Consider the following 72089-nt stretch of genomic DNA (forward strand, 5'->3'; position numbering starts at 1 on the left):
GTATATCATGTTCACCGTCCGCACTTGTGGGGGAAAACCTTTCAGTCCACCGTTGTTCGGCGGCCGGGGCTCCTCCTCGTCATCGCTATGCAGCCCCTTGTCACTGCTTTAGGCATTTAACTTGCCTGCCTGCTTGAACACCCAACAATCCCTGTTGGTGTGATTGGCTGGTTTTTCGGGGGTGCCATGTATCTGGCATGAGCGGTCGAGTATTCGGTCCAAACTGGACGGGCCCGGGGTATTTCTTTTGAATGGCTTTTTCCGTTGACCGGGTGTAGACCCTCTGAATCCGGCAGTAACTTCCGTATCCTCAGCATTGTCGCCGTTAATGCGGCGCTTTTGCTTGTTGCGATGCGACCTGCCACTGCTGTCCTTGGTATCCGAATTACCAGGGCTCTTGGTCATGTTATTGCTATGAGCTAGCCAGTTGTCTTCTCCCGCGCAAAAGAGGGTCATAAGTGTCGTGAGGGCTGCCATGGATTTCGGCTTTTCCTGTCCTAGGTGACGTGCAAGCCACTCGTCGTGGATGTTATGCTTGAAGGCTGCTAGGGCCTCTGCGTCTGGACAATCGACGATTTGATTTTTCTTGGTTAGGAACTGTGTCCAGAATTGTCTGGCTGATTCTTCTGGCTGCTGAATTATGTGGCTAAGGTCATTGGCGTCTGGTGGTCGCACATAAGTGCCCTGGAAATTGTCGAGGAATGCGGCTTCCAGGTCCTCCCAACAACCAAAAGATTATGCTGGCAAGCTGTTAAGCCAATGCCGAGCTGGTCCTTTAAGCTTGAGTGGGAGGTATTTGATGGCGTGTAGGTCATCACCGCGGGCCATGTGGATATGAAGGAGATAGTCCTCGATCCGTACCGCAGGATCTGTTGTGCCATCATATTATTCGATGTTCACGGGTTTGAAACCCTCAGGGATTTGATGATCCATTACTTCATCTGTGAAGCATAGTGGGTGTGCGGCGCCTCTGTATTGGGCTATATCACGATGCAGCTCAAACGAGCTTTGTCTACTGTGTTTGGCCCGGCCGAATTGACTGTATCCGGAGTGACGATTACCGTCTCGTGCCGTGGGGCACCCACGCGATCCGTAGAACGATCTTGTTTGCCTTGCCTTGTCCTCCAATATATCTCGCAGGTCTGGTGCATTTTCCCATGCCTTGGTATTTTTTGAGCGGCGCCGGGGTGCGGCTTGAGTGGAGGGCCAAGAGGCCTCTCTGTCGCGGCCACGGGGTGGCCGGTCGGCCGCATCATGCACTAGTGATGTGGGTTTAGGTGCTTCCTCCTCTAATCGGGGTAGTATCCTGCGCTTTGGGTAGCTCTTGGAGGGGAGTTCGAGTTCATACTCTTCGGCCGCAAGGACCTCAGTCCATCTGTCGGCTAGCAAATCTTGATCAGCTCTAAGCTGTTGCTGTTTTTTCTTGAGGCTGCTCGCCGTGGCCATAAGCCTGCGTTTGAAACGCTCTTGTTCGACGGGATCCTCCGGCACGACAAATTCGTCGTCGTCGAGGCTTGCCTCGTCTTCAGAGGGAGGCATATAATTATCGTCCTCGACCTCTCTGTCTGCCGCTCTCTCATGAGGGCTGGCTTCTCCATCCTCCTATGCTGAATCTTGCTGGAGGTGGTTGTCTTCGGCACTGTCCGGGGTGTTATTATCTCACGTGCCGAAATCACCGTTTTTTCTTTGGCGGGATTTAGAGCGGCGCCGCTAACACCGGCGCTTAGGATGCTTCTTGGAGGGGTCATCCTCCGCTGTTCCATCACCATTGCCTTCTTTTGGGGTGTCCACCATGTATATATCGTCCGACGAGGTGGCTTTCCAGTGCCCTATAGGCACTGGTTCTTGATCGTCTCCTGCATTGGCGTCCATACCGTCGATGTCTTCGGAGTCGAAGTCGAGCATGTCGGTTAAATCATCGACAGTGGCTACGAAGTGGGTGGTGGGTGGGCTTTGAATTTCTTCATCATCCGTATCCCAACCTTGCTGACCATAGTCCGGCCAGGGCTCTCCTGATAAAGAGAGAGACTTTAGTGAATTCAGAATATCACCGAAGGGTGAGTGCTGAAAGATGTCCGTGGCGGTGAACTCCATGATCGGCGCCCAATCGGGTTCGATCGGTAGGGGCGCGGAGGGCTCGGAGTCTGGAGAGGAGTCCGAATCCTTGGAGTCACAGGCTTCATAGAGAACAGGGCCGGTGTTCGACTCGATCGCCATAGAGATTGCAGCCCCCGAGGCGGTGTCCAACCACCCATCCTCGATTGGCGCAGTTGGCTCTGAATTAAGGGTCGGAGCTAATGCGGGTGCGACCTCCAGGGCACTGTTCGGCGGCAGAGCTAGATCATGCCCATCGTGACAGTGTGGCAAGCTCGGCTGCGGCTCGAATCCGTCGAAGATCAAGTCTCCGTGGAGGTCGGCTGTGTAGTTTAAACTTCCAAATCTGACCTGACGGCCAGGGGCGTAGCTTTCGATCTGCTCCAGATGGCCAAGCGAATTGGCCCGCACTGCAAAGCCGCCAAATACGAAGATCTGTCTGGGGAGAAAAGTCTCACCCTGGATCGCATCGTCGTTGATGATCGGAGGAGCCATCGGGCCTAAAAGTGACGACACAGAGGAACTCTCAATGAAAGCACCATTGTCGGTGTCAAAACCGGCGGATCTCGGGTAGGGGGTCCCGAACTGTGCATCTAGGTGGATGGTAAGAGGAGGCATGGGACACAATGTTTTACCCAGGTTCGGGCCCTCTTGATGGAGGTAAAACCCTACGTCCTGCTTGATTAATATTGATGATATGGGTAGTACAAGAGTAGATCTACCACGAGATCAAGGAGGCTAAACCCTAGAAGCTAGCCTATGGTATGATTGTTGTTCGTCCTACGGACTAAAACCCTCCGGTTTATATAGACACCGGAGAGGGCTAGGGTTACACAGAGTCGGTTACAATGGTAGGAGATCTACATATCCGTATCGCCAAGCTTGCCTTCCACGCCAAGGAAAGTCCCTTCCGGACACGGGACGAAGTCTTCAATCTTGTATCTTCATAGTCCAGGAGTCCGGCCGAAGGTATAGTCCGGCTATCCAGACACCCCCTAATCCAGGACTCCCTCAGCGCAACAGGTATGTTTTAAACCTGTGTCTTCAACGTGTTTGGCTGTTTGTTGTTGTAACTTGCTCTATGTTGATTTCAGTTTCAATTGAATAAACAGTTATGTTCTCATGCCATGCACATTACAAGTGTTGTTATTGCTATTCTGTCTATGCTGCTTTGTCTTAAATAGATATGATTTGAACTGTATCTATCTTGATTTGGCAACATAAACTAGAATGATATAGACCATACAGTGACCATACTACATAGATATATGTTTGTTTCATGCTGTTATCCTGTCCACCTTACTACTGAACTGGTTTACCAAAATGAGTTTCATATACTACATTGTAAACCTGAGATGTGTTTGTTTGTTTCTCTTTTAGAACACGGATAAAATATTGGAGAAGAGTACCTTGTTATGCAATGGTAAAGGAAGAAATGCAGATAAGGATCAAGATAGTGAGACATCCCTGTTGGTCTCCAAGAAAGCTGATAAAAACTATATTGAAGACCCTTAGACAACCCCAAAGTCATGTCTTGATGTAGTGTTCGAGTTACTGGCTACCACTGCTGGCACCAGCTCTTCGAACTCGTTGCCTGAATCAGTTGGGCTTCTTGAGTCTCAACTTCAAGTTGAAAGACATCGATCAGATGTTATGCGACAGGAAGCAGAAGGACTGAGGAAGTCCCTGCAGAATTCAAATGCATACTTTCTAGTGCAACAGCAAGCGCTGGAGGACTTAAGCGCCAAACAAGAGAAAGTTAATAAGCTTGCTAAGCATCTTGCCAGCATTATGGGTACCCAGGATATTGTTTCTTGAGCTCTTCTGAAGTGGTTTCAGTTCTGGACTTGTTTTGCTGCGTCGTTTATATGCTGTTGTGTTCCATATATTTGCACCGGTGGCGAACTTTGATGCCCAGTGGATGTAATATGTGTAATAGCCGTGATAGCCTAGTGTACGTTGCTTGCTTATTTATTTCCTTGTTGTCTTGTTTATTTGTTTGCTTGTAGTTAGTGTAGTTCTTTCTCAACAGTTTGCTAGTGGCTGCAATAACCTATTTTTTAAAACTAGGCCACAATAACCATGGGCTAATATTTACTGTAGTGACACTGGGCCTCCTACGGGCCGTAGAAACAGTGGGCCTTCTACGGGCCGTATAAACAGTGGGCCTTCTACGGGCCATAGAAACAATGGGCCTTCTACGGGTCGTAGAAACAATGGGCCTTCTACGGGCCGTATCATCAATGGGCCTTATACGGGCCGTATGATCGATTGGCCAAACATGGGCCAAACTGACCGCATTCTGGCCGTAAACGGGCTAGAGTTGGAATCGTCTGTTCATGGGCCGACCATAACGGGCCATCGTTAATAGGCCGTATTTGATGATGCTATGAAAATGGCCCAACGTATTAACGGACCACAAACGGGCCGACTGTAACCACGGGCTGAATTTGGCCCACAAGCAGAAAATGATAGTAATGGGCTGTAAGTAAAAGAATGCTGGAAAATAGCCCAAGAATAAATGGGTTCCGAGAAGGCCGAAAGATAACATGGGCTGGAAACGGCCCAACGGAATAACGAGCCGTTAATGGGTATAAAGTGATACACTGTTCTTTACGGGCCAGTTTCACCACGGGCCGTTAATGGGTGTAAAGTGATACACTGTTCATTACGGGCTAGTTTCACCACGGATCGTTAATAGGCCAAGATTTACATAGGGCCTCATATGGGCTAAAAGACGTCATGGGCCATACATGGGCCAGAAGTGAAAACGGGCTGGAATCATATTGGATGGCCCAGATGACGCTACTAGGCCTAATTCGAATAGGGTGTAACGGGCCTTGGGTTAGCGGGCTGTAAATGGGCTATATGCGAACAGGCCGTTAACAGGCTTTCCATGGGCCGGCCCGCCACCTTTTGACCAAGTCAAATGAGCCGGCCTTTTCACAAGAATGGGCCTCTGTTGGGCCGTGCCACATGTCGACGTATGATAGGCGCCTTCTGTCCAATGAGTGGATGACATCTGTCCCAGCGATGAGCCGACACGTGTTTCCTCCAGCCAATGATGATTTTACACGTGGAAAATCCCCATTGGTCGGGGCTGTTAATGGGTTATCGGATCCAAAACCCGACCCAATAACTTAACGGCGTTCCATTGCGGTGGATGCCACGTGTCGATCACCCTTGACGAAAGCACTTCTGTGACGCGCGATTTATCGTCATGGAAGTGGACACTTCCGTGATGATAATTTTGGTAATGTCATGGGACACTTCTACGACAGCACAGGTATGACTATCTTGATTCTATCATAAAATCATCATGGATGTACATGCATGACAGAAAACGCGACCTACTGTGACAAACACGTATCATCACGGAAGTGTATTTTTTTGTAGTGAAATGGCGTTCTCGGTGGATGCGGCGAACCCTCACGAAGCGGCAGAAAAGCTAAGTCATACAAAACCTTGAGTAATTCCATAATATATATATATATGGTTATCGTCCTCGATGATCTTACCCTGTGTACGGCAATCCTTCACACAATGGGTACCTGCCACTATTGGTAATGCCCTCGTTCTGTTTTGAGTCCGCTCAATAGTTCGAGCATCTGCGTCAAGAACGGCAGGGCAACCTTCTGCGATTGGCAACGCTCTCATTCTGTCTCGAGTCCGCTCGACAGCTCGAGCGGCCGCGTCAAGAGCAGCGAGCTGGTTCACCCGACAGCAAGCATGCCTGGCAGGCCATTGAGGATCCATCCTCAAGATGCCGCCTAGGCTTCCGCACCGGCAAACCTACCCGAATAATGTAGGGCGGACATACAAAGGGAAATCAAACAGGAAAATAGCATGCATCATTTCAAAAGTACTGCAGAGTTATATTACATCATTTGTCGCTACGGTTCTAACTAAAGATAGAAATTGTATTGGTCTTGAACCTCTAGCGGCGATAAGAAACGGGGTGCCTAGTCCCGGCGCTGGCCTTGTACCCACCGAACTCCGTCGATGCGGCCGATGATGGGCTCGATGCGCTCCTCGAGCGGCGTGGGGTCCATGTCGTCCGGTAAGCTATGCAGTGAAGCTTCGAAGTGAAGGTCAGGGTTCCAGTACGCCATCTTGGTGAGGACCTTGGTCATGGCGCCCCGGCAAAGCCTCTAGGCCTCTTCGGCCAAAGAGGCCGCCCTATTGGAGTGGAACCGCTCCAGGGCCCCGAGAAAACCCTCGAAGAACAGATTCAGCCTGGCGTTAGGGCTCACGTTTGGCTTTGGGGCGCACCTCACGTTTGGCATCCCCATGGTAGCCAGTTGCTTGGTGATCCTGCCGGTGACATCGGCGAGGCAGCTGATCTAGAACTTCTCGTCTGCTATGAACTCTGCGTGGCTGGCGGCGTCGTTCTTCCGCAGCTGCTTCTCCTCCTCCAGACTCTTGGCCAGGGCCCCCTCCCAGGCCCTGACCTCAGAGAGCGTCCCTTCGAGGCCCTCCAACTTCAGCTTCAGGTCCTTGATGGACTCCTTGGCCGTGGAGAGTAGCTCGCCCTTCTCGAGGACTACGGCCTGCACGTCAGCCAAAGCGCCCTTCGCCACGTCCCTCTCCCCCATCAGCTCCTGGGCCTGCCACTTCAGCCCATCACGCTCCGCCTCTAGCTCGTTCACCTTGCCGGCGTGAACCTGGGCCTGAGCGTTGAGGGCCTCCTCGTGCCTCTGCTCCAGTTCCCGGGTCCGCTGCATGACGAGCTCCTGGACCTCCTCGTCCTTGCTGCGGAGTGTCGCGGCGAGCTTCTCCTCGCGGGCGGCAAGGTCCTCCTCCTGGGAGTTCAGCTCGGCCTGGTGCTGGAGCCGAGCGGCCTCCTCCTTGGCGGCCTGCCGACTCACTGTCTCCGAGGCCTTCTCGATGTCGGCCTGCTTCATGATGAGCTCCAGCTTGCGCTCGGCCAGCTGGTCCTGGGCGGCCTTGAACTCCTCACAAGCCTGGAGGAACCAAGCCTGCGCCTCGGCGACACGCTCTTCGAGCTCCGCCTCCGCCTTGTCCACCACTGCCATCCTGGACTTGGCCTCACGGTGAAGTGCCTGGAGCTTGTGGAAGCTGGCGCTTATGCTTTGAGGAGCCGCTCTTCCTGAGAACCTCCGCCGCCAACGCTCGGTCCATCGACGACCTCGAGCCCGGTGGCGCCAAGCACCTCGTCGTCGAACACCTCCCCCTCGGCGGGCGCCCTGGTACTCGCCGTCCATGGGAGGTGGACGAACAAGTCGCCCACCTTCAGATACTTGCCCGAGCCAGGGGCGGCGGAGGAGGAAGGCTGGTCATCGACCACCTCCTCCTTGGCAGCGGACTTGTTGGCCTCCCCGGCAGGCCCCTTGCCGGCCTCCTCGGCAGCGGCCTCGCCAGGCTCCCCGGCGGACCCCTCAGCGGCGTCCTCGGCAACGTACTAGGCGGCCTCCTCAGCGCGATCTTGTCGGCCTTGGCCGCGGCCTCTCTGGCGACATCACCAATGACGGTGTCCATGTCCTCCTGGTCTACCGAGAAAGGATCTGGATACCAAGATGGAGAATGAGGCGAAGCCAAGATCAAGATTTGAAAGAAGAAAACGAGCGGGAACGGGAGGCAAACAACTTACCTGCGCCAAGGTAGGACGAATTGGCCGCCTCCCCACCGGCATTCGGTGCCGGGGCAGAGCCACCGGCGCCCGGGTTCACCTGCTCCATGTGCATGGGCTCGGTGCTTGACGCCCTTGCCGGGGATGGCCCTCAGGGTGGCGTGGTCGATGGGGGCGGCGTGTTGGGGGTGGCCCTTAGTGGCTCCTCCTGCTGTCGTTCTCCTCCTGCAACCATGGCAAGGTCAGCATCAGAAAACCATGCCCCAGCCCACGTCGAGGGGGGTGAGTGATGAACGCACGCTGGGGGCTGCGCCGGGGGCTGCTCTCTGGTCTGCTCTCCACCATCACCAGCGGTGTGCTCGAGGTGCCCGCCGGGGGCTGGCCGCCCACCAAGGCCTTGACCCTCTTCGCCACCCTCTGGGCTAGCGTCTCCCTATCCCTGCGAGCATGAAGACAAGTCATGAAAAGTGGCACGGTCCAAAGGGACAGAGATGGCAAAAGTCGAGGCACTTACTCACCCTCTGCTTCTTCTTCCGCTGCCTTCCTCTTCCTCCTCAGGCTAAGGGATCCGAGGTCGAAGAAGACCTTCATGTCGTCACCTGCGGGAGGAGGGGAAGCAGGTGGAGTTGGGGGACGCTTGGATGGAGAAGGGCCGCTGCTTTCTTCTTCGCCACCGCGACCTTCACCGCCTTCCCACCACCGCGGCCCTCGTCTGACGCATGGGCGCCTCCGGAGGATGTTGTGGCTGTCCGGCCCTGCCGGACCGGACCGGCTCTCCAGAGACGGCCCGTCGCAGGACACGCCCTCTCCCCATGGCTGGGGGCTCGACAGCCCCAACCTCCTCCTCGGACGACTCGTTGTTGTCATCATCAATGTGAGGGGCCCCGGTGTCGGTGCTGCTGGCCTTCCCAGCGGATTCCGCCCACTGGGCGAGCTCCTTCTCCTCCGCGGCCGTTGCGGCCTCGTCATGCACGCCGCCAGCGCTGCCAGCCTCCCTGGTGACCTCCGCCTCCGCCGCCCTGGCGGCAATGTAGTCCAACTCTTCCTGGGTGGTGTCCTGGACGAGCAGCGGCTCAGCGCGGACATACCCCTCCACCAAGGTGTCGAAGAACTCCTGGACCTTTTCCTCCTCCGGCTCGGCCCAATTCGGGTCGAGGCCGTGCGCGTTGAAGACCGGTATCATGGCAATGATGTCGGACTGGCGAGAATTGTTGCTTAGTGGGACTACCCCCACCGGCAAACTAAACAAGGGCCCCTTGGTGACCTTGCCAGCCTAAACGGTGTTGCCGGACCTCTCGGCTCTGCCGTCACGGCTCACATCGAGCTGAAAGAGCTGCTGGCAGAAGTGAGCATGCGCCAACACTGTGAAGTTGTGGTTCACGCTAGGGCGAAGGCGCATGATGTCGGCCGCGTTGCTGAAAAGCCAAGCCGGCCTCCCCTTGTTGTGCAGAGGAGCGATGCGGCGGCGGATGAAATCCGCCCCGATCATCTCCAGGGTGAGCCCGGCAGCGGCAAGGTGGTGGATCCTGGTGGTGGCGACCGTGAGCTTCTTACCCTGGGCATCGACGTTGTCGGATGTGGGGTTCCGGCAAACCCTTAAGGTTCAAACACTGGGGTGCGTGCGAAGTCTTTTCCTCCCACCGATCTACACCCTACCTCGCTAAGATCTCGCGGACGAACTCGATGAACTCGCAACACAGAAAGACACAAGATTTATACTGGTTCGGGCCACCGTTGTGTTGTAATACCCTACTCCAGTGTGGTGGTAATGGATTGCCTCTTGGGCTGATGATGAACAATACAAGGGGAAGAACAACCTCCTTGTGTTGAGGTGTTCTTGTGCTTGGCTAACTTGTGTGGGTGAGTGCTGGATGAACTGCTCGATCCCCCTACTGTGGTGGCTATCTCTACTTATATAGGCCCTGGTCCTCTCGCCAAATATTGAGCGGGAAGGGAGCCAACAACGGTGGCCAAATTTCAAGGGGGACATCTAGTACAAGCCATCCTAACAAAGGTGGTCTCCGCCTGCGAAAGGCTCTGGTGGTGACGCCGTCTTGGGCTCCACGATGACCTCCGTCTTGCCGTCCTTCTAGTCTTGGTCTTGTTGCACCGATATGGCAACCTTTGCCTGATGCCTCGGTACTCCTCGCCTGCGCTGGCCTCCTTAGCACCAAAGAGGAAACAAGGATGCTGCGCGTGTTGGCGACCGCCAGGTGTCGATCGTCATGGCCCACGTCACGAGAGCCTCATGAGGTTCGCCTCGCCTTCACATCTACGCTCCTCGTGAGCCTGCCCGACTAGGCCACTCCATAGGGGGTCTCGTGTCGTCCGCCTCGCGAGGCCTAGCCCCTCGCGAGGGTCTTGGATGCCTTGTTGATGAAGAAGGGTTGTACGGCCTGCTGGCTTAGCCACGCTGTGGGCCGCAAGCAGGCAAGTCTAGGGACCCCCGTTCCCAGAACGCCGACAGACGTCGCTCCAGTCATCTCTGTGAGCCGGCGGCGCCTAGAGAACCTGGCAGAACTCCTGTGGGTCCTCCTCCTCAATCCAGCACCACCGGCTCTGCCACTCCTCCCACCTCTCCTTCTGGGCGCCCTCCAGATATGTCCCCCTCTCCAGGGCCCTTGGGATCCAAGTGACGCAACTAGAGATGGCGCCTCCCTTCTAGATCCGAGGGTAAAAGTAGTGGTGGAAGAGCGCCATGCTAGGGAGCACTCCGGCAAAGCCCTCATAGAGGTGGGCGAAAAGAGCCATGCACACCACGACATTTGGAGTAAAATCCAGAAGGTGAAAGCCGTAGGTGTGCGTGATGTTGTTGAAGAAATCGGAGAAAGGGGGGCAGAGGCCGCAAGAGAAGTAGTCGACGAAGAATGGGTACCGATTCGGGGAGGCCTTGGCGCAATCCGCAGGGATGACACGCGTGGCCGGGTGCCCCGTCTTCTCTCCCCCGTCTTGACCCCCATAGCGGCTTGAAGTTGTCCCGGAGGTGGACCACGTCGACCGTCGAGGGAAACTAGGCGAGTTGCGTCCGCCGCACCGCCGACTCATTCTCCGCCGGCTCTGTCCCTCCGACGTCCTTGGTCGCTCCCTTGCCCTTGCCGGTCTTGGGTGCCATGGTGGCTGTGAAAGATGGAGGGGGAAGGGTAGAAAAAACGCAACAGCGGTGAGTGAGAGCATAGGCGTGAGGAGGAAGGAGGGAACAACGGTTCCGAGATTGGAGAAGACACATGGGGTAATGAGTAGCGCGCCCGCGGTCGTTCCTTTTTACGAGGAAGGCGCGGGCCACCTCTTTACCATGATGTGACGCATGCGTGCGGGAACCGCCCCACGCACGACCCCCACGTCACGGACGACCCTCCACGTCGCGCGTTCAACGCGGGTCGTGGGGAAGTGCAGCAGACGAGAAGTTACTGCGGTAAAATCCGCCCCATCTGCCCGTGCACCATTCTGGGCCTAGCCCAACAACGCGGCGCGCTTATGTGTGGCCCAGGCCTGGGGGCTCCTATCGGTGTACAAAAGTAGGGGCTCTCCTTTTTACCCCTTTACTTGTGCACGGGCAGTTAGAGCCACGCCCGCGGCCACACTTAACAAGGTAGAGGAGGGAAGCCGGAGGGAGACCGAAGCATAAGACGACCAAAACAACGCCAAGACGCAAGGCACAAAGAGAGAAAGAGGGCGAGGTGGACTCCCCCGGCAAGACCCTTGCCGGGGTGGCTTCTGCAGCCTCGGCAAGATTCGTGCCGGGGGCAACTTGCCTGACGCCAGTAGAGCACGCCACCCTTGAGCCTAAGGGATTCCAACACCATGTTGAAACCAAGGCTCGGGGGGCACCTCCGTGGCAGCATGCAGATCTTTGTAGAGATCTTAGATACGCAAGATCAGATGAGGACCAGAAGACGACGACTGACGGTGTCCTGGACTAGGGGGTACTCACCACGTCATCTCTCGATCTGTTAGATTGGGCCGAGGACCCCCATGGCCATATACTCATGGGCCAGTTCGGACAGCTGCCGCATACATGGAAGATTCCACAAGACTTGGTGATCAAGACAAGGACTCCTCCCCACCGGCGTATTCGGCTAGGACTCTTGTTATCCTAGGCCTTTGGTGCATTATATAAACCGAGGCCAGGCCAGTCGATAGAGAACATATACATACAATCATACCATAGGCTAGCTTTTAGGGTTTAGCCTCTCTGATCTCGTGGTAGATCAACTCTTGTACTACTCATGTTATCAAGAATAGTCAAGGAGGACATAGGGTTTTACCTCCATCAAGAGGGCCCGAACCTGGGTAAAACTTCGTGTCCCCTGTCTCCTGTTACCATCCGCCTTAGACGCACAGTTCGGGACACCCTACCCGTGATCCGCCGGTTTTTACACCGACATTGGTGCTTTCATTCAGAGTTCCGCTGTGTGATCGGCAAAAGGATCGATGGCTCGCCCGCAGGTCAACTGCGACGCCGGCATCTTCGTCGCCGGCTCGACTAGTCACCTTGACTCGACCGAGGACCGTGCTCCATCTCCGATCATCATGTTCGGATGGGGGCCTTCTTCAACATCAACTCCGATCTCTATCATGATCGTAGAGGAGTCATCCATGGAGCTCAAGGGCTCAACGTCAACATTGCCCTCGGGCGGCCGTGCTGTTTTTATGGACAGTGAACTTGTATTCGCCGTCACCACCTCCTCGAGCGTTGGTTTGACGATTGCTTCTGTGAAATAGTGCGGAATTATGTTTACAACATCCATGCAAAATTTCGTCGAGTTCCGATGAAGGAATCTCCGACAATCTATGATATACCGGAGCCCTGTTAAATCTGGACGGGAATCTGGACGAGTTTAGGGCGTGGTCTCCAGAGCCCAGCTCGGAGGTCCTTTGGAAGATCCAACCATTCATCTACTGCGGAATTCCCATATATACCACCCCTTCAAATTTCAGCTTGATCCGACCGTTCAAACTCCGGGAACCTTCCGATGGGTGGACCAATTTTCAGATCCGTTTTCTGCGCGAATACGAATCCGACCCGAATTCATGTTTCTTTATGAACGTGATATTGGGCAACCTTTTTAGAGGAATTCTCTTCTAGGGTATTGTGCGTTGTTTTTAAACACGTGCCCGTAAATTTTTAAGCCTCCCCTGAGGTCATCTTCATCATCATGTTGGTGCCAAACCAGTCCGGCAATATTGCTCCAAGGCTGCCGACCTGCCCTAGACACGTCGTCACTTTGTTGAGCCGATATCAACTTCTTCGTATCATCATCTCGGCAAGCCGAACAAGAGTCTGGCATCACGAAGGATAAATCATCACCAACATCGCCGCCCCACGGATTACACGGAGCGGGCATACCGGCATCGCCACACGGTCACTTCATCAAGCCGGCATCGACCATGTCACGACCTGCATCGGCAGGGCCGCACTATTCCTTCTTCAAGCCGATGTCCATCATGCCGACCTACTTCGACTCATCGGCTGACATCGAGGCTTTGACATCTCGGCGGACCGGGGGCTTCGCCATCTCTTCATCAACCTACTCCGGAGACTTCAGTGTCACTAGCCGACCAGCTTCGTCACGTTAGCTGGACCGAGGGCTTTGCCTCCGCAAGCCAACCTTTGCCAGCATCGCCATGCTGTTGCTTTATCGCCCATCAGGCAATGGGTGTGCGGATCGAGTCCCAATTTTGGGAGTCACCTTTCTTCGGATTGCTACAACAAATAAACCAGGTGCTATTAATCCTAATAATTTTTTCTTGTTGGAGTTTATTTTTCCCAAGAAATTATTACTCTGGTTTGTTCCTGTACACAGGTCTATCGGATGATGTCCGCACTAACGACGGTCGCGTGGTGGTTCGGTCAGTTTCCGTACATAGTCTAGCGAACGCCGCATCCAGAGCTCGGACCGACCTATGAATTCAGGCTTTGCCACACCTTTAGCGCATCATGCCAACGCCCTGGATCGACATTGACTTCGGCGCCAGGCCATATTTCTTTTATTCCTCACTTTGCATAAATTATTTATTATGCAACATTTTTTTATTATCATTACTATTATCTCTGGTTTGCACTATTTTTTTTGCACATGAAGATGATCTGGGTTGGGCAGTATCGTCAACTCGGCGTACTGACATGCCATGTCACCTCGGCTGGACGGGGGGCCTCGTCAACACTTCATTACCCCATGCCGGGGACTTCGGCATCACTCCACCGGCCTGCATTGACCGTGCTATGTCACCACTTCGGAGTGCCGAGCCCTTTGCTCCGCCACCTTGGGACCGGCTTGGGGGATGGAACCTTGTCCCGCATCAAGCTCGAACTGCGTCACCAATACCGAACACATTAACCAGCTAAGTTGCCTTCATGCTCAAAGTTTTAAGTTTTTAACTTGTGTTCAGTTCGACCAAGCATTATACTTTTTTGGAAAAAAGTTGCTTGTAAAAAATTTCCTTGTCCAAACTTTGTTTGTGGCGCACAAATTCAAATACCCCGTTTATTTGGGGGCTTCCTTTATGAAGCTTTTCCTCTTGCATATGACTATACTTGTACGGCTTCATTCCTTGTTCGTGTATTACGCCACAATATGCACCATATTGACTTAAGCGATTTGCAAGCTGGGTTGCCTGGCTCCTGTGCTTACCCCTACGTTCCCGATTGCTCAGCTAGGGAGTAAAGGGAGCACCTCTACGATTGTCACGACCGGGTCCTCCATGCTCTGACCTCAGACTGGGTCAAGCCGAAAGCTAGCGCTCTTATTGTTTTCAGTCATGGTCGGCACACAACGGAACTCATGAGTACAAAAAATCTATTGCACAAGTCTCATAGTAATAATGAGCACCGAAGAAAGGTATCGGTGGGGGTACTATTTTCTTCGAAGATGCTTCTTACACTTCATCTGTAATATAGCATAAGTTCCCTAAGCGCGCTCTGTCTGTTACAGCCTTATGGCCCGGTTGCCTGGTTATCGGAAACACTGTCGATACTCTCGACAGGTGGATTACATAACACTTTTCGGTCCTTGACCGAAGAGGGAGAAGCCGACGGTCGGTTAAGACGCGTTTAAAGTTTGGGTGAACAAAGATATGATATTAGTACTTCGGTGCATACAATCATTATACATAAAATTCTTTTACCCAAGTCACTTGGGGGCTCTTAAATTTATATGCCGTTTTATAATAAGTGTTCTTCTTCTTAGTTGTTGCAAAGTTTTTATTACTATTACTATTCATCACTCCTTTTTTCGACACGAGTGTGTGGTCACTAGCCGGGGAGCCTAATTTCTCTCTCAAAGCCGCTAGAGTTTAGTTTGCTAAACTGGCCTAATGAGAAGTACTCCGCCTTCGGGATAGGAGGTTGAAGTCGTAGGCTGACCCGCTTGAACTCTTGAGATAGGATGTGACATGTTAAAGCACGACAGAAGCACTCTTTTTTTATAAGACCAATTTTCGGATTGGCACCGAACACTTGATCTTGTTCGGACGTCAAGTTTTTACTGATGTTTTTTGGTTTTCCAAGCTTATGACACTTTTAAACTATTTGTGTGTTTTCAGCACAAGTCTCGTAGTGCAACGCCGGACACCTTTAGAGATTCGGCAAAAACATTCTCGGATATTGCTATATATGCATCGGTTTCGAATTCTGTCTTCGGTCAATAGTTGGGTTGCCCGGCTCCCGCACTTGCTTCCTACGTTCCGCTTTGTTCGGCTAGGCGTGCAAAGGGAGAATCACTGCGATTGTGCTTCCAGCTCACATGGTTAAGCACCTCAGTGGAGAAAGCCAAAAACTGACTGTCACAATAAGCGTAAACTGGTCAGCGATCCGATGACTGTGTTAAATGACGGGCCATTCATAACAATCGCCGAAGTGTTTACGGCTTGACCTCGACTGTCGCCGAACACTACCGGGGGCTATTAACTGGCCTCCCAAACTAAATCCTCGATATTTTGCTCTTACATTAGAGCTGAGGTTTCATGTTCATGCTTAGCATGACAACCCAAAGAAAGGAACCGATAGCGGGACCATTTTCTTTGGAAGTCATTTCTTATGTTAAACAGTAATATAACATATCTCTCTATGTACCTTTGTTTATAAAACCGTATGGCCAGATTGCCGTGTTTGTCATAAATCTTTGCCCTCATAAAGGCTTTATAAAGTAGGACAAACACTCCTCGGCTGAGGAGGTGGAAGCCGATGGTCGGTCAACAAAGTTTTGTACAATGTGGATCTGAGCATTAATGACGTAAAGTACTTGGATACATAGAGTCATTACACATAATTTGTGATTTTACTATGGATATCAATCCTTAATTCGGCCACCTGTGCCCGCATTAAGGCTCGGGGGCTACTAGGCTTCGGGCTTATTATTTACAAATATTAAAAGGGCACATCGATCCCCTGATCTGGTGTTGCCACCCGACCAGTGTCTCGGGGGCTACTGCAATTGCCTGTCCAATGCAGAAAATTTTATGTGCAATATAGTTTCCGAGGAGATTTTGATCCTCAGGTTGGTCGGACGCACCTAACCTGAGCCTCGAGGACTAAGCACACCACTTTTTGTCTCCCAAAGTATTCTGCCGAGCTAGAACTTGATCCTCAGGCCGATTTTGCAAATCAAGCTAAGTCTCAGCGGCTACTAGGATCAGTGGTCTTACGTCATCCTTCAGGTGCATCTCGGGGTTTAGACCAATACACACCTTTAGGGCTACTGGTTGTATATCTCGGCAAAGAATAAATTGCACCAATAAAAAATATTGACAAAAAATCGGCCCATGGTCGGGGTGGTGCACCACCTCGGAAGCAGTCCGGCATAAAGCTCGGGCGCTAGTGGCTGGCTCCATAGAGGGCATTTCCAGCATTAAGCTCGGCTAAACTCCCTTAACTTTTTTTGGACCAAGATGATCTATGACATCTTGGATATAGTCCGGCGTTGGAGCTTGGACACAGTCCAGCATTGGAGCTCGGATACATTTCGACATTGGAGCTCGGAAGCAGTCCGGCATTGGTGCTCGGCTGCAAAAGATACCTCGAATACAGTCCGGCGTTAGAGCTCGGATGCAAGAGGACACTGCCTCCCGGGAACAACTTCAAACCTGAGGTGTGGCATAAAAATAACAAGGCATTGATAAAGGCCGGAAACTTAAAGGGGCTCCTCGGATACCCGACGTGTAAACTCGTCGAATGCATTTTGGCGATCCTCAAGATCGAAGATGAGAAGATTTGTTGAACCAGTTTTCAAGACCGACAACCGAAGATGAAGAATAGTTTGGAAGAATCGAGGAGCGTCCCTAACTTGAAGACCGGATCAAGGGGCTATTGACGGTGTCCTAGACTAGGGGGTACTCACCACGTCATCTCCCAATCTATTAGATTGGGCCGAGGACCCTCATGGCCGTATACTCATGGGCCAGTTCGGACAGCTGCCGCATACATGGAATATTCCACAAGACTTGGCGATCAAGACAAGGACTCCTCCCCACCGGCGTATTCGGCTAGGACTCTTGTTATCCTAGGCCTTTGGTGCATTATATAAACCGAGGCCAGGGTAGTCGATAGAGAACATATACATACAATCATACCATAGGCTAGCTTTTAGGGTTTAGCCTCTCCGATCTCGTGGTAGATCAACTCTTGTACTACTCATATTATCAAGAATAATCAAGCAGGACGTAGGGTTTTACCTCCATCAAGAGGGCCCGAACCTAGGTAAAACATCGTGTCCCCTCCCTCCTGTTACCATCCACCTTAGACGCACAGTTCAGGACCCCCTACCCGAGATCCGCCAGTTTTGACACCGACAACGACCCCCCGGCAAGGTCCTTGTCAGGGACGACCGCGGTGCTGTAGCGAGACCCTTGACGGGCCCTCGGCAAGGCCCTTGCCGAGGACGCCTGCGGGGCCGCAGCCAGGCCCGCATCTGCCAAAGGTTCCACCGCCGCTTCCATATAGCTGCCAGCTCGACCAACTAAGCAAACGCCTGCGTGGCAGCGCGCGGCCTCTACACCGACTCCACAAGCACTTGCATGGTGGCATGCAGATCTTCGTGAAGGCTTCGCCACCTCGCCAGCCCAGTAGCCAGCCAACGTGGCACCACGACGCCTCATCAGCTCAGACCCATGTCGAAGCCAGGCGTGGCGGTGACTGCTGGGACGTGCTTCCTTGCCGTCCCCGATAAAGTGAGAGGGGCACGTCGGCAACGCATTAAACTTGTTTGTTCGACGGGGCCAGAGGATAGACTCACCTACTGTAGACCTTTCCACCTCCTGTGTGCCACTGTGGCAACCCCTTTTTGCCTATAAAAGGGGGCCCGAGGCGTCCAGGAGAGGGATTCAGATATTTTGGGCAAAGTTGCACCCCGTAGCTAGCTCAAGAACACAAAAACACTCAAATACATCCACCAAAGCAGCACTAGGGTATTACACATCTTTGCAGCCCGAACCTGGGTAAACGATCTGTGTGCTTCCTGTCAGACCTGCTCTTTCCAGAACCCCGCGCCCGCCAACCATATAAGGGATCCCAGTGATCCCATAGGTGTCGATTTCCCCCGACAGTGGCACTTCTCCAATTCAAGATAGGATTATTTTCTTCACATCTCTGCAAAACTCGCTCAAATTTGCTTAAGCAATCATCAAAAGAAGTTCCATACACGGAGAAATCATCCATGAAAACCTCAACAATCTTTTCACAGAAGTCAGAGAATATAGCCATCATACATCTTTGAAAGGTAGCAGGTGCATTACATAAACCAAAAGGCATTTGTCTATAAGCAAAGTGATACGTCTCCGTCGTATCTACTTTTCCAAACACTTTTGCCCTTGTTTTGGACTCTAACTTGCATGATTTGAATGGAACTAACCTGGACTGACGCTGTTTTCAGCAGAATTACCATGGTGTTATTTATGTGCAGAAACAAACGTTCTCGGAATGACCTGAAACTTCACGGAGCAACTTTTTGGAAAATATAAAAATACCTGCAAAAGATGAAGTCCAGGGGGCCCACCACCTGTCCATGAGAGTGGGGGGCACGCCCCCTACCTAGTGGCCCCCCTGGTGCCTCTCCGACTCCAACTCCAACTCCATATATTGTGTTTCGGGGAGAAAAAAATTAGAGAGAAGGATTCATCACGTTTTACGATATGGAGCCACCGCCAAGCCCTAAAACCTCTCGGGAGGGCTGATCTGGAGTCCGTTCGGGGCTCCGGAGAGGGGAATCCGTCGCCATCATCATCATCAACCATCCTCCATCACCAATTTCACGATGCTCACCACTGTGCGTGAGTAATTCCATCGTAGGCTTGCTGGACGGTGATGGGTTGGATGGGATCTATCTTGTAATCGAGATAGTTTTGTTAGGGTTTGATCCCTAGTATCCACTATGTTTTGAGATTGATGTTGCTATGACTTTGCTATGCTTAATGCTTGTCACTAGGGCCTGAGTGCCATGATTTCAGATCTGAACCAATTATGTTTTCATCAATATATGAGTGTTCTTGATCCTATCTTGCAAGTCTATAGTCACCTATTATGTGTTATGATCTGTTAACCCTGAAGTGACAATAATCGGGATACTTACCGGTGATGACCGTAGTTTGAGGAGTTCATGTATTCACTATGTGTTAATGCTTTGGTCCGGTACTCTATTAAAAGGAGGCCTTAATATCCCTTAGTTTCCATTAGGACCCCGCTGCCACAGGACGGTAGGACAAAAAGATGTCATGCAAGTTCTTTTCCATAAGCACGTATGACTATATTCGGAATACATGCCTACATTACATTGATGAACTGGAGCTAGTTCTGTGTCACCCTAGGTTATGACTGTTACATGATGGACCGCATCCGACATAATTCTCCATCACTGATCCATTGCCTACGAGCTTTCCATATATTGTTCTTCGCTTATTTACTTTTCCGTTGCTATTGCTATCATCACTACAAAATACCAAAATCATTACTTTTACTACTGTTACCTTTTTCTACTGTTACCACTACTATCATATTACTTTGCTACTAAATACTTTGCTGCAGATACTAAGTTTCCAGGTGTGGTTGAATTGACAACTCAGCTGCTAGTACTTGAGAGTATTCTTTGGCTCCCCTTGTGTCGAATCAATAAATTTGGGTTGAATACTTTACCCTCGAAAACTGTTGCGATCCCCTATACTTGTGGGTTATCAAGACTATTTTCTGGCGCCGTTGCCGGGGAGCATAGCTCTATTCTTTGAGTCACTTGGGATTTATATCTTCTTATCATTCTGAAGAACTTGAGAGATCCCAAAACCAAGATCTATGCCTCAACTATGAGGGGAGGTAAGGAACTGCCATCTAGCTCTGCACTTGATTCACGTTCTATTTTGAGTAAGCTTATGGCACCTAAACCTGCTTCTGCTATTCGTTCTGATATGTCACATGTTATTGATGATGCTACTTCTGCTATACATGATACTTATGATGAAACTACTTCTATGCTTGATACTACTGTGCCACTTGGTGAATTTCGTGATGAACAACTTGCTAGGGCTCGAGAGATTGAAAATATTGAATCTGATAATACTGATGAAAGTGATGATGAAGAATCACTTGTTATTCCTGAGGGTTATGTTTTTGATCAAGAAGCTTCTTTAGCTATTTTAGCTTGCAAAGATAGATACGAACATAATAGGTTATTAGCTAAATGGAACAAGCAATCTCTAAATGCTAGAATGAAACCTAACCCTGCTTTTGATACTTCACCTATCTGTGTTACCGATAAGGATTATGAATTCTCTGTTGATCCTGATATAATTACTTTGGTTGAGTCTGATCCTTTTCATGGCTATGAATCTGAAACTGCTGTGGCACATCTTACTAAATTGAATGATATAGCCACCCTGTTCACGACTGATGAGAGAACTCGTTACTTTTATATCCTTAAAATATTTCCGTTCTCATTAAAGGGTGATGCTAAGATATGGTTTCATTCTCTTGATCCTGGTTGTGTGCGTAGTCCCCAGGATATGATTTATTACTTATCTGCTAAATATTTCTCTGCTCATAAGAAACAAGCTGCTTTAAGGGATATATATATAATTTTGTGCAAATTGAAGAAGAGAGTCTCCCACAAGCTTGGGGGAGGCTTCTCCAATTACTTAATGCTTTCCCTGATCATCCTCTTAAGAAAAATGAAATACTTGATATCTTTTATAATGGACTAACCAATGCCTCCAGAGATTACCTGGATAGTTGTGCTGGTTCTGTTTTTAGGGAAAGAACACCGGATGAAGCTAAAATTCTATTGAATAATTTGTTGACAAATGAAATTAATTGGACACCTCCAGAGCCAATTCCTGGGCCTATTCCCAAACCAACTCCGAAGAAGAGGGGTATTCTATTTCTCAGTCCTGAAGATATGCAAGAGGCAAAGAAATCTATGAAAGAAAAGGTATTAAAGCTGAAGATGTTAAGAATTTACCTCCTATTGAAGAAATACATGGTCTTAATTTACCGCCTGTTGAAGAAACATATGATCTTAATCCTCTACCTATTGAAGAAACTCATGGTCTTGATAACCCGACACAGGTAGTAAAGTTAAATTCTCTCTATAGATATGATAAAGCTGAAATCCCATTTACTAAATTTGCTAGCCCATTCTTAGATGAGTTTGATAAATTTATGGCTAAGCAAGAAGATTTTAATGCTTATTTTGGTAGACAATTGAAATACAATTCAAATATGCTTGAACACTTGGGTGATTATATGGCTAATGTCAAAGGTGAACTTAAACTCATTAGTAAACATGCTTCTATGGTTACCACTCAAGTAGAACAAGTACTTAAGGCTCAAAATGATTTGCTCAATGAATTGAATAGTAAGGATAATGATAATGCTATTAGAGTTATGACTAGAGGTGGTAAAATGACTCAGGAACCTTTGTATCCTGAAGGCCATCCTAAGAGAATCGAGCAAGATTCTCAGAGAAATAATATAGATGCACCTAGTCCTTCTAAAAGGAAGAAAAAGAAAAATGATAGGACTTTGCATGCTTCTAGTGAACCTATTACTGAAACACCTGAGAATCCTATTTCTGATGCTGAAACACAATCTGGTAATGAACCTGAAACTAGTGATAATGTTAATGATAATGCTCATGATGATGCTCAACCTAGCCATGATAATGATATAGAAATTGAACCTGATGTTGATCTTGATAACCCACAAACAAAGTATCAATGTTATGATAAGAAAGACTTTGTCGCTAGGAAACATGGTAAAGAAAGAGAGTCTTGGGTTCAGAAACCCATGCCTTTTCCTCCCGAACCATCCAAGAAAAAGGATGATGAGGATTTTGAGCGCTTTGCTGAAATGATTAGACCTATCTTTTTGCGTATGCGATTAACTGATATGCTCAAAATGAATCCTTATGCTAAGTATATGAAAGAAATTGTTACAAATAAAAGAAAGATACCGGAAGCTGAAATTTCCACCATGCTTGCTAATTATACTTTTAAGGGTGGAATACCAAAGAAACTTGGAGATCCAGGAGTACCCACTATACCATGCTCCATTAAAAGAAACTATGTTAAAACTGCTTTATGTGATCTTGGAGCTGGTGTTAGTGTTATGCCTCTCTCTTTATATCGTAGACTTGATTTAAATAAGTTGACACCTACTAAAATATCTTTGCAAATGGCTGATAAATCAACTGCTATACCTGTCGGTATTTGTGAGGATGTGCCTGTTGTAGTTGCAAGCGTTACTATTTTAACGGACTTTGTTATTCTTGATATTCCTGAGGACGATAGTATGTCTATTATTCTTGGAAGACCCTTTTTGAATACTGCAGGGGCTGTTATTGATTGCACTGAAGGCAATGTCACTTTTCATGTTAATGGTAATGAGCATACGGTACACTTTCCAAGGAAACAACCTCAAGTTCATAGTATCAACTCTATTGGGAAAATTCCATCGATTATATTTGGACGTTTTGAATTTCCTCTTCCTACTGTCAATAAGAAATATGATATTCTTATTATTGGGGATGTGCATATCCCCGTTGAGGTAAAGTAGTGTTATTCGAAATTTCTCCGGTTCCATGTTATCGGGATGAGTTCGTTAACAAGACTTGATCAACCTTGTTAGTAGATTCCTTTTGATGATCATGAGATGGATGAAACTAGCAGGCACAACCTTCTATACCCTCCTTTTAATTTCTGTTATTTATATTAAATAAAATAAAATTAGCATTTTTCTGTCTGTTATGTGATTATCTGTTCAATATAAAAATACCCCAAAAATAAAAGTTCTCCAAATGCCCTGAAATTTAAATATGATTTTTTCTGGAATATTTGAGAATATTTGGCACTAAGAACACATCAGGGGGGCAACCACCTGCCCACGAGGGTGGAGGGCGCGCCCTACCCCCCTGGGCGCGCCCCCTGCCTCGTGGGCCCACGATGGCCCTCCTCCACTTATTCCTGCACCCACACACTTCTTCTTCCTCCCACAAACACGAATATCCAGCTCAAGCACGAGTTCTAGCTCATCTTGCTGTCATTTTCGATCTCCTTTCTCAAAGCATCTCTCACAAAACTGCTTGGGGAGATTGTTCCTTGGTATGTGACTCCTCCATTGGTCCAATTAGTTTTTGTTCTAGTGCTTTATTCATTGCAATTTTTTGCTGCTTAGGTGACCCTGTTCTTGAGCTTGCATGTCAAATTTATATGGTCAAAAGTAGTTTTGATGCACGATATAGGCCCTAGGCACTTGTAGGAGTAGTTGCTATCAATATTATTGAGTTTGGTTTACTTTTATTTTGAAGTTACTAATTTTTTCAGAAATTTTCAAAGAAAGAAAAATGCTTAGGAAAATGTTCCAAGGTGGTTCCTCAAGGAAGCAAGGACCCAGGCTTGCAATGTGTGATGCTGATGAAGAGCCACCAAGAGATGCTCCAGTGTGTCCTTATGAGTGGCCTTCTGAAAAATTCGTGGATCAAGTGGGAATTAAGGAAGAATTCAATGCATATTTGCGTAACGCTGATCTTGTGAGCTTCGAGGAAGAGAAGTGCAGCCAGTATCACAATCTCACTAGTACCTTTGTGAGGAGGTTTGAATTTTCATCTTCACGTAATTCTCCAAGTCTCCTATTTGATCTTTATGAAAATTCTTACACTATGGACTTAGAGGATTTTACCACTGCTTGCAAACTTCCACAATGGGGTAGTATAATGGATCCTTGCAAATCTGAATTTAGGGATTTTCTTGCTAGCATAACTGTGGAGAATCTAGAGATATAACACAAGCTACCATAGGGAGCATTCACTTTCCTGCTATACATTATTTTGCTCTCTTCATAGGTAGATGCATTAATGGTAAAGACGAGGCATGTCATATGTGTGTCCCTGACCTCAGTATTCTTAGGAGTTCTGTGTTAGGAGATAAATCTTATAATTTGGGAGCCATTGTTGCACATAGGTTGCATCTTAATAGATTTAATGGAGATTTCTTTGGAGGAATTTATGCAACCCGCATAGCTAATTTTCTTGGTGTAGCCATACGCGAAGATGATATTGAATTACCACCTGCTTACCTAGACTTTAATGCTATGGTTCACCACCAGTTTGTCGAGAGGAATGAATCACCTGTCCAGTATCGCTTAATCTTTGACAGACGCCGTGCTGTCCATTTTACTCTCCCTGCTCCTGCCTTCTTTGATTATCAGGCTAGAGGAAGATATGTTATTACCAGAGAGGAGGCAGATGAGTACGAGAGGAGAGCGGAGGCCGCTCGTCGCCATGCTGCAGCTCAGGAGGCGATAGCCGCTGCATCTCAGTACGACCCCAGCTATTATTATGGATATCCGCTAGGCCAGCCATGGCCATAGACCAACTTAGGCCAAAAGCCTAAGCTTGCGGGAGTACATATTTCTCACCGACATTACATTTATGTTCACACACTCATTGCTTGATGTCGGCGCTCATACTTTTTCATTGTATCATCCATGCTAGTTTAATTTCCTTTTTATGCTTTCTTCTTATGTGTTTGATAAACCTTAAGAAAAACAAACAAAATAGTTGTAGCTTTTAATTAGTTTACTTTCCATGCTTGTAGTAGTAATTAAAAAGAAAACCCAAAAAGATTTCCTGTTCTTCTTTTACTTGTTGGGAGCTCTCCCGTGTAAATAGTTTTATTTCTTTTCTTTCCTTTGGGGGTCAATAGGAGAAGACCATAATTAAATTGTTGAAGTGGCTCTTGTATGCATTATTGTTGATCTGACAAAAGAGCCCATATTGTCTTGTCTTCTCCTGTTTATTGAATGCTTGCAGATTCCAGCTTAGTCCAATGCACGTGCACTATTATTATTATTCACATCGTTCGGTCGTGCAAGTGAAAGGCAATTCTGACGATATATGATGGACTGACTGAGATGAGAAAAGCTGGTATGAACTCGACCTCTTTTGTTTTTGTAAATATGTTTAGTTCATCGTTCCTGATTCAGCCTATTATGAATAAACATGTTTGCAATGACAACTAGAGATCATAGTTTCTTGTGCCATGCTTGATTAGCTATGAGTTATAATGGTTTACCTTGCGTGCCAACATGCTATTAAAATGGTTGTGATGTGGTATGATAGGGTGGTATCCTCCTCTGAATGATTTAAGTGACTTGACTTGGCGCATGTTCATGCATGTAGTTGAAACAAAATCAACATAGCATTCACGATATTTATGTTCATGGTGAATTATATCCTACTCATGCTTGCATTCAGTGTTGATTAATTTTAATGCATGTTCATGACTGTTGTCGCTCTCTAGCTGGTCGCTTCCCAGTCTTTTGCTAGCCTTCACCTGTACTAAGCTGGAATACTGCTTGTGCATCCAATCCCATAAACCCCAAAGTTATTCCATATGAGTCCACCATACCTACCTATATACGGTATCTACCTGCCGTTCCAAGTAAATTTGTATGTGCCAAACTCTAAACCTTCAAATAAATATCCTATTTTGTATGCTTGAATAGCTCATGTGTCAACTAGGGTTGTCCGTATCTTCCATGTTAGGCGGGTTATTCTCAAGAAGACTGGACTCCGCTCCTCACTCACGAGATAAATGGCTGGTCACCGAGATGCCCGGTCCCATGCTTTATGCAAACTAAATCAAAATAATTGCAAACAAAACCCCCTGGGACTCTTGTTAGTTGGAGGCACTCGTTGTTTCAAGCAAGCCATGGATTGATGCTTGTTGGTGGAAGGGGGAGTATAAACTTTACCATTCTTTTTGGGAACCGCCTATAATGTGTGTAGCATGGAAGATATTGCCATCTCTTGGTTGTTATGTTGACAATGAAAGTATACCGCTCAAAATATTATTCATCTCTATTTCAAAACCAAGCTCTGGCACCTCTACAAATCCCTGCTTCCCTCTGTGAAGGGCCTATCTATTTACTTTTATGCTGGGTCATCATCCTCTTATTAAAAAGCACCAATTGGAGAGCACCACTGTCATTTGCATTCATTGCTATTAATTTACATTGAGTATGACTTGAATGGATCCCTTTTACCATGAATTACAATGTCTAGTCAGTCCTTGGTCTTTAAAGGTGCTCTGCATTTATGTTTTGTGGTCTCAGAAAGGGCTAGCGAGATACCACCTTGTTATATCATATTATGATTGTTTTGAGAAAATGTTGTCATCCGAGATTTATTATTATTGCTCACTAGTTGATTATGCTATTGATATGAGTAAACTTGAGACCTAAGCATTATTGTGAATGTGGTTAGTTATAATCTTTGCTGAAAACTTGAATGCTGGCTTTACATATTTACAACAACAAGAGCAAACAGAGTTTGTAAAAGTTTTTCTTTATCACTTTCAGTTTGTCAACTGAATTTCTTGAGGACAAGCAAAGGTTTAAGCTTGGGGGAGTTGATACGTCTTCGTCGTATCTACTTTTCCAAACACTTTTGCCCTTGTTTTGGACTCTAACTTCCATGATTTGAATGGAACTAACCCGGACTAACGCTGTTTTCAGCAGAATTACCATGGTGTTATTTATGTGCAGAAACAAACGTTCTTGGAATGACCTGAAACTTCACGGAGCAACTTTCTGGAAAATATAAAAAATAACTGCAAAACATGAAGGCCAGGGGGCCCACCACCTGTCCATGAGGGTGGGGGCGCGCCTGCCCCCCTAGGGCGCGCCCCCTACCTCGTGGGCCCCCTGGTGCCTATCCGACTCCAACTCCAACTCTATATATTGTGTTTCGGGGAGAAAAAAATCAGAGAGAAGGATTCATCGCGTTTTACGATATGGAGCCACCGCCAAGCCCTAAAACCTCTCGGGAGGGCTGATCTGGAGTCCGTTCGGGTCTTCGGAGAGGGGAATCCGTCGCCATCGTCATCATCAACCATCCTCCATCACCAATTTCATGATGCTCACCGCCGTGCGTGAGTAATTCCATCGTAGGCTTGCTGGACGGTGATGGGTTGGATGGGATCTATCATGTAATCGAGTTAGTTTTGTTAGGGTTTGATCCCTAGTATCCACTATGTTTTGAGATTGATATTGCTATGACTTTGCTATGCTTAATGCTTGTCACTAGGGCCCGAGTGCCATGATTTCAGATCTGAACCTATTATGTTTTCATCAATATATGAATGTTCTTGATCCTATCTTGCAAGTCTATAGTCACCTATTATGTGTTATGATCCGTTAACCCCGAAGTGACAATAATTGGGATACTTAACGGTGATGACCGTAGTTTGAGGAGTTCATGTATTCACTATGTGTTAATGCTTTGGTCCGGTACTCTATTAAAAGGAGGCCTTAATATCCCTTAGTTTCCATTAGGACCCCGCTGCCACGGGAGGGTAGGACAAAAAGATGTCATGCAAGTTCTTTTCCATAAGCATGTATGACTATATTCGGAATACATGCCTACATTACATTGATGAACTGGAGCTAGTTCTGTGTCACCCTAGGTTATGACTGTTACATGATGAACCGCATCCGGCATAATTCTTCATCACTGATCCATTGCCTACGAGCTTTCCATATGTTGTTCTTCGCTTATTTACTTTTCCGTTGCTATTGCTATCATCACTACAAAATACCAAAAACATTACTTTTACTATTGTTACCTTTTGCTACCGTTACCACTACTATCATATTACTTTGCTACTAAATAATTTGCTGCAGATACTAAGTTTCCAGGTGTGGTTGAATTGACAACTCAGCTGCTAATACTTGAGAGTATTCTTTGGCTCCCCTTGTGTCGAATCAATAAATTTGGGTTGAATAATTTACCCTTGATAACTGTTGCGATCCCCTATACTTGTGGGTTATCACAAAGGTACCGAAAGGGAAAGTAAAAGTGGTCTTTTCTTGGTCCACTTTTGACACAGGTATTTGAGAGAAACCAGAATAACCATCCAGAAATAAAAAATGTGTATGTTTGGATAATCTTTCTAGCATTTGATCAATAAAAGGTAAAGGGTAATGATCCTTTTTAGTAGCTTTATTTAATTTGCGGAAATCAATTACCATTCTATAACCTGTAACAATTCTTTGTGGGATCAATTCATCTTTATCATTAGGAACAACAGTAATACCTCCCTTCTTAGGGACACAATGGACAAGACTTACCCACTGACTATCAGCAACGGGATAAATTATACCTGCCTCCTGAAGCTTTAGTATTTCTTTTCTTACCACTTCTTTCAGCTTTGGATTTAACCGTTGTTGGTGATCAACAACCAGTTTAGCATCTTTTTCCAATTTTATTTTGTGCTGGCATAGAGTAGGACTAATGCCCTTAAGATCATGAAGAGTATATCCAATAGCAGCACGGTGCTTCTTCAGAGTTTTCAATAATTTCTCTTCTTCTTGCTCTAAAAGGTTAGCACTAATAATAACAGGATATATCTTCTTTTCATCAAGATAAGCATATTTAAGAGTATTAGGCAATGATTTAAGCTCAAACCCGGGATGCCCCTTGGGTGGAGGAGGATCCCCTAGAATTTCAACAGGCAAGTTGTGTTTCAAAATAGCTCCCTGTTTCAAGAATACTTCATCTATTTCCCTTCTTTCTTTCATTCATAAACATATCATTTTCATGGTCGAGAAAATATTGTTCTAAAGGATCATTAGGAGGCACGACAATAGAAGCAAGACCAATAATTTCATCTTTACTAGGAAATTCTTTATCATGGGGTTGTCTACGAAATTTAGCAAAATTAAACTCATGAGACATATTCCCCAAACCAATAGTAACAACATCCTTTTTGCAATCTATCCTAGCATTAACAGTATTCAAGAAGGGTCTACCAAATATAATGGGACAAAAGTTATCTTGTGGGGAACCAAGAACAAGAAAATCAGCGGGATATTTAACTTTCCCACACAAGACTTCAACATCTCTAACAATCCCAACTGGTGAAATAGTGTCTCTATTGGCAAGCTTAATTGTAACATCAATTTCCTCTATCTCAGCAGGTGCTATATCATGCATAATTTCTTTGTATAAGGAATGAGGTATTGCATTTGCACTAGCACCCATATCACATAAGCCACGATAGCAATGATCTCCTATTTTAACATAAATAACAGGCATGCCTACAACAGGTCTATGTTTATTTTTAGTGTCAGGTCTAGCAATTCTAGCAGCTTCATCACAGAAGTAACTAACATGCCCATCGATATTATTGGCCAAGAGATCTTTAACCATAGAAATACTTGGTTCAACTTTAATTTGCTCAGGGGGTATAGGTGTTCTAGTATTACTCTTATGAATCATAGTTGAAGCTTTAGCATGATCCTTTATTCTAACAGGGAAAGGTGGTTTCTCAATATAAGCAGTAGGAACAATAGGATCAACATTATAAGTGATAGTATTTTCTTTAACTTTAATAGGTTCAACTACTTTTACTTCAATGGGAGTATTATATTTAAACCACTTCTCCTTAGGAAGATCAACATGAGTAGCAAAGGATTCACAGAAAGAAGCTACTATCTCAGAGTCAAGCCCGTATTTAGTGCTAAATTCATGGAAAACATCAGTATCCATAAAAGATTTGACACAATCAAACTTGGGTGTTATGCCTGACTCCTTACCTTCGTCGAGATCCCAATCTTCAGATTTGCATTTAATTCTTTCCAATAAATCACATTTGAATTCAATAGTATTCATCATAAAATAACCAGTACAAGAAGTATCGAGCATGGAGCGATTATTGAGAGAAAGCCGAGCATAAAAATTTTGAATAATAATTTCTCTTGAGAGCTCATGATTGGGGCATGAATATAACATTGACTTATGCCTACCCCAAGCTTGAGCGATGCTTTCTCCTTTGCGAGGCCAAAAATTATATATATAATTATGATCACGATGAACCAGATGCATAGGATAAAACTTCTGATGAAATTCCAATTTCACTCGGTTGTAGTTCCATGATCCCATATCATCACATAGCCTAAACCATGTCAATGCCTTTACCTTCAAAGATAAAGGGAAGACCTTCTTCTTGATAACATCCTCGGGCATACCTGCAAGCTTAAATAATCCACAAACTTCATCCACATAGATTAGGTGCAAATCGGGATGTAATGTTCCATCACCTATGAAAGGATTAGCTAGTAGTTTCTCTATCATACACGAAGGAATTTCAAAGTAAACATTTTCAGTAGGTTCAGTAGGTTGAGGAGCAACTCTTTGCTCTACTGGTCGGGGTGAAGATACCCCGAACAAGTCCCTCAAAGGATTATGTTCCATAGTAACAAGTGACAGTAAATTTCAGCACACTATATAAATTTTTCCTTACCACATTCCACCTACCAAAGGCGCTTCACCCCCCGGCAACGGCGCCAGAAAAGAGTCTTGATGACCCACAAGTATAGGGGATCTATCGTAGTCCTTTAGATAAGTAAGAGTGTTGAACCCAATGAGGAGCAGAAGGAAATGACAAGCAGTTTTCAGTAAGGTATTATCTGCAAGCACTGAAATTATCGGTAACAGATAGTTTTGTGATAAGGTAATTTGTAATGGGTAACTAGTAACAGAAGTAAATAACGTGCAGCAAGATGTTCCAATCCTTTTTGTAGCAAAGGACAAGCCTGTACAAACTCTTATATGAGGGAAAACGCTCCTAAGGACACATGGGAATTATCGTCAAGCTATTTTTCATCATGCTCATATGATTTGCGTTTGTTACTTTGATAATTTGATATGTGGGTGGACCGGTGCTTGGGTACTGCCGTTTCTTGGACAAGCATCCCACTTATGATTAACCCCTATTGCAACCATCCGGAACTACAAAACAAGTATTAAGGTAAACAAAACCATAGCATGAAACATATGGATCCAAATCAGCCCCTTACGAAGCAACGCATAAAGTAGGGTTTAAGCTTCTGTCACTCTAGCAACCCATCATCTACTTATTAATTCCCAATGCCTTCCTCTAGGCCCAAACAATGGTGAAGTGTCATGTAGTCGACATTCACATAACACCACTATAAGAAAGACAACATACATCTCATTAAAATATCAAACGAATACTAAATCCACATGACTACTTATAGCAAGACTTCCCCCATGTCCTCGGGAACAAACGTAACTACTCACAAATCATATTCATGTTCATAATCATATGGGTATTAATATGCATAAAGGATCTGAATATATGATCTTCCACCAAATAAACCAACTAGCATCAACTACAAGGAGTAATCAACACTAGTAGCAACCCACAGGTACCAATCTGAGGTTTTGGGACAAAGATTGGATACAAGAGATGAACTAGGGTTTGAGAGGAGATGGTGCTGGTGAAGATGTTGATGGAGATTGACCCCCTCCCACTGAGAGGATTGATGGTGATGATTTCCCCCTCTCGAAGGGATGTTTCCCCGGCAAAACAACTCCGCCGGAGCCCTAGATTGGTTCCGCCAAGGTTCCGCCTCGTGGCGGCGGTGTTTCATCCCGAAATCTTGCTTCTTATTTTTTTCTCGGACGAAAGACTTCATATAGCAGAAGATGGGCACCAGAGGCCTACCAGGGGGCCCACGAGACAGGGGCACGCCCCCACCCTCATGGCCAGGGTGTGGGCCCCCTTTGGTTAATTCTTTCGTCAGCATTTTTTATATATTCCAAAATGTGCTTCCGTGAAGTTTCAGCACTTTTGGAGTTGTGCAGAATAGGTCTCTAATATTTGCTCCTTTTACAGCCCAGAATTCCAGCTGCCGGCATTCTCCCTCCTCATGTAAACCTTGTAAAATAAGAGAGAAAAGGCATAAGTATTTGTTGGGTTTCGTAGTAATTTCAAAATTTTTCCTACGCGCACACAGGATCATGTGATGCATAGCAACGAGAGGAGAGTGTTGTCTACGTACCCAACGCAGACCGACTGCGGAAGCAATGACACGACGTAGAGGAAGTAGTCGTACGTCTTCACGATCCAACCGATCAAGCACCGAAACTACGGCACCTCCGAGTTCGAGCACACGTTCAGCTCGATGACGATCCCCGAACTCCGATCCAGCAAAGTGTCGGGGAAGAGTTTCGTCAGCACGACGGCGTGGTGACGATCTTGATGAACTACAGCAGCAGGGCTTCGCCTAAAATCCGCTACAGTATTATCGAGGAATATGGTGGCAGGGGGCACCGCACACGGCTAAGGAATCGATCACGTGGATCAACTTGTGTCAACTTGTGTGTTTAGAGGTGCCCGTGCCTCCGTATATAAAGGAGGAGAGGAGGGGAGGCTGGCCGGCCAAAGAGGGAGGCGCAGGAGAGTCCTACTCCCTCTGGGAGTAGGATTCCTCCCCCCAATCCTAGTCCAACTAGGATTCCTCGGAGGGGAAGGGAGAGAGGGGGGCCGGCCACCTTCTCCTAGTCCTAATAGGACTAGGGGAGGGGAAAGAGGCGCAGCCACCTTGGGCTGCCCCTTTCTCCTTTCCACTAAGGCCCATGATGGCCCATATGGCTCCCGGGGGGTTCCGGTAACCTCCCGGTAACCCGGTAAAATCCCGATTTCACCCGGAACACTTCCGATGTCCAAACATAGGCTTCCAATATATCAATCTTTACGTCTCGACCATTTCGAGACTCCTCTTCATGTCCGTGATCACATCCGGGACTCCGAACAACCTTCGGTACATCAAAATGCATAAACTCATATTATAACTGTCATCGTAACCTTAAGCGTGCGGACCCTACGGGTTCGAGAACAATGTAGACATGACCGAGACATGTCTCTGGTCAATAACCAATAGCGGGACCTGGATGCCCATATTGGCTCCTACATATTCTACGAAGATCTTTATCGGTCAGACCGCATAACAACATACGTTGTTCCCTTTGTCATCGGTATGTTACTTGCCCGAGATTCGATCGTCGGTATCCAATACCTAGTTCAATCTCGTTAACGGCAAGTCTCTTTACTCGTTCCGTAATACATCATCTCACAACTAACATATTAGTTGTAATGCTTGCAAGGCTTATGTGATGTGTATTACCGAGAGGGCCCAGAGATACCTCTCCGACAATCGGAGTGACAAATCCTAATCTCGAAATACGCCAACCCAACATCGACCATTGGAGACACCTGTAGTACTCCTTTATAATCACCCATTTAAGTTGTGACGTTTGGTAGTACCCAAAGTGTTCCTCCGGTAAACGGGAGTTGCATAATGTCATAGTCGTAGGAACATGTATAAGTCATGAAGAAAGCAATAGCAACATACTAAACGATCAGGTGCTAAGCTAATGGAATGGGTCATGTCAATCAGATCATTCTACTAATGATGTGACCTCGTTAATCAAATAACAACTCATTGTTCATGGTTAGGAAACATAACCATCTTTGATTAACGAGCTAGTCAAGTAGAGGCATACTAGTGACACTCTGTTTGTCTATGTATTCACACATGTATTATGTTTCCGGAAAATACAATTCTAGCATGAATAATAAACATTTATCATGATTATAAGGAAATAAATAATAACTTTATTATTGCCTCTAGGGCATATTTCCTTCAGTCTCCCACTTGCACTAGAGTCAATAATCTAGATTACACTGTAATGAATCTAACACCCATGGAGCTTTGGTGCTGATCATGTTTTGCTCATGGAAGAGGCTTAGTCAACGGGTCTGCAATATTCAGATCCGTATGTATCTTGCAAATCTCTATGTCTCCCACCTGGACTAGATCCCGGATGGAGTTGAAGCGTCTCTTGATGTGTTTGGTCCTTTTGTGAAATCTGGATTCCTTTGCCAAGGCAATTGCACCAGTATTGTCACAAAAGATTTTCATTGGACCCGATGCACTAGGTATGACACCTAGATCGGATATGAACTCCTTCATCCAGACTCCTTCATTTGCTGCTTCCGAAGCAGCTATGTATTCCGCTTCACATGTAGATCCCGCTACGACGCTTTGTTTAGAACTGCACCAACTGACAGCTCCACCGTTTAATGTAAACACGTTTCCGGTTTGCGATTTAGAATCGTCCGGATCAGTGTCAAAGCTTGCATCAACGTAACCTTTTACGATGAGCTCTTTGTCACTTCCATATACGAGAAACATATCCTTAGTCCTTTTCAGGTATTTCAGGATGTTCTTGACCGCTGTCCAGTGATCCATTCCTGGATTACTTTGGTACCTCCCTGCTAAACTTATAGCAAGGCACACATCAGGTCTGGTACACAGCATTGCATACATGATAGAGCCTATGGCTGATGCATAGGGAACATCTTTCATATTCTCTCTATCTTCTGCAGTGGTCGGGCATTGAGTCTTACTCAATTTCACACCTTGTAACACAGGCAAGAACCCTTTTTTTGCTTGATCCATTTTGAATTTCTTCAAAATTTTGTCAAGGTATGTGCTTTGTGAAAGTCCAATTAAGCGTCTTGATCTGTCTCTATAGATCTTAATGCCTAATATGTAAGCAGCTTCACCGAGGTCTTTCATTGAAAAACTTTTATTCAAGTATCCCTTTATGCTATCCAGAAATTCTATATCATTTCCAATCAGTAATATGTCATCCACATATAATATCAGAAATGCTACAGAGCTCCCACTCACTTTCTTGTAAATACAGGCTTCTCCAAAAGTCTGTATAAAACCAAATGCTTTGATCACACTATTATTCCAACTCCGAGAGGCTTGCACCAGTCCATAAATGGATCGCTGGAGCTTGCACACTTTGTTAGCTCCCTTTGGATCGACAAAACCTTCTGGTTGCATCATATACAACTCTTCTTCCAGGAATCCATTCAGGAATGCAGTTTTGACATCCATTTGCCAAATTTCATAATCATAAAATGCGGCAATTGCTAACATGATTCGGACGGACTTAAGCATCGCTACGGGTGAGAAGGTCTCATCGTAGTCAATTCCTTGAACTTGCCGAAAACCTTTTGCGACAAGTCGAGCTTTGTAGACAGTAACATTACCATCAGCGTCAGTCTTCTTCTTAAAGATCCATTTATTCTCAATCGCTTGCCGATCATCGGGCAAGTCAACCAAAGTCCATACTTTGTTCTCATACATGGATCCCATCTCAGATTTCATGGCTTCTAGCCACTTTGCGGAATCTGGGCTCACCATCGCTTCTTCATAGTTCGTAGGTTCATCATGATCTAGTAGCATGACCTCCAGAACAGGATTACCGTACCACTCTGGTGCGGATCTTACTCTGGTTGATCTACGAAGTTCAGTAGTATCTTGATCTGAAGTTTCATGATCATTATCATTGGCTTCCTCACTAACTTGTGTAGGTGTCACTGAAACAGTTTTCTGTGATGAACTACTTTCCAGTAAGGGAGCAGGTACAGTTACCTCGTCAAGTTCTACTTTCCTCCCACTCACTTCTTTCGAGAGAAACTCCTTCTCTAGAAATGATCCATTCTTAGCAACAAATGTTTTGCCTTCGGATCTGTGATAGAAGGTGTACCCAACAGTTTCCTTTGGGTATCCTATGAATACACATTTCTCCGATTTGGGTTCGAGCTTATCAGGTTGAAGCTTTTTCACATAAGCATCGCAGCCCCAAACTTTAAGAAACGACAACTTTGGTTTCTTGCCAAACCATAGTTCATAAGGCGTCGTCTCAACGGATTTTGATGGTGCCCTTTTTAACGTGAATGCGGCCGTCTCTAAAGCATATCCCCAAAATGATAGCGGTAAATCTGTAAGAGACATCATAGATCGCACCATATCTAGTAAAGTACGATTACGACGTTCGGACACACCATTACGCTGTGGTGTTCCGGGGGGCGTGAGTTGCGAAACTATTCCACAGTTTTTCAAATGTACACCAAACTCGTAACTCAAATATTCTCCTCCACGATCAGATCGTAGAAACTTTATTTTCTCGTTACGATGATTTTCAACTTCACTCTGAAATTCTTTGAACTTTTCAAATGTTTCAGACTTATGCTTCATTAAGTAGATATATCCATATCTGCTCAAATCATCTGTGAAGGTGAGAAAATAACGATATCCGCCACGAGCCTCAATATTCATCGGACCACATACATCGGTATGTATGATTTCCAACAAATCTGTTGCTCTCTCCATAGTACCGGAGAACGGTGTTTTAGTCATCTTGCCCATGAGGCACGGTTCGCAAGTACCAAGTGATTCATAATCAAGTGGTTCCAAAAGTCCATTAGTATGGAGTTTCTTCATGCGTTTTACACCGATATGACCTAAACGACAGTGCCACAAATAAGTTGCACTTTTATTATCAACTCTGTATCTTTTGGTTTCAACATTATGAATATGTGTATTACTACTATCGAGATTTAGTAAGAATAGACCACTCTTCAAGGGTGCATGACCATAAAAGATATTACTCATATAAATAGAACAACCATTATTCTCTGATTTAAATGAATAACCGTCTCGCATTAAACAAGATCCAGATATAATGTTCATGCTCAACGCTGGCACCAAATAACAATTATTTAGGTCTAATATTAATCCCGAAGGTAGATGTAGAGGTAGCGTGTCGACCGCGATCACATCGACTTTGGAACCGTTTCCCACGCGCATCGTCACCTCGTCCTTTGCCAGTGCCCGCTTATTCTGTAGTCCCTGTTTCGAGTTGCAAATATTAGCAACAGAACCAGTATCAAATACCTAGGTGCTACTGCGAGCATTGGTAAGGTACACATCAATAACATGTATATCACATATACCTTTGTTCACCTTGCCATCCTTCTTATCCGCCAAATACTTGGGGCAGTTCCGCTTCCAGTGACCAGTCTGCTTGCAGTAGAAGCACTCAGTTTCAGGCTTAGGTCTAGACTTGGGTTTCTTCTCTTGAGCAGCAACTTGCTTGCCGTTCTTTTTGAAGTTCCCCTTTTTCTTCCCTTTGCCCTTTTTCTTGAAACTAGTGGTCTTGTTAACCATCAACACTTGATGCTCCTTCTTGATTTCTACCTCCGTAGCTTTTAGCATTGCGAAGAGCTCGGGAATAGTCTTGTTCATCCCTTGCATATTATAGTTCATCACGAAGCTCTTGTAGCTTGGTGGCAGTGATTGGAGAATTCTGTCAATGACGCAATCATCTGGAAGATTAACTCCCAATTGAATCAAGTGATTATTATACCCAGACATTTTAAGTATATGCTCACTGACAGAACTGTTCTCTTCCATCTTGCAGCTATAGAACTTATTGGAGACTTCATATCTCTCAATCCGGGCATTTGCTTGAAATATTAACTTCAACTCCTGGAACATCTCATATGCTCCATGACGTTCAAAACGTCGTTGAAGTCCCGATTCTAAGCCGTAAAGCATGGCACACTGAACTATCGAGTAGTCATCAGCTTTGCTCTGCCAGACGTTCATAACATCTGGCGTTGCTCCAGCAGCAGGCCTGGCACCCAGCAGTGCTTCCAGGACGTAATTCTTCTGTGCAGCAATGAGGATAATCCTCAAGTTACGGACCCAGTCCGTGTAATTGCTACCATCATCTTTCAACTTTGCTTTCTCAAGGAACGCATTAAAATTTAACGGAACAACAGCACGAGCCATCTATCTACAATCTACATAAACAAGCAAGATACTATCAGGGACTAAGTTCATGATAAATTTTAAGTTCAATTAATCATATTATTAAAGAACTCCCACTTAGATAGACATCCCTCTAATCCTCTAAGTGATCACGTGATCCAAATCAACTAAACCATGTCCGATCATCACGTGAGATGGAGTAGTTTCATCGGTGAACATCATTATGTTGATCATATCTACTATATGATTCACGCTCGACCTTTCGGTCTCCGTGTTCCGAGGCCATATCTGCATATGCTAGGCTCGTCAAGTTTAACCTGAGTATTCTGCGTGCGCAACTGTTTTGCACCCGTTGTATTTGAACGTAGAGCCTATCACACCCGATCATCACGTGGTGTCTCAGCACGAAGAACTTTTGCAACGGTGCATACTCAGGGAGAACACTTCTTGATAATTTAGTGAGAGATCATCTTATAATGCTACCGTCAATCAAAGCAAGATAAGATGCATAAAAAGATAAACATCACATGCAATCAATATAAGTGATATGATATGGCCATCATTATCTTGTGCTTGTGATCTCCATCTCCGAAGCACCGTCATGATCACCATCGTCACCGGCGCGACACCTTGATCTCCATCGTAGCATCGTTGTCGTTTCGCCAATCTTATGCTTCCACGACTATCACTACCGTTTAGTAATAAAGTAAAGCATTACATCGCGATTGCATTGCATACAATAAAGCGACAACCATATGGCTCCTGCCAGTTGCCGATAACTTGGTTACAAAACATGATCATCTCATACAATAAAATTCAGCATCATGCCTTGACCATATCACATCACAACATGCCCTGCAAAAACAAGTTAGACGTCCTCTACTTTGTTGTTGCATGTTTTACGTGGCTGCTACGGGCTTAAGTAAGAACCAATCTCACCTACGCATCAAAACCACAACGATAGTTTGTCAAATAGACTCCGTTTTAACCTTCGCAAGGACCGGGCGTAGCCATACTTGGTTCAACTAAAGTTGGAGAGGCAGTCGCCCGCAAGCCATCTCTGTGCAAAGCACGTCGAGGGAACCGGTCTCGCGTAAGTGTACGCGTAAGGTTGGTCCGGGTCGTCTCGTCCAACAATACCGCTGAACCAAAATATGACATGCTGGTAGGCAGTATGACTTGTATCGTCCACAACTCACTTGTGTTCTACTCGTGCATATAACATCAACATCATTAACCTAGGCTCTGATGCCACTGTTGGGGTTTCGTAGTAATTTCAAAAATTTTCCTACGCGCACACAGGATCATGTGATGCATAGCAACGAGAGGAGAGTGTTGTCTACGTACCCAACGCAGACCGACTGCGGAAGCAATGACACGACGTAGAGGAAGTAGTCGTACGTCTTCACGATCCAACCGATCAAGCACCGAAACTACGGCACCTCCGAGTTCGAGCACACGTTCAGCTCGATGACGATCCCCGGACTCCGATCCAGCAAAGTGTCGGGGAAGAGTTTCGTCAGCACGACGGCGTGGTGACGATCTTGATGAACTACAGCAGCAGGGCTTCGCCTAAACTCCGCTACAGTATTATCGAGGAATATGGTGGCAGGGGGCACCGCACACGGCTAAGGAATCGATCACGTGGATCAACTTGTGTCAACTTGTGTGTTTAGAGGTGCCCGTGCCTCCGTATATAAAGGAGGAGAGGAGGGGAGGCTGGCCGGCCAAAGAGGGAGGCGCAGGAGAGTCCTACTCCCTCTGGGAGTAGGATTCCTCCCCCCAATCCTAGTCCAACTAGGATTCCTCGGAGGGGAAGGGAGAGAGGGGGGCCGGCCACCTTCTCCTAGTCCTAATAGGACTAGGGGAGGGGAAAGAGGCGCAGCCACCTTTGGGCTGCCCCTTTCTCCTTTCCACTAAGGCCCATGATGGCCCATATGGCTCCCGGGGGGTTCCGGTAACCTCCCGGTAACCCGGTAAAATCCCGATTTCACCCGGAACACTTCCGATGTCCAAACATAGGCTTCCAATATATCAATCTTTACGTCTCGACCATTTCGAGACTCCTCGTCATGTCCGTGATCACATCCGGGACTCCGAACAACCTTCGGTACATCAAAATGCATAAACTCATAATATAACTGTCATCGTAACCTTAAGCATGCGGACCCTACGGGTTCGAGAACAATGTAGACATGACCGAGACATGTCTCTGGTCAATAACCAATAGCGGGACCTGGATGCCCATATTGGCTCCTACATATTCTACGAAGATCTTTATCGGTCAGACCGCATAACAACATACGTTGTTCCCTTTGTCATCGGTATGTTACTTGTCCGAGATTCGATCGTCGGTATCCAATACCTAGTTCAATCTCGTTAACGGCAAGTCTCTTTACTCGTTCCGTAATACATCATCTCACAACTAACATATTAGTTGTAATGCTTGCAAGGCTTATGTGATGTGTATTACCGAGAGGGCCCAGAGATACCTCTCCGACAATCGGAGTGACAAATCCTAATCTCGAAATACGCCAACCCAACATCGACCATTGGAGACACCTGTAGTACTCCTTTATAATCACCCATTTACATTGTGACGTTTGGTAGTACCCAAAGTGTTCCTCCGGTAAACGGGAGTTGCATAATCTCATAGTCATAGGAACATGTATAAGTCATGAAGAAAGCAATAGCAACATACTAAACGATCAGGTGCTAAGCTAATGGAATGGGTCATGTCAATCAGATCATTCTACTAATGATGTGACCTCGTTAATCAAATAACAACTCATTGTTCATGGTTAGGAAACATAACCATCTTTGATTAACGAGCTAGTCAAGTAGAGGCATACTAGTGACACTCTGTTTGTCTATGTATTCACACATGTATTATGTTTCCGGAAAATACAATTCTAGCATGAATAATAAACATTTATCATGATTATAAGGAAATAAATAATAACTTTATTATTGCCTCTAGGGCATATTTCCTTCAGTATTGTGACATAATGTGTAGTAACAGCCCATAATGCAATAAATATCGATATAAAAGCATGATGCAAAATGGACGTATCAAAGGCTGGAAAATTGATCTTTCATAACAAGATTCAGCAAAGCGGTATTAATTTCACAATATTCCCATTAGCATCGGGAGCAATCAGAGTACTAATAAAATCATTGTTCCTGGTATTGGAAAAATCACACAAATTGGTATTACCTCGAGCCATCGTGACAAAGCAAGCAATCCAACACACGAGCACACAAAAAGCAAGCGAAGAAGATGAACGGAAGAAGGGCGAGGAAAAGGCGAATCTGTTCGAAAATCATTGTAGAAGTGGGGGAGTGGAAAATGAGAGGTGAATGGCGAATAATGTAATGCGAGGGATGAGAGTTTATGATGGGTACTTGGTATGTCTTGACTTGGCGTAGATCTCCTCGGCAATGATGCCAGGAATCCTTCCTGCTACCTCTTGAGCTTGCGTTGGTTTTTCCCTTGAAGAGGAAATGATGATGCAGCAAAGTAGAGTAAGTATTTCCCTCAGTTTTGAGAACCAAGGTATCAATCCAGTAGGAGACAACGCAACAAGGCACCGAATACCTACACAAACAAGCACCAACTTGCACCCAACGCGATAAAGGTGTTGTCAATCCCTTCATGGTTATTTGGAAAGTGAGATCTAATATAGATGGATAAACAATAAAGTAATATTTTTGATTTATGGAACGGAAAGTAAAAGATTGCAAAGAAAGTAAATCAAAAACAAAAATTATAGATCAGAAACTTATATGATGGAAAATAGACCCAGGGGCCATAGGTTTCACTAGAGGCTTCTCTCAAGATAGAAATTATTACGGTGGGAGAACAATTTACTGCCGAGCAATTGATAGAAAAGCGCAAAGTTATGATGATATCTAAGGCAATGATCATGAATATAAGCATCACGTCCGTGTCAAGTAGACCGAAATGATTCTGCATCTACTACTATTACTCCACACATCGACCGACTACTGCCTGCATCTAGAATATTAAGTTCATAACAACGGAGTAACGCATTAAGTAAGATGACATGATGTAGCGGAATTAACTCAAGCAATATGATGAAAACCCCATCTTGTTATCCTCGATGGCAACAATGCAATACGTGTCGGTTCCCCTTCTGTCACTAGGATCGAGCACCGCAAGATTGAACCCAAAGCTAAGCACTTCTCCCATTGCAAGAAAAACCAATCTAGTTGGCCAAACCAAATCGATAAATCGAGGATACTTGCAAAGATATCAAATCATGCATATAAGAATTCAAAGATATCAAATAAGATTCATAGATAAGCTGATCATAAATCCACAATTCGTCGGATCTCGGCAAACACACCGCAAAAGAGTATTACATCGAATAGATCTCCAAGAACATCGAGGAGAACATGGTATTGCGCTACAAAAAAATACACTTACTTGATGATACGTGTTTGTCATCGTAGGTCACGTTTTCTGTCATGTATGTACATCCATGACGATTTTATGACAAAATCGAGATAATCATACATGTGTTGTCATAGAAGTGTTCCATGACATTACCAAAATTATCATCATGGAAGTGTCCACTTCCATGACGATAAATGGCGCGTCATCGAAGTGTTTTCATCAAGGGTAACCGACATGTGGCATCCTCCGTAACGAGTCGTCGTTAAGCTATCGGGACTGGTTTTGGATCCGATAACCCGTTAACATCCCGTACCAATGAGGATTTTCCACGTGTGAAATTCTCATTGGCTGGAGGAAACACGTGTTGGCTCACCGTTGGGACAGATGTCATCCATTCATTGGACAAGAGGCGCCTATGACACGTTGACACATGGCACAACCCAACAAAGGCCCATTCCGATGAAAAGGATGGCCCGTTTGACTTGGTCAAAAGGTAATGGGCCGGCCCATGGAAAGCCTGTTAATGGCATGTTCGTATATAGCCCATTTACGGCCCGCTAACCCACGGCATGTTACGGCCTATCAGAATTAAGCCCAGTAGCTTCATCTGGGCCGTCCAATATGATTCCAGCCCATTGTAACTTCTGGCCCATGTATGACCCATGATGTCTTTCGGCCCATACGAGGCCATTTGTAACTCTTGGCTCATTAACTGCCCGTGGTGAATCTGGCCCGCAATGAACAGTGTACCGCTTTATACCCATTAACGGCCCATTATTCCATTGGGCCGTTTGCAACCCATGTTATCTTTCGGCCTTCTCAGGGCCCATTTATTCTTCGGCTCATTTCTAGCATTCGGTTACTTACGGCCCGTTACTGGCCTTTTCTGCTTGTGGGCCAAATTCAGCCCGTGGTTACAATCGGCCCGTTTGCGGCCCATTAATCCGTTGGTCCATTTTCATAGCGTATCAAATACGACCGATTAACGATGGCCCGTTATGGTCGGCCCATGAATGGACGATTCCAAATCTAGCCCGTTTACGGCCCATAATGCGGTATGTTATTGGCCCATGTTTGGCCGATCGATCATACGACCCGTAGAAGGCCCATTGTTTCTACGGCCCATAGGAGGCCCATGGTAACTATAGTAAATATGTAGCCCAGGGTTATTGTAGCCTAGTTATAAAAAATAGGTTATTTCGGCCACTAGCAAACCGCGGAAAAAGAACTGCACTAACCACAAGCAAAAAAATAAACAAGACAACAAGGAAATAAATAAGCAAGCAACTTACGCTAGGCTATCACGGCTATTACACATATTACATCCACTGAGCATCAAAGTTCGCCACCAGTGCAAATATAGGGAACAAAACAACATATCATATACACTGGTTGTCAAAGTTGGAGACCAGTGCAAATAAACGCCGCAGCAAAACAACTCCAGAACTGAAACCACTTCAGGAGAGCTCAAGAAACAATATCCTGGATACCCATAATGCTGGAAAGATGCTTAGCAAGCTTATTAACTTTCTCTTGTTTGGCGCTTAAATCCTCCAGCATTTGTTGTTGCACCATAAAGTATGCATCTGAATTCTGCAGGGACTTCCTCAGTCCTTCAACTTCCTGTCGCATAACATCTGATTGATGTCTTTCAACTTGAAGTTGAGACTCAAGAAGCCCAACTGATTCATGCAACAAGTTCGAAGAGCTGGTGCCAGCAGTAGTAGCCAGTAACTCGAACACTACATCAAGATAGGACTTTGGGGTTGTCTCAGTGTCTTTAATATAGTTTTTATCAGCTTTCTTGGAGACCAACGTGGATGTCTCACTATCTTGAACCTTATATGCATTACTTCCTTTACCATTGCATAGTGGGTACTCTTCCCCAAAATTTTATCCGCGTTCTAAAAGAGAAACAAACAAACACATCACAGGTTTACCATGATGTATATGAAACTCGTTTTGCTAAACCAGTTCAGTAGTAAGGTGGACAGGATAACACCATGAAACAAACATATATCTATGTAGTATGGTCACTGTATGGTCTATATCATTCTAGTTTATGTTGCCAAATCAAGATAGAGACAGTTCGAATCATATCTATTTAAGACAAAGCAGTATAGACAGAATATAAGTGTGGGAAACTACACAGCAATAAGAACACTTTGATGTCTACTATGCAACTTTATTCTTGTAGACTCGTGTTGGGCCTCCAAGCGGAGAGTTTTGTAGGACAGTAGCAATTTTCCCTCAAGTGGATGACCTAAGGTTTATCAATCCATGGCAAGTGTAGGATGAAGATGGTCTCTCTCAAACGACCCTGCAACCAAATACAAGAAATCTCTTGTGTCCCGAACACACCCAATACAATGGCAAATTGTATAGGTGCGCTAGTTCGGCAAAGAGAAGGTGATAAAAGTGTAATATTAATGGTAGAAATATATTTTTTATAATCTAAATAAATAAAAACAGCTAGGTAGCAAATAGGAAAGGGGCACAAAAACGGCATTACAAATCTTGAAAACAAGGCCTAGGGTCTGTACATTCACTAGTGCAACCTCTCAACAATGCTAACATAGTTGGATCATATGATTATCCCTCAAAGTGCAATAAAGAATCACTCCTGAGTTCCTATTAGCGGAGAGCAAAAGATAGAATTTGTTTGTAGGGTACGAAACCACCTCAAAGCTATTCTTTTTGCTCGATCTATTCAAGAGTTCGTACTAAAATAACGCAAAGCTATTTTTTTCGTTCGATCTATCCTAGAGTTCATACTAGAATAACACCAAAGCATATTCATATTCATAATACTCAATCCACACAAAGAACTACAAGTGGATCCCAAAGTTTCTATCACAGAAAAGATATTAAAAACATGCATCAACCCCTATGCAAAGATTACCCCAATATCACCGCAGGAATCCGCAAGTTGAGTGCCATAACGTATATCAAGTGAATCAATATGATACCCCATTTTTCACCTCAAGTATTCATACCGCCAGACATACATCATGTGTTCCCAAATCCGAACATTCAATCCGACATGACAAAACTTCAAAGGGTAAAGATTCAACTCATCACAACAAGAGTATAGAGGGGAGAAACATCATATGATCCATCTATGCTAACAAAGCCCATGATATATATCACAAGAGAGAGAGAGAGAGATTAAACACATAGCTACTGGTACAAACCCTCAGCCCCGAGGGTGGACTACTCCCTCCTCATCATGGTGGCCGCCAGGATGATGAAGATGGCTACCGGAGATGATTCACCCCTCCGGAAGGATGCCGGAACGGGTGTAGATTGGTTTTCGGTGGCTACGGAGCCCTGCGGCGGCGGGACTTCTGATCTAAGTTAACCCCGAGGGGTTTCGGAATATTTGGGAGTTTATAGTGCAAAGAAGGGGTACGGGAGGCCACCGAGGTGGGCACAACCCACCTGGGCGCGCCCTGGTGGCTTGTGCCCCCCTCGGGGCACCCCCCAGGTGCTACTTTGGCCCATCGAGAGTCTTCTGGCCCATAAAAAATCCACAAAAAGTTTCATGGTGTTTGGACTCCGTTTGATATTGATTTTCTACGATGTAAAAAAAAGCAAAAAAACAGCAACTGGCACTGGGCACTGGGTCAATAGGTTAGTCCCCAAAAATGATATAAGTTGCTATAAAATGATTGTAAAACATCCAAGAATGATAATATATTGGCATGAATACTTCATAAATTATAGATACGTTGGAGACGTATCAGCATCCCCAAGCTTAATTCCTACTCTTCCTCGAGTAGGTAAATGATAAAATGAATAATTTATGAAGTGTGAATGCTAGCAAAGTGCACAAGTTTGATCAATGATAATTTCAATCACTTTTCCAAGCATCATAACATCAATTCTTTCTTGTGAAACTTCTCATGTTATAGTAGCAACCAATTCACATGTTAAGGTTCAAACAATGAATTCTCTTGAAACCCAACAACCTATGTTCTCAGTCACCATGCAATTGCAATTCAACTTATTCAAAAGAGTTTAAGTAAGAGCTCCACATACTCAACTATCACAGAGTATTCTATGATTGCTAACACTCACCTTGTACACATGAGCAAAACATTTCAACCGGACACATAGAAAGATAGGGGCTTATAATTTCGCCTCCCAACGTATTCCCCTCAAGGGTGATGTCAACAAAAATAAATAATAAGTCATGCTACCCATATCCAACTGGATATATGTGCCTAGATCTTTCAACCACATGATGCTTGCCAAAAGAGAAAAATAAAAAGGAATAGAGAGAAGAACTTTGACTCTTGCATAATAGTAAATGCATAAAAGTAAAAGATAGGCCCTTCGCAGAGGGAAGCAAAGGTTGCATGCGCTTATTTGTTTGTATGCTCAATCCCTTAGTGCAAAAGAACGTCAAGTTATATTGCCCCCTGTGATAGCAACCTTTGTTATGCAGTCTGTCGCTTTTATTGCTTTACCATCACAAGTTCGTACAATGCTCAATTTTCTCTTACACTAAATGATCTTACACTTTTAGAAGCAATTTGTATTGCCTTATTGCACCGACGACAACTTACTTGAAGGATCTTGCTCAATCCACAGGCGGGTATGGTGGACTCTTGAAAATAAGATTTGGGTTTAAGGGTTTTTGGATGCACAAGTAGTATCTCTACTTGGTGCGGAATTTTTGGCTAGCAAAGATGGGGGGAAAGCACCACATGTTAAAGGATATATGACAATATAAATTCTATGTGAATATGAACAAACATAAACCATTATGTTGTATTCCTTGTCCAACGTTAACAATTTTGGCATATAATATTTTGATGGGGGCTCACAATCACAAAAGATTTCCATGATAGTGTATTTATATGTGAAAGTTCTCTTCCTTATACTAATTATTCGTGAATTGCTTGTATGACCAATATTGTGATTGTCAAGCCTCAAAATATTTCACGTTCTAAACCCAATGTGAGGCTACCACTAGGCATGATATTATTTCAACTTCAGGACATTCAATTTATTCAACAATTTACTCATAGGATATAAGTGAAGCACAAGAGTAAATGACATAGAAAAGAGCTTTGTTGACGGGTTGTGAATGCCGCTTACTTAGCCTCCCTAGCAATTATTTGAGGACTCTATTTTATTTAAAAACTTTCAGATCTAAGTATTTTATTAAAACAGCAAGCAAAACAAAATAAAATGACATTCCAAGGATATCACACATCATGTGAAGAAGCATAAACTTAGGCTCAACCCATACTAACCGATAATTGTTGAAGAAGAAAGGTGGGATGCCTACCGGGGCATCCCCAAGCTTAGATGCTTGATACTTCTTGAAATATTATCTTGGGATGCCTTGGGCATCCCCAAGCTTGAGCTTTTGTGTCTCCTAAATTCTTCTCGTATCACGGTTTTCCTAAATATCAAAAACTTCATCCACACAAAACACAACAAGAACTTGTGAGATAAGTTAGTATAAACCAATGCGAAAACCTTATCAATCCATGGCAAGTGTAGGATGAAGATGGTCTCTCTCAAATGACCCTGCAACCAAATACAAGAAATCTCTTGTGTCCCCAACACACCCAATACAATGGCAAATTGTATAGGTGCGCTAGTTCGAGAAAGAGATGGTGATAAAAGTGTAATATTGATGGTAGAAATATATTTTTTATAATTTGAATAAATAAAAAACAGCAATGTAGCAAATAGTAAAGGGGCACAAAATGGTATTGCAAAGCTTGAAAACAAGGCCTAAGGTCCGTACATTCACTAGTGCAACCTTTCAACAATGCTAACATAGTTGGATCATATGATTATCCGTCAAAGTGCAATAAAGAATCACTCCCGAGTTCCTATTAGCGGAGAACAAAAGATAGAATTTGTTTGTAGGGTACGAAACCACCTCAAAGCTATTCTTTTCGCTTGATCTATTCAAGAGTTCGTACTAAAATAACGCAAAGCTATTTTTTTCATTCGATCTATCCTAGAGTTCATACTAGAATAACACCAAAGCATATTCATATTCATAATACTCAATCCACACAAAGAACTACAAGGGGACCCCAAAGTTTCTATCGGAGAAAAGATATTAAAAACATGCATCTAGAAAGATTAACCCAATATCACCGCAGGAATCCGCAAGTTGAGTGCCATAACGTATATCAAGTGAATCAATATGATACCCCATTTTTCACCTCAAGTATTCATACCGCAAGACATACATCATGTGTTCCCAAATCTGAACATTCAATCCGACATGACAAAACTTCAAAGGGTAAAGATCCAATTCATCAACAAGAGTATAGAGGGGAGAAACATCATATGATCCTTCTATCCTAACAAAGCCCATGATATAGATCACGAGGGAGAGAGAGAGATTAAACACATAGCTACTGGCACAAACCCTCAGCCCCGAGGGTGGACTACTCCCTCCTCATCATGGTGGTTGCCGGGATGATGAAGATGGCCACCTGAGATGATTCCCCCCTCCAGCAGGGTGCAGAAATGGGTCTAGATTGGTTTTTGGTGGCTACGAAGCCCTGTGGCGGCGGAACTTCTGATCTAAGTTGACCCTAAGGGGTTTCAGAATATTTGGGAATTTATAGTGCAAAGAAGGGGTACGGGAGGCCACCGAGGTGGGCACAACCCACCTGGGAGCGCCAGGGGGCCCTGGCGTGCCCTGGTGGGTTGTGCCCCCTTGGGGCACCCCCCAGGTGCTGCTTTGGCCCATCGGGAGTCTTCTGGCCCATAAAAAATCCCCAAAAAGTGTCGCGGTGTTTGGACTCCGTTTGATATTGATTTTCTGCGATGTAAAAAACAAGCAAAAATAGCAACTGGCACTGGGCACTAGGTCAATAAGTTAGTCCCAAAAATGATATAAAGTTGCTATAAAATGATTGTAAAACATCCAAGAATGATAATATATTGGCATGAATACTTCATAAATTATAGATATGTTGGAGACGTATCACACTTGTAATGTGCATGGCATCAAAACATAACTGTTTATTCAATTGAAACTGAAATCAACGTAGAGCAAGTTACAACAGCAAACATGTTAAAGAAACAGGTTTAAAACATACCTGTTGCGACATTGGAGTTTCAATTGCATCCTTCAAATTTGAAATTAGTTGGTATGAGTAAATACAGTGATACAAGAGCAAAGTAGTATGAACCATAGCTACGGAACCTGACCTGAGAACAATTCTTCTTCTGCTTTAAGCGCTGGCTTGGGGTTTGGAGTGGTGGTCCTCATGCTTTGGGCACTACAATTGCCTTACTAACTGCTCATGTTTGGGTGCTCTATGGTGGAGACGGTGCTGTGTCAACTGGAACTGGGTTACTATCGGCTGGGGTTGGGGTTAGAAGGGGTGTATCTGGTTCTCTATCCAACTGGGTAGGGGTACAATCTGCATGAGTCCGGTTTATGTGTGGTGGGGCTGGTTCTTGGGCAAGTACAACCGTGTCGGTGTTCTCGGAATGGGGGTCCCCAGACTTGCCTGCCTGCGGCCCATAGCGTGGCTGTGTTGGCAGGTCTGTACGGCCCATCATCATCATCAACAAGGCATTCAAGACCCTCGCGAGGGGCCAAGCCTCGCGAGGCGGACGATGCAAGACCTCCTCAGGAGCGGCCTCACAAGGATGTCTCGCGAGGAGCAGAGATATCAAGGCGGGGCGAACCTCGCGAGGCTCTCGTGACGTGAGCCATGACGATCGACACCAGGCGGACGCCATGCGGGCGCCAGCGCGCGCAACGTCCTTGTTTCCTCTTTGGTGCTAATGTGATAGCCTGGCTTATTAGGAATGATAGACTACTCATATCAATAAGGAATTCCTTCTTTTCCGGGAGGCCATTCGGACAGAACTCCAAAGTTAAGCGTGCTCAGCTTGGAGTAGTGTCAGGATGGGTGACCGACCGAGAAGTTGCTCCCAGGTGCGCTCGAGTGAGGACAAAGTGCGCAGAAAAGACTAGTAATGATCTGTGGGGCCAGTCTAGATCCCGCCAGGAGTAACGACCACCGGCGGGTGTGTCCGGGGCGTTACAAGTTGGTATCAGAGCCAACTCTCGCGGTTACACGGATGTTTGCGGACAGGTGCGCGGTCATGTTGTTCATGACGTTTGTGACCCGTCGTGGCACCCGGCATGGCACATGTACCGGACTGGATGCACAGACGTATGTGCCAAGAGGGAATGTTCATGTGGCCCGACGAGGACGTCGGTTCCTCTGAGTGGGGGTGTATGTGATAGCGTGGCTTATTAGGGATGATAGACTACTCATATCAATAAGGAATTCCTTCTTTTTTGGGAGCCCGTTCGGACAGAACTCCAAAGTTAAGCATGCTCAGCTTGGAGTAGTGTCAGCATGGGTGACCGACCGGTAAGTTGCTCCTAGGTGTGCTCGAGTGAGGACAAAGTGCACAGAAAAGACTAGTATTGATCTATGGGCCAGTATAGATCCCGCCCGGAGTAACTACCACCGGCGGGTGTGTTCGGGGCATTACAGCAAGGAGGCAAGCGCAAGCGTGGAGTACCGAGGCATCAGGCAAAGCTTTCCATATCGATGCAACGAGACCAAGACCGGAAGGACGGCAGGACGGAGGTCACCATGGAGCCTAGGACTGCGTCACCACCAGAACCTTTGGCAGGCGAAGACCACCTTTTGTCAGGATAGCTTGTACTAGCTGTCCCCTTTCAAATTTGCCGCCGTTGTTGGCTCCCTTCCCGCTCAATATTTGGGGAGAGGACCAGGGCCTATATAAGTAGAACTAGCCACCACCGTAGGATGGATGGAGAAGCATCTCACTGAACCCCTAGCACACCACGCACAAGAACACCTCAACCTCAGGAGGCTGTTCTTCCCCTTGTACTGTTCTTCATCAGCCCAAGAGGCAATCCACCACCACCACACTGGAGTAGGGTATTACGCCACAACGGTGGCCCGAACCAGTATAAACCTTGTGTTTGTGTGTTGTGAGTGCGTCGAGTTCGTTCGCAAGACTTTAGCGAGCTAGGGCGCAGATTGGTAGGAGGGAAAGAACTTTGCGCGCACCCCAGAGTTCGAACCTTAAGGGTTTGCCGGAACCCATGATCTGACATTTGGCGCGCCAGGTAGGGGTGCGTCGTAGCTTCCTTTTCGTCGAATCGGCGCTCCGTCGCTCCATCGTCTCCATGGCGGATGCTCGCCGCGCTCGAGCTGAGCGCCGGGTTGCCCTCACTACCCGCCTTGCTCAGACGGCTCCCGTCGGCGAGCCACCTCGTAATTCCCCGTCGCCTTCCGCCAACGCCGCCACCGGCTCGGCGGGGAACGAGCAGCAAGCGTCCTTGCTGCACCCATCGGTGCGGCAGGACGGCCGCACCGCCAACCCATCGCTTACCCCTGCCAGTTCCTCATCCCACGCACGTCACGCTCCCATGGCCGCGCAGGCCGCGCTCCTCATGGTGAACGAACTCCTGCGCTACCGCCCGATCGACGACCTCTATGAGGACTGGCTCGACCGCGTCGCCGAGCTCGTCCGTGCCGCAGGAGGCTCCCCGACGCCATCCCCCTCTCCGCCTCTCCCTCCTCCAGCCACAGGCGACGCGGCTCGTGGAGTGCCTCCACCACCTCCGCCCCAAGACGGTGCCTTGGCGCCAAGGTGCGTGGCCCCACGGCACGATCCACCACGCCCGGTGCCCGCGCGCGAAGAGAGAAGCTGCCAAGATATTTCTTGGCCATGAGAAGCGGCACCTGCGCTCCCCGTGCCACCACGCCAAGCCCGCGCGCTACCCGCGCTGGCGGAACGCGTGCCTCATCAAGTCCAAGCTCCACCTCCAAGACGAGCCCCGGCGACCACAGCCGGCTACCGCGCCTTCACCCCCGAGCTGCATAGCGTCGCCAGGCCGGGGAAGTTCAAGCCGGATCTGCCTACTCGCTACGACGGCACCCCCGACCCCGCGGAGTTCCTGCAGCTCTATGAGCCGAGCATCGAAGCGGCCAATGGTGATGAGAAAGTCATGGCGAACTTTTTTCCTATGGCACTCAAGGATGGTGCCCGCTCCTGGCTCCTGAACCTGCCGCAAGGCTCGATCTCCTCCTGGGACAAGATGCGCGACCGCTTCGTCGCCAACTACCAGGGCACGCGCGACCGCCCCCCGGCCGCGGCTGACCTGTGCCGCGTTAAGCAACAACCGGGAGAGACCCTCTAGAAGTACATCCATCGCTTCAACAACACTCGCCTCAAGATCCCCAAGGTAACTGACGAGGCCATCATCTCTGCGTTCTCTGACGGCATCCACAACGTCAAGATGAAGGAGGAGCTCGCTATCCACGAGGAGTTGTGCACATCTCAGGAGCTGTTCAACCTGGCAACTAAGTGCGCAAGATCTGAGTAGGGGCGCCTCTCCCTCCTCGAGCTGCCAGCTGTGGGCGCAGAGGAGAAGAGGGCCAAGGCCAAGGACGTGACGTGCAAGGAAGCAGTTGTGCTCGCTGTGGAGCCGGACACCAAGCGAGGTAGGGACCAGCCCGAGTCATCCAAGGGCAGCCGACCATTCTGCACCTTCCACAACCTGAACACCCACAACACCAGTGATTGTCAAGAACTCAGAGCCATTCACGAAGGACGCTTCCGTCGACGCCCCGAGCGCAGCGACCGGGGCTATGGCCGAGGAGGAGGACGTTGAGGCGGACGCTGGGACGACCGTGGCCCGCGCCAGGAGTGGCGCGACAAGCCTCGTGAGGACCGCTGGCAGGATCATCCTCACGAGGGCACCTAGAGGGACCAGCCTTGTGAGGATCGTCTTCAGGGCAACGCAGGTCTTCCCCCGCTGCCGCCACCACCAAGAAGGAATGACAACCACCATCAAGACGAGGGGGCCGGGGGCTTCCAGGAGCCGCGCGTAATCGCCTGCATCTTGGGTGGCGCACAGGCCCCAGCCTTGCAGTGTAGCTTCAAATAGTTCACTTGTGAGGTGAATGCAATCCTCCCCAAGCTCGAGGCCACGCGGCCGCTCAGGTGGTCCCAATGCGCCATCACCTTCAGCTCGGTGGATCAGCTCAAGTGCGCAGCCACCACAGGTGCCCTCCCGATGCTTTCTTCACCAGTCATCAGCAACGTGCAAGTTACCAAAACTCTCATCCATGTCGGCGCAGGGCTCAACATCCTGTCCGTCGACACGTTCGACAACCTCCAATTGCCATATGAGCAGCTTCAGCCTACCAAGCCTTTCTCAGGAGTGACCGATGGTTCCACCACATCGATAGTGCAGGTCCGCCTCCCTGTCATGTTTGGGGAACGCAAGAACTACCGCACCGAGCTCATCGACTTTGACGTCGCGCACATCTGTCTGCCATACAACGCCATCCTCGAGTATCTAGCCCTGGCCAAGTTCATGGCGGTGACACACCATAGTTACAATGTCCTCAAGATGCCAGGAAGCGGCGGAATCATCATGGTACCGTGCGAAGAGAGGGATGCGGTGTGCTCCCTCGAGTGCGCCTTTCAAGCTGCCGCAATCGACGACCCTGACAGCAAGAGCGAGGATCCTCCCAAGGCCATCCCCAAGAAGAAGCAGTTGCGCCGTGACGGACCTCAGGAGGGTGGCGTCGCGGCTGGAACCTCATCAGGATCAGCGCCCGCTCCAGGGGCGCCTCCCTCCATTGCATAGGAAGGCGTGCCCAGCGCCCTCCTCGGGCAGGGCTCAGGGGCTCTCTTCTGGAGGGCTTCAGACCTTGCCAGCATCACGAGGGAGGCGCTCGGGAACCACTAGGAGGCGTGCTTCGCGTCACGTTTCCCTCAGGACAACACAGGGCAAGGAGCGCCCACCACGCAGGAGTTCATCACCAAGACCACTCAGGAACTACAAGACGCAAGGGTCATGTGCGGCGACCGCCGCTCATGAGGCACAGCTCCCCATCCAGGCGAGGATGTTGGGCTGCGCGTCTGCGTCGACGTACTAGGGCTCAATAGGGCCACATCTCAGGAGCCTTTCTGACCTTCGCACATGGGGCGTTGCAAAGGTCCACCACACAGCTACGTTCACATGCCCTTCGGCCTGCCGAGCGTGTCGTCAGCCTACAGCGCAACCTGCAGCGTGTCCTGGCGGCTCAGGAGGCCAGGCACCACGCCGTCCTAGCAGAGATGGAGACGGTCCTCAGGAAACCACCTGAGCCCCCAGAGCCTCCCGAGGCTCAGGGCCCCGTGGCTCGTGAGGAACGACCCCTTTGCCGCGTGCCTTCAGCTGCACCAACTCTCCCTCGTCGACAGAACCAGGTGACATTTTCCAAGTTCGTTTAGCTGGGAGCGCCCCTCGGGCTGCATTATTCCCAGGCCGCGTGGGTCCATCCCTGTGGCATGTATCTCTTTTGCCCATGCTTTTAGTTTACCTTGTTGGGGGCGCCCCTTGGGCTGCATCATCCCCAAGCCGCTCGGGCCTGACTCAGTGGCACGTATCTTTTTGCATTTACCAAAGCTGAATTGCCTTCCATGCTGGATCTGCTCGGTTACCACCTGCCATGGGTCCGCCCCTCTGTCATGCAATTTGCTCGCGCATTAAAAGGGGGGCTCCTGAGCATCGCGACTCAGGAGCTCTTACTGGCTCTCCAGCCCTCACCCCCTGGCCTTGACCACGGTATCGCGACCTGGCATACCAGGGCAGCTGAGCTCGCTCGAGGGCCGGGACCTGAGGACATAGAGCGCTTGCACCTAATCGTCTCGTAGGAACGCGCAACTATCAAGGATTCAAGGCCAGGCACAACCCGCCTTGAGGTAGGGCTTCGTGAGTCCCGCGCTGGCTCACGAGTGCCCAGATACACCTCGCAGCCCTGCCGTGCAAGCCACGTGTCAGGGCGGGGCTATACACGCCCTGGGGGCTCCTCCCGAAGGGCCCCCCTCCCATGCACAAGCGGAAGCACTATAATCCGCGCTGGTGATAAACAACTGAGCATGACTCCATGGTCGTACCAACCTCAGGGAGCCCCAGAGCTCAGCGTCCGGCCTCACTGCAATGCCTCCCCTCGGGAGAACCGTGCGAGGGGGCTGGGCACGGGGGCTGTGCTCGGGTCACGCCCAAGCGCAAGCCGCTCAAACAGGTCTCCTGGACCTGGTCATCGCACGCCCCTCCCGAGGCCTCGGCAAGGGCAGGTATGGAAATTGTTTGCGCGTCAAGTGGGACTCCTGAGCATCACGACTCAGGAGCCTAACTGGTCACGTAGCCCCTCACTCCTTGGTCCGTCCTGGTCTTCGGTCGGCCCAATGGCCGTTGAGGTATGCGCGGGGCCGGGCTCTATCGACGTAGAATATCAATCTATCCTCGTGTACTGTTCCTATGAGCTGTTTGCGCGTCAAGGGGGACTCCTGAGCATCGCGACTCAGGAGCCTAACTGGTCACGTAGCCCCTCACTCCTTGGCCGTCCTGGTCTCCAGTCGGCCCAACGGCGGTTGAGGTATGCACGGGGCCGGGCTCTACCGACGTAGAACACAGAGCGGATAGGAAGAAAATTGCAAAATCTCGAAGCAAATATTACAAAAAATAGTGTCCTCACAATACCAAATGAAAGTTTAACGCCTCCATGAAGCTTGATGCATATTACAGCAATGAAACGGGAGAGTAGCCGCTGGTCACCCCTGGACACCGTCATCGCCTGCAGAAAGCGCTCCTCCTTGAGTAACGTCGCCTGCACCTGCACCACCAGCCGCAGGGTCGGCGGCATCGCCGGACAAGGGTGCGGAGGCAAAGCCGCTGAACCTCTTCAGCAGGCCTTCCACCTGACCTTGCACGGCTGCGGCGGCGGCTGCGCGGTGATCATCAGCCACATGCTCCAGCAGCTTGTCAAGACAAGTGCTGGGGTCGCGAAGGTGCAGATGGCTGAAGACACGAGTCAGTGCAGCTGAAGACAGGACACGAGCTTCTGCCTCTGCCATAGGACCGATACCATCCACGACTTCCTTGAGCGCCTTCACCAAGAAAGGAAGCAGCAGGGCGGGGCCATCTCATCGGTGGTTAGTGGCCTCTCCAAGCCGTGCTCATAGAGCATCTTCAGTGCCACGCAAGACCTCTCCTCGAGGCCGGCAAAGGCTACACGGTCTTCGGCCAGAACCCGTGCCTTGGCATCAATATCGGCCTCCCTCGCCTTCACCTTCTGATCCACCTCTTCCAGCCGGCGGCGTTCGGCGGCCTGCGCCTTCCCCAACTCTCCCAGCTAAGCGTCATGGTTCTTGATGGTGTCCTCCCGGGCCTTCATCTCCTCCTCCTGCACCCGGCAGCCGCGTGCTTCCTCAGCGTGCCCGTCGCGCAGGCTCTTCAGCTCATCCTCTAGCTCTTTGCAGCGTTCACGGGCGGCCTTAGCATCCTTCAGTGCCCCCTCGCGACCGACTACAGCATTGGCAGCACTCTACTTCTCCTTCTCGAAAGACGCCGCGGCCTGGCTCAGTGTCGCGCGAACTATCGCGTCGGAGTGAAGCTAGCCAGAGGCCAGCTCCAGGTGCCCGGCCACCAGGCGTGGGTCCTCGCTCAGGAGATCTGCCTGCAACTGGGTCATCTCCAAAGAGCACGCTTAAGGACAGCAGCAGAGGTAGAAGAACCTGGGAATGGAGGCACGGCAGAAGGAGGAGGCGACGTCGTCACTAGGGCCTGGGAGACTGCGGGTTCCGGAGCAGTCCGGGCCTCCTTAGCCGGGCCAGACGCCGGCACCTCCGGGGCCGGCGGAGCCATGGGGTCTGACTCCTCCCGGCGATGATTCTCTTGGCCCCACGAAGATGCCCGGGCTAGGGAGGCATGAGTGCTCGCGTCTCCTTTCCTAGCAGAAGGGGGCGCGGCCGCCGTATCCCCCTTCCTCTTCTTCGCTGAAGACTCCAGCCTGATCGACCAGGCGAATGTTAGAAAACAGCAAGTACAACCAGGAACAAGACGAAGCTCGAAGCACTTACTGATCCACCGCGACATAGTCCACCCTCCGCTTGGTGAGCTTGATGCTTTAAAGCATCGGGGCCTAAGAAGTGGGCGCGCAGGCTCAGGCGGCAGAAGGTGGTGCGGCAGAAGGGCTGAAGCCGGCCCCAAGCGGTGCCACGTCGAAGGCAGCATCTCGAGAGACCAGCGACGACCTACCCCTTGTCGGGATGAGGGGCAGCTCCCTCGCCTCCTGGCGGGCAACGACCTCGGCGTCGTCTGGGAGGGCGCGGAGGATGTCGGCCTTGCTCTAGGGGGAATTCTCCCCCATTCCCTCGGGGGTCTCCTCCGAGCCCTCCTCCTCCTCTTCCTCCTCGCGGGACTCGTCAGAAGACACCTCCACCGTCTTCGGCGTTGCGGAGGCCCCAGCGAGCATTGGCGACACACAGCCCAGACGCGTCAAAGGTCGGCCTGGAAGCAACGAATTGCTCCTAGTCGTTGCGATGGAACAAAGGAAGAAAGGAGCTCGGCGGGTACTCTTGGTTGTCCCCAACCAAGAGACGTAGGACCGCAGTCAGCTCGTCATCAGGCAGGGCCACTGGGCTCAGGAAAACCTTGTCTGCTTCATCTTCAAGCTTCCACAAGGGGCGTGTTCACGCCTGGAGTGGAGAACCGCGCAGCGTCAAGAATTCCCTCAGGAGCATAACCCCAGTCACCTTGGCCGCCTTCGCATTGCCCCGCTTCAAATTGGTCTGCATCTGCTCCAGCACCGACGGTGCCTGCTCATCAGTAAGCTCCGCACGGGGCCACCCCTTGTCAGACTGGGGCGCCTCCATCGGCAGTGCCAAGCGCGGGTGGGCGCACTTAGCGTCCATCATGACCCATTTGGCTCGAATGTTGTCGGCTCTCTTCCCTGTGCTCGAGATTGAGTTGGCCTTGCCGGATGCGATGAAGTTGGCGCACCCGGAGACGTGTCCATCGCTAACGCGAAGGAAGAAGAAGTGGCGTAGAAGCGCCACGGACGGCATCACACCCAGGTACACCTTGCAATAGTAGGCGAAGATGGAAAGGAGGAGGATAGAGTTGGGATGGAGGTGCAACGCCTGCAGCCCATAGTGGTCGAGGACCTCATAAAAGATATCGAAGAAGGGGGGAACCAACCCGGCGGCGATACTGCTCGAGAAGAAGGGGAAGAAGGTGCTTACCTCAGGCTCCGGCACGTCGGAGGCAAGCCGGAGCTCCGTCTTCCCCCTCTCGTTGCTCGCCCCCGCCGTCAGCAAGCGAGTGGCAGCAAGGTTATTCTCCGTGATGTTGGGCACATCGAGGGCTGGCTCGAACCAGGCCAGCGCCGAGGAGGACTTGACCTTGTGCAATGCCATTGGTCGCCGATGCGAAGCGAAGTTGAAGCGGATCTGGAAGTTTTGGCAGCAAGAAGCGAGAAAGGGGATCTGGAGCAAGGCGAGGAAGAAGCAACGAAGGCAAGCGATGTCCGCGCTAGCCTTTTTGACAAGTCGGGCAGTTGTCGAGGCGGCATGGGGAAGCGGAGACGCCCGCGACCAATCAACCGCCACGCGTCGACCGAGGCTGCAGGCTTTTGGGGCCCGCGATTCTCCGCGCTTGATCCTTTGGCTTTGCCTCGAAGCCAAGCCCGAGCGCGCCTTGGGCCCGGGGGCTACTGTCGGCATTCTGGGGACGGAGGTCCCAAGACTTGCCTGCCTGCGGCCCATAGTGTGGCTGTGCTGGCAGGTCTGTACGGCCCATCATCATCATCAACAAGGCACTCAAGACCCTCGCGAGGGGCCAAGCCTCGCGAGGCGGACGATGCAAGACCTCCTCAGGAGCGGCCTCACCAAGCTGCCTCGCGAGGAGTGGAGATATCAAGGCAGGGAGAACCTCGCGAGGCTCTCGTGACGTGAGCCATGACGATCGACACCAGGCGGACGCCAGGCGGGCGTCAGCGCGCACAGCGTCCTTGTTTCCTCTTTGGTGCTAAGGAGGCAAGCGCAGGCGCGGAGTACCGAGGCATCAGGAAATGGTTTCCATATCGGTGCAACGAGACCAAGACCGGAAGGACGGCAGGACGGAGGTTACCATGGAGCCCAGGACGGCATCACCACCAGAACCTTTGGCAGGCGAAGACCACCTTTTGTCAGGATATCTTGTACTAGCTGTCCCCTTTCAAATTGGCCGCCGTTGTTGGCTCCCTTCCCGCTCAATATTTGGGGAGAGGACCAGGGCCTATATAAGTAGAACTAGCCACCACCGTAGGACGGATGGAGAAGTATCTCACCGAACCCCTAGCACACCAAGCACAAGAACACCTCAACCTCAGGAGGCTGTTCTTCCCCTTGTACTGTTCTTCATCAGCCCAAGAGGCAATCCACCACCACCACACTGGAGTAGGGTATTACACTACAACGGTGGCCCAAACCAGTATAAACCTTGTGTCTTTTGTGTTGCGAGTGCATCGAGCTCATCCACAACACTTCAGCGAGCTAGGGCGCAGATCGGTAGGAGGGAAAGAACTTCACGCGCACCCCAGAGTTCGCACCTTAAGGGTTTGCCGAAACCCGTGACCCAACAAACTGTGGTTCTATCTGCATCTACAAGTAGCACAATCTTTTCTGAAGACCAAGTTTTTACTCCCACAGATACTGCCATCACCCCCTCCAATTGAAATGGCTGATACACAAGAAAAGTAATGTAACATCCCAAATTTTCAATTTGGAATGTTATACAATAGAGCATCATTGCATATCATATTTTATTGCATTTTGGTTTGATCCTAGAAATTCTACGCAACTCAAGGATCCATAGAGAGAGTTGGGGATTTTGTTATTTTCATATTCGGGGCTTCTTGAATTTTGAAAAGAGGATCGCTTGCTTTTATTATTTTCTCTTCGAATATTTCTTTTATAAAAATAAAAAGAGAGAGGATAAAATGACTTCCTCAAATAAAGAAATATTGGAGATTTAATGTAAAAATCAAATAAGATTTTTTATTCGGAGTTTTACCGCTATTTTATTTGAATTAGGAAAAATATGCGTTTTTCAAAATTGCATTTTAGGCCCAAATAAATGTTCACCTTGTCCGGCATATTTTTAGAGGACGGGGAAATTTTATTTCGGGACTTTTGGAGTCCATTTAGTATTTCTTTTCTTTCTTTTTCTACATGTTGGAATTATTTAATAAAACATCAAACCGACTTCGGGCCATACTCGGCTAGCAGACCTCGGGCCGGCCCTTTTATAAGCCGCCGCCCCGCACCCCCGCAGCCCACCCACCGCCCGCCATCCCTAGCCGCCACGCCGCCCCGCTGCCGCACCGCTGCCGCCGTCCCGCTGCCGCGCCGCGCCGCCGCCCGCCGCCACACGCTGCACCGCGCCGTCTCGTCGGAGCAGCCCACCGCCGCCGCCACCATCTCGCCGGACTCGCCAGAGGTAGTCGCCACCGCCTCGGTTTTCATGAGAGAACCGACCAGTTTTTTTTGTTTTTTTACAAAAACCCTAGATCCGTTTTTCTAGATTCGGTTCGGTTTTTTCGGTTTAGTTATTTAGCGGATGTTCGTCCGTACGTTCATTTTAACGAACGGGTTTCACTGTTTAGCCGCAGACAGCGAACGTTCCTTCATTAGCCTGTTCGTCAGTTTTTCTTTTTCTCAGATTTTCCGCGATTATTTTCGATCGTGATTTCTGATCCGATTATCGTTTTAGTATAACTTTTCGCTCGTTTATCGATATCAGGCTATTGAAGCACCTAGAGTTTCCTCTCGAAGACCTCTTTCTCTTTAAACAACTTAAACAAGTTTTTGCTACTGTAAAAATTGACTTTAGTCCAGATTAGTAAATGAAGCTTGTTTCTTTCGCCGTTTGAGTTTTGTTGCTTCATTTGATTTGATTCTTTTTGCAAACCGGAGTTCGTAAGTTGAACTTTCTGGTTAGATCTCTTATTTGAGTTTTACCCGTGCCCTTGCTTGATTGTTTATTGTATGTTTGTTTGTTTGCGATAGAATACCCGGAGTGTGAAGCATGCTACATCGAGTCTCTAGGTTTCACGGATCATCAGCAAGGCAAGTAACACTTTGATCATACCTTTTTACTACCCAGTTTTATTGCATTAGATCAATCCTCAAATAGTTGCATGATTAGGATATGAAATAAATTGTGTGTTGGGAAGTAGATGATGAGGTAGAACCTATCACCTGTTTTATTATCAAACCTTTGGGAGTTACTTCTACGTTGCTTATACTACTATGCTATGCTCGTAAACGTGGATTGGGTGAGTGATTCTACGACATATGTGAGATTGTTATTTAACGGTTCAACTTAAGGTGGCAACTTAAATACACATCTGGGTGGATTGAGGCACCTGGGGAATTCCAGTGATTGCCTGTATTTTTGGAAATCCTGGGGTACCGTGTGATTCTCCTATGGACTGCCACCCAGGCTCAATGGGATCATGAGATTATTGATGCTGGAAACTTCCATGTGCAGCCACATGCCATTATGGGCTCTAGCATAGTTGATTAAGTCATGTGAACTCTTATAGTGGTAGACTAGCAGATGTAGGGGATGTGGGTGGTACTGTCTACCCGTCGTAAGGTGCTAACGCTTCTGAAAGACTGTGTCTCGGTCATCCGTTTCTCAAACACCATGTAGTGCGAGAAATCCAGCGGAGGAGATCGAGTCTTGTGGGGAAAAGTGCACAAACCTCTATAGAGTGTACAAACTAATCATGGTTAGCCATGTCCCTGGTTATGGACATCTTGAGTATCTGGTTTTTGGATTATCATGTGGATCTCATCACCCTTAATATAATTTGATTGGGTTTAATGATGATGCTTAATTGGGATTGAGTTGGGTGAACCTTCTCAATGTTCAACAACTACCATGATAGTTAAATAAAATTTATTACTTTGCAGTAGGGAAAAATTGGCTTTTTGCAAAACATATTAACCATACAGCCTCCACCAGCCAAATATGCATGTAGTGATAGCATTATTCTGTTCGTTACTCTCTTGTGTTACATTGCCAACATATTCCATGTGCTGACCCGTTTTTGGGCTGGAACGTATCATGTTGCAGACTTTTCAGACGACGAGTAAGGAGCCTTAGGTCATTGTCTTTCACTCAGTGATGTCATTGGAGATGATGGACTCACTTTATCTTCCAAGCCTTCCGCCGTTATCATATTAGATGGCCTTAAGCCATATTTATTGTAATAAGTTCTCTTTTGAGACATTCGATGTAATAAGTGTGTGATTGCTACTCTGTTATAAATCCTTCAAGTACTGTGTGTGTCAGCATTACCAATCCAGGGATGACACTTATGCACAGAGATCAGACTGTTTGAGGTCTGGTCGCTAAAAAGATGGTATCAGAGCACACGCTGACTGTAGGACACGACCACCAAGCCAAAACCCTAGATCACTACTCTCTTCTCATTTCTGACTCCTCTCCATTTTCTACTCTTCAGGATGGCGGACGCAAGGACCAAGTTTGCACAACCGGATGAAGACACACGTTTTGGACGCCACTTGAAGGAAGTCACTAGGTACCTGAACATTGGAATACCAAGCTTCACCGGGACTTACAATGCCACTTTACTGGAAGAGGAGCGCTAGATGATTCAAGTTTAAGTTCCAGGAAGGACATTCACACCAGTCACTGAGCCCATAGAGTTTTCCTTTGATGCACCAACCTAGAGTCTAGGAAAGAGTATGGCAGCCCACATCACCATGGGACGCATTGGAGAAGTTTACCACAAGGATCTCAAGGATACTATCTACCATATTTGTGGGCGCCGACATGAGCAATGGGAGATGATCAACACTAGGAAGGATAGATCAATTGCCGCTTTCATCCAGGAGTTAAACCAGCACATTCGATGCCAGGAGAACCAGATGTGCGCAGGTATGATAGACCTGAAGAAGGCGATGACAAGGATCATGGAGTTGGAAGAAGAACTCAACGCAACTCGAGAAGATTATGAGGAAGAAATCGCCGTACTGGTGGAGAAGAATGACGACCTGACAAGGAAGCTAGGAGTTTTCATGGGAGACCCCGCGCCAGGAGGAGAAGACGATGAACCCAAGGAGATTCATTCCGAAGACTACATCATCATCGACGACACTGACTCGGACCCTGACGATAGCGATGATGACTATGTTGATGAAGCTGGACCAGATATCATGGAGTCTTCGACCGATCAATATTTCTAGTCGACCACCATATCAGTAGTAGTATACCACCATGTAAATAGTATAGTCCAAGCACTTTGTAACGATAGTTCTAGACTGATTGTATGCTCTTGTTTGATTGATTGAGTGATATGATTGTGTTTGTCTCATGTGCATATGGGTAGTGTTTTCTCACTAGACCTCATTCTATTCTATTCTCTTCCCTCTAAACCCTCAGATGCCTCCGAGACGTGACCCCGGATTTACCTTTCCACCGGAGCTCACTCAGTTGATCCAGCAGCAGAATACCCTGATGCAGTTGTTAGTTCAGAACCAAGGCAACAACAACAACAACAACAACAACAACAACAACAACAACAACCCACCACCACCACCAGTTGATCACTTAGCCCGTTTTCTTAGGCTGAATCCGCCAGTGTTCTCCAGTAGCACCGAGCCGATTTTTGCAGATGATTGGCGCCGCAAGATTGAAAGGGAGTTAACCACTGCAGGATGCACAGATGATAAGAGGGTGTGCTTTGCCTCGCACCAATTGGATGGACCAGCAGCCTCATGGTGGGAGAATTACACTGTCACCTATCCTGTAGCCACTGTTGCATGGGACCAGTTCCAGCAGGCTTTTCGCACTGCCCATGTGTCAGTAGGAGCTATGGCCATAAAGAAGCATGAGTTTCATAAATTACGCCAAGGAGGCCGCACTATAGGCCAGTATTTGTATGACTTTAGTAAGCTAGCACGTTATGCCCCAGATGACGTCGCTACAGATGCAGCTAAGAAGGAGAAGTTCCTGGAAGGACTGAATGATGAGCTAAGCATGCAGTTGATGGTGGAAAATTTCGATAACTACCGGGAGTTGGGGGATAGAGCTCTTATGCTTGAAGGGAAGCAGCAGCAGATTGACAGCCACAGGAGGAAGTATGGACAAGTGAAGTATAATTCTGGAGCTCAGCAGAGACCCCGTTTCACCCCGAACTCGGGAGGACTTGTGCATAACCATGGAGGCCACACTCATAATGGAGGAAGTTCGCACAACCATAGTGGCCCCAAGAATGCGAATGGCAATGGAGGAAGTAGCGGACAGAACCGTTCCAACCCGGCAACACCCGCCAAGAAAGATCTAAGCCACATTACTTGCTATAAGTGCCAGAAGACCGGACATTACGCCAATGAATGTCCTGAAGCTAAGAATGGAAACGGCAATGGAAGCTCTGGGAAGAAACCCAACCCTTTCACTAGGGGACAAGTGAACCACGTCAACGTGGAGGAGGTTGAAGCCCAGCCAGATGTAGTAATAGGTAAGTTTTTGATTAAGTCATTTACTGCAGTCGTTCTTTTTTATACTGGTGCATCGCATTCATACATATCAAGGGGATTCGTGGATAAGTTTAAACTGCCAACCCAAGCCCTTAGGTCACCCATGTTAGTAACCTCGCCAGGAGTAGAGTATATGGCTAGCCTATGGTGTGATCGGTTACCATTAAGGATTGGTAACTATTTGTTCCCCTCAGACTTAATAGTATTGGAGTCACAAGGATTGGATGTGATATTAGGCATGGATTGGTTATCAAAGTATGGAGGGAACATTGACTGCGCCAGTAAGTCGATTTTTCTCACCACCCCAGAAGGAAGAAGGATCAAGTATGTATCCCGGCATGTGCCGATCGAATAGGACTCAAGTAAATTCCTTATCAGGAGTTGTGCAGGAGGAAGTACCGGTGGTGAAGGATTTTCCGGATGTATTTCCAGAAGAGTTATCAGGCATGCCACCGGGTAGAGACATTGAGTTTTTAATTGAGCTTTTGCCAGGCACAGGGCCAATATCTAAGAGACCGTACAGGATGCCCGCACAGGAGTTAGAGGAAATTAAGAAGCAGATTGAGGAGTTACTGGATAAAGGATATATTTGCCCAAGTTCGTCACCTTGGGGATCACCAGTACTTCTAGTGGATAAGAAGGATGGATTGTAAGAATGGTTGTTGATTATTGAGGATTGAATGAAGTGACAATCAAGAACAAGTACCCACTGCCGATGATCAATGATTTGTTTGATTAGCTGCAAGGAGCTAAGGTGTTTTCCAAGATCGATCTGCGATCAGGATATCACCAGTTGAAGATTCGAGAGCAGGATATACCTAAGACAGCTTTTACCACGAGGTACGGGCTATATGAGTATACCGTTATGTCATTTGGCCTGACTAACGCACCTGCCTACTTTATGAACATGATGAACAAGGTGGTTATGGAGTTTTTGGATAAGTTTGTCATGGTGTTCATTGATGATATTTTGGTCTACTCAAAGAATGAAGAAGAACATAAAGAGCATTTGCATTTAGTACTTGGGAAGCTCAAAGAACATCAGTTATACGCCAAGTTCAGCAAGTGTGAGTTTTGGTTGAAGGAAGTTGGGTTTCTTGGACATGTTATATCCGGAGAAGGAATAGCAGTAGACCCCACCAAGGTTGTCACTGTGACAAATTGGGAGTCACCCACGACAGTTGGAGAGATCCGGAGTTTCCTTGGACTCGCAGGATACTACCGGAGGTTCATTGAGAATTTCTCGAAGATTGCAAAGCCTATGATGGAGTTGTTGAAGAAGGACATCAAGTTCAAATGGACTGAGGAATGTGAGGCTAGTTTTCAAGAATTGAAGAAACGTTTGGTTACATCACCAGTGTTGATTCTGCCAGATCAATGAAGTGTATTGCGACGCTTCTCATCGAGGACTTGGAGCCGTGCTTATGCAGGAAGGAAGAGTTGTTTCATATGCCTCACGGCAGCTTAAACCCCATGAGTTAAATTATGCTATGCATGATTTGGAGTTAGCAGTCGTAGTACATGCGTTGAAGACATGGAGACATTTTCTCATCGGAAACCATTATGAGGTATACACGGATCACAAGAGTTTGAAGTATATCTTCACGCAGAAGGAGTTGAATCTCAGGCAGAGGAGATGGTTGGAGCTCATTAAGGATTATGATATGAAGTTGCACTATCATCCCGGAAAGGCTAACATAGTAGCAGATGCGTTGAGCCGCAAGAGTCATGCCAATACACTCATGACAGGAGAGTTACCCAAGGAGTTAGCAGAAGACCTTCTTGAGCTATGTTTGGAGATAGTCCCGAGAGGTTATGTAGCATCCTTGGAGATTCAGTCTACTTTGATGGATAAGATCAGAGAAGCATAGAAGACGGACAAGGAGATTGTCGAGATTGAGCAAAGGAAAAGCTAAAGGATTTCGTGAGGATGAGTATGATACCCTATGGTTTAAGGACCGAGTATATGTACCAAATGATCAGGAGATCAGGAAGATGATATTGCAAGAGGCTCATGATTCGCCATATTCGATTCACCCGGGAAATACCAAGATGTATCTGGATTTGAAGGATAGTTTCTGGTGGACCGGAATGAAGAAGGATATTGCAGAGTATGTAGCAGTTTGTGATGTATGTCAGAGAGTGAAGGCAGAGCATCAGAAGCCAGCAGGATTGCTGCAACCATTGCCGATACCCGAATGGAAGTGGGATAAACTAGGCATGGACTTTATCACGGGATTACCCAGGACACGTTCAGGCTATGACTCGATATGGGTTGTAGTCGACCGTTTGACGAAAGTAGCTCATTTCATCCCAGTAAAGACCACTTACACTAGTGCTAAGTTGGCAAAGATATACATGACCAGGATCGTGTGTTTGCATGGATTTCCAAGGACAATTGTATCAGATAGAGGAACCTAGTTTACCTCAACGTTTTGTAATCAGTTGCATGAAACTTTGGGAACCAGGCTAGAGTTCAGTACGGCTTTTCACCCGCAGACAGATGGACAGGCCAAGAGAGTAAATTAGATTTTGGAGGACATGTTGAGAGCGTCTGCACTCGATTATGGATCTCGTTGGGACAATAATTTGCCTTACGTAGAGTTCTCTTATAACAAGTTATCAAGCCAGCTTGAAGATGGCCCCTTTCGAAGCACTATACGAAAGGAGGTGCAGAACACCGTTGTTGTGGGACGAAGTTGGAGACCGCCAGTTGTTTGGACCAGATTTGATTAAAGAGTTTGAAGAGAAGGTTAAGATGATTCGTGATAGACTCAAGGTAGCCCAGTCCAGGCAGAAGAGTTATGCGGATTCAAAACGCAAGGAGACAGCTTACGAAGTTGGAGACAGAGTGTTTCTTCGGGTATCACCACTTCGAGGAGTTAAGCGCTTTGGAGTTAAGGGGAAGCTACCACCACGTTTTGTGGGACCATACAAAGCTTTGGAACGTATGGGAGAAGTTTCTTACAAGTTGGAATTGCCCGAAGGATTGTCCAGAGTCCATGATGTGTTCCACGTTTCTCAGTTGAAAAAGTTCCATGCAAAGATGGCTGATATTCCTCTGAGAGATATAGTACCGCTGGAAGCGATACAGTTGGATATCGATTTGACCTACGAGGAGAAGCCAGTCAAAATTCTCAAGTTTGCCAGCCGAGTTACACGCAACAAGGTTATCAAATTTTGCAAAGTTCAGTGGAGCCACCATACCGAGGATAAAGCCACCTGGGAACGAGAGGAAGACCTACGGAAAGATCACCCTCACCTATTTTCTAGCCAACCCGAATCTCGAGGGCGAGATTCATCTTAAGGGGGTAGGTTTGTAACATCCCAAATTTTCAATTTGTAATGTTATATATTAGAGCATCATTGCATATCATATTTTACTACATTTTGGTTTGATCCTAGAAATTCTACGCAACTCAAGGACCCACGGAGAGAGTTGGGGATTTCGTTATTTTCATATTCGGGTTTTCTTGAATTTTGAAAAGAGGGTCGTTTGATTTTATTATTTTCTCTTCGAATATTTCTTTTATAAAAATAAAAAGAGAGAGGATAAAATGACTTCCTCAAATAAAGAAATATTGGAGATATAATATTAAAATCCAATAAGATTTTTTATTCGGAGTTTTATCACTATTTTATTTGAATTAGGAAAATATGCGTTTTTCAAAATTTCATTTTAGGCCCAAATAAAAGGTCACCTTGTCCGGCCTATTTTTGGAGGACGGGGAAATTTTATTTCGGGATTTTTGGAGTCCGTTTAGTATTTCTTTTCTTTCTTTTTCTCCACGTCAGAATTATTTTAAAAAAATCAAACCGACTTCGGGCCGTACCCGGCCAGGAGACCTCGGGCCGGCCCTTTTATAAGCCGCCGCCTCGCACCCCGCAGCCCACCCGCCGCCCGACAGCCCTAGCCGCCGCGCTGCCGCGCCGCCCCGCGCCACCTCGTCGGAGCCGCCCGCCGCCGCCGCCGCCTCGCCGGAGGTAGTCGCTGTCGCCTCGGTTTTCGTGAGAGAACCGACCGGTTTTTTGTTTTTTTACAAAAACCCTAGATCCGTTTTTTTAGATTTGGTTTGATTTTTTCCGTTTAGTTATTTAGCGGACGTTCGTCCGTACTTTCTTTTTAACAAAGGGTTTTCACCGTTTAGCCGCAAACAGCAAACGTTCGTTCGTTAGCCTGTTCGTCAGTTTTTCTTTTTCTTGGATTTTCCGCTCGGAATCAGGGAATTCAAGCGCCTAGAGTTTCGTATCGAAGCCCTCTTTCTGTTTAAACAACTTCAACAAGTTTTTGCTACTGTAAAAATTGAGTTTAGTCCAGATTAGTAAATGATGCTTATTTCTTTCGCCGTTTGAGTTTTGTTGCTTTGTTTGATTTGATTCTTTTTGCAAACCGGAGTTCTTAAGTTGAACTTTCCGGTTAGATCTCTTATTTGAGTTTTACCCGTGCACTTGCTTGATTGTTTATTGTATGTATGTTTGTTTGCGATAGAGTACCCAGAGTGCAAAGCGTGCTACATCGAGTCTCTAGGTTTAACGGATCATCGGCAAGGCAAGTAACACTTCGATCATACCTTTTTACTACCCAGTTTTATTGCATTAGATCAATCCTCAAACAGTTGCATGGTTAGGATATGAAATAAATTGTGGGTTGGGAAGTAGATGATGAGGTAGAACCTATCACCTGTTTTATTATCAAACCTTTGGGAGTTACTTCTATGTTGCTTATACTACTATGCTATGCTCGTAGAGGTGGATTGGATGAGTCATTCCATGACAGATGCGAGATTAATGGTTCAACTTAAGGTGGCAACTTAAATACACATCTAGGTGGATTGAGTCATCTGGGGAATTCCAGTGATTGCCTGTATTTTTGAAAATCCTAGGGTACCGTCTGATTCTTCTATGGACTGCCACCCAGGCTCAAAGGGATCATGAGATTATTCATGCTGGAAACTTCCGTGTGCAGCCACATGCCATTATGGGCTCTGGCATAGTTGATTAAGGCGTGTGAACTCTTACAGTGGTAGACTAGCAGATGTAGGGGATATAGGTGGTACTATCTACCCATCGTAAGGTGCTAACGCTTCTGAAAGACTGTGTCTCGGTCATTCGTTTCTGAAACACCATGTAGTGCGAGAAATCCAGCGGAGGAGATCGAGTCTTGTGGGGAAAAGTGCACAAACCTCTGTAGAGTGTACAAACTAATCATGGTTAGGCGTGTCCCCGGTTATGGACATCTTGTGTATCTGGTTTTTGGATTATCATGTGGATCTCATCACACTTAATATAATTTGATTGGGTTTAATGATGATGCTTAATTGGGATTGAGTTGGGTGAACCTTCTCCATGTTTAACAACTACCATGATAGTTAAATAAAATTTATTCCTTTGCAGTAGGGAAAATTGGCTTTTCACAAAACATATTCACCATACAGCCTCCACCAGCCAAATATGCATGTAGTGATAGCATTATTCTGTTCATTACTCTCTTGTGTTACATTGCCAGCATATTCCATGTGCTGGCCCATTTTCGGGCTGCAACGTATCAAGTTGTAGACTTTTCAAACGACGAGTAAGGAGCCTTAGGTCATGGTCTTTCACTCAGTGATGTCGTTGGAGTTGATGGACTCACTTTATCTTCCAAGCCTTCCGATGTTATCGTATTAGATGGCCTTAAGCCATATTTATTGTAATAAGTTCCCTTTTGAGACATACGATGTAATAAGTATGCAATTGCTACTCTGTTATAAATCCTTCAAGTAATGTGTGTGTCAGCATTACCGATCCAGGGATGACACTTATGCACAGAGATCAGACTGTTTGAGGTCTGGTTGCTACAAGTAATTGAATGTACATACATTGTAAGATAGACAGGTGCAATGGATAGTAGGGAGGAAAATAGTGCATGAAATAATTCACATTTATGTTGTCTAACCAAACAAAATAGCATGACATAATTTCACATATATGATGGCTAATTAAACAGGGTAGCATGACACAATTTCACATGTATGATGGCTAACTAAATAGGATAGAATGATATACTTCAAAATATGATGACTATGTAAACAAGATGACATGAGATAACTATACGATGTGTCTATTAAAGTGGTTGGCATGCCATAAAACACAAACATGCCATCGATGGAAACATGATGGCATGATATAATTCACGGATAGAATGACATACTTCAAAATATGATGACTATGTAAACAGGATGAGATGATATAACTATATTATGTCTTTAGAAAATGGGTTGGCATGCCATAGTTCAGATACATGTTGTCTATGTAAACATCATGGCATGATATAATTCACGGATAGAATGACATAATTCAAAATATGATGACTATGTAAACAGGATGAGATGATATAACTATATTATGTCTTTAGAAAATGGGTTGGCATGCCATAGTTCAGATACATGTTGTCTATGTAAACATCATGGCATTATATAATTCACGGATAGAATGACATAATTCAAAATATGATGACTATGTAAACAGGATGAGATGATATAACTATATTATGTCATAAGAAAATGGGTTGGCATGCCATAATTCAGATACATGCTGTCTATGCAAACATCATGGCATGATATAATTCAAATATATGATTTGTATACTAAGCAAGTGAGTAGAGGGCAATCGCATATATGATGTGTCAACTAAGGAGATGGCATTCAATATTGTGTATATGATGTAAAAACTAAGCATTGCAATACAACATATGCATGATATGAGTAACACTGCCAAGTTTGAGTATACACCTCGGGGGGATAATAGGACTGGTCATCTGCCTCTGAATCCTCCTCTGAAGAGCTATCTGTAACTAGCAAGATATCTGCTTCAGTAGGTAGCATTGTCTGCTCTGAAGACCTTGTTTTCACTCCAGATTTCTCCATCACCAATTCAAATGGCCGATGCACAGGAAGAGCAGTTGAATATACAAACATTTGAACAAATGCAATGAGAAATACCAAAAAGGACGGCATGATATAATTCACATATATGACGCTTGGCTAAACAACATGGCATTGCATAATTGACATATATAATGCCTTGCAACAAGATAGCATTGTATAATTGACATATATAATGTCTTGCAACAACATGGCATTGCATAATTCACATATATGGTAATTAGACACTAAACAGGTGGCATTCACACAAAGCATGTCTAAACTGAGCAAATGACATAGCAATGCAAGATACCATACGCACGATATGAGCAACATAACCCTGCCAAGTTAGAGCATGCACCTCGGGGGGGGGGGATAGGACTGGTCTTCTGTCTCTGAATCCTCCTTTGAGGAGCTATCCGTAACCAGTGAGGCAGGCGCTTCGTCAGAAAGCATTGTCTGCTCTGAAGACCTTGTTTCCACTCCAGATTTTTCCATGACCGTGCCGAATGGCTGATGCACAGGAAGAGTAATTGAATGTACTAAACTTTTTGACAAATTTAATACGTAATAAAAATGATGGCATGATATAATTCACATATAAGAAGACTAGCTAACCAGGGTGGCATTGCAAAATTCACATATATGATGTCGAGCTGAACAAGATGGCATTGCATGATTCACATATACAATAAAGAAACTAACCATATGGCATTCACACAA

This window comes from Triticum dicoccoides, chromosome 7A (genome assembly GCF_002162155.2).
Source record: "Triticum dicoccoides isolate Atlit2015 ecotype Zavitan chromosome 7A, WEW_v2.0, whole genome shotgun sequence".
Classification (NCBI taxonomy): domain Eukaryota; kingdom Viridiplantae; phylum Streptophyta; class Magnoliopsida; order Poales; family Poaceae; genus Triticum; species Triticum dicoccoides.